A 72,089-nucleotide genomic window follows, 5' to 3' on the forward strand; every position below is an offset into this window, starting at 1 on the left:
CCTACCAGTGCCCATCAGCGCAGCCTACCAGTGCCCATCAGTGCAGCCTTAATGGGAGCCGATTCTTCCCTGAGCAATCAGCCAGGAAACTGTGGGGAAGGCAGAGGAGAGGAAGAGCAGAACTGTCCGGATAACACAGAGAGGGGCACTCCTTTGTCAAACAAAGTCCCGCCTCCGGGACCGGCTCCTATGATAGACATCACACTACTTCAATTTCCCGGCATTGGACCAATGTGCTGTCTATCATAGGAGCCGGTCCAGAAGGCGGGACAAAGGAGTTCCCCTCTCTGTGTGATCCGGCCGGCTCTTCTCTTCCTCTCTTCTCCCTTCCCCACAGTTTCTTGGCTGTTCGCAGAATCGTCTCCCATTCAACCACGCCTGCTAGCAGTACCTGCCCCCCCCCCCCGGATACGGCTCTTCACTCGTCCTCAGCTAATTTCCACTCGCCAAGTGCAAGCAGGTGAGTTGAAATTTGAGGGCTGTTCTATATTATATGCCTCTATTACCAGCCCTCAGATCAGATCAGGGACATGATTTTATTAATTAAAGCAAGATCTCCTGTCTAACCTTTTTCCTGATCTTTCCTTACTTAGGGTGGCTGCTGTCCATTCAGCTTAAATCTAGCGGAGATGTACGAGCTATTTGCTACTAATTTTTCTAACGCTCTTTCCTATTGGTTAACAGTGTGGACCACTGTGCTTCTAATGTTAATTAAACATTTTTTTTAAAAAAGGGGGCTCATAGATACAAACCTGAGTTAGCCTAAAGGTTCCTCTGTACTGTATAGTCCACCCCTCATCTATGAGTATTGACAGCGCAACATAAAGTAAAATAAAGAGTGAATCTTTTATGCAGTATGTTCACAAACATCACTTTAAACGGAGTGGGATCCATTCTCCTTGTCCAACACAGATCCATTCTCTTTGCTGGACTGAAATCAATTCTCTCTGGTGGCTTTGGATCCATTCTGGATGGGTTGCCCATGACCATTCACCGTGACACCTAAAGGTTCATGTTCAGGAATCTTAGGGCTTTGATGATCTTGGTTCTCCTTTTTACGATAGCACTGAAAATATAAAAGCAAATCAGATGTCTTACTCAGGATATCCCTATTCTTCCCATTACAAGGACAATTTATAGGAGCTGTCTTATCTGTCAAAGAATTTTGTTTTTGTTCATCCAGTTCTACGATTTACACAGCTCTGCCCCCAGTGGCGTAACTAGAACCTTCAGGGCCCCGATGCAAGAAACCATTAAGGGCCCCCCTGAACCCCAGCCAGGGACCTTCCCTCCGAGTCCGGCGGTGGAACTCCAGGGCGTGGTCACAGGTATGACCTTTGTGAGCCCTGTAGTTCCACCACTGGTATCAGTAGTTTTTTTTTATTATTTATTTTTTATTTTTAGGTGCCCCATTGGGGGACTGTCCCTAGGCAGGATGGGGTCCCCGTCCCCAGAAGAGATGAGGTCCTTTTCTCCAGGGCAGATGAAGTTACTGCCCCCAGGTGAGAAGGGGGACTCGGGGGGGGCGGGACTCTGGCTGGGGAGAACAGACATTGGACTGAGCGGCAATGCATGGAGCAGGAGAAGGGTACTCTGAGGAGCCGGCCGAGGACACAGGTCATGTGAGGAATGCACAACTAAAGAGCAGCCAGTGCGATAGTCGAGCATGGAGCTCTGCTAGTCACCCTCCACCTCCAGCCACCCGTGTGCATGGTGCACTGGTACCCCTAGCTGCCTATGTTGCTGCCGGCCATATGTAGGGGGGCTGCATGGGCCCCCTGCATCACAGGGCCCGGTTGCGGTCGCAACTGCTGCACCCCCTATAGTTATGCCCCTGTCTGCCCCACAGGGGACAAACCAGATTTTTCTCAGATGTAGAATCGCTTTCACTGACAAGTTTTTTTTCCCATCTCAACCTCGTGGCTGGAGAGTAATGCCGCATACACACAATTCGTGTGTATGCTGCATCAGACTTTTGCTGGACGAATTACAGCCAGAAAATTACAGCCAGCAAAAGATTGAGAGCAGGTTTTCATTTTTTTTGTGGGCACTGATTGGCACAGTTTGGGCATAATTTGCACATGTGGATGGCCATGGGGTACATGCCTGGCCATCCACATGTTGCCCCCTTCCTGGGTGGTCCTGGCGGCTCTCCTGGTGGTCTAGTGTAGGCATCTGAAAGGGGGGCTGCACTGATAAATAATCAGTGCAGACCCCCCTGTCAGGAAAGCCGCCGATCAGCTCTCCTCTACTCGCGTCTGTCAGACGTGAGTGAGGAAAAACCGATCAACGGCTTTTCCTGTTGACATCGTGATCAGCCATGATTGGACGCGGGTGATCACGTGATAAAGAGCCTCCGTCACAGGCTCTTTACCAAGATCGGTGAAGCGGTGTGTCAAACTGACACCGATGCCCGCCCCACGGGTGCATGACAGCTGTTATCCTGAAGGACATCATATGACGCCCAGTCAGGATAACTCAACCACCGCCCGGCTGTCATTTTGCCATAGGCCGGGCAGGAAGTGGTTAATGTAAAATCAAGTCCCATTGACTTCAATGCAAAAACGCCCCCTAGTGTCTTCAATGCAATATTGTGTCCCATTGACTTCAATGCAAAAACACCAGCCTCATTAACTAAATGCATCCTGAATTTTCGGTTTCAGCACAAGAATTTTCATTTCGGTGAGCCACTATCTTCCAATAAATGGGTTTCTTGGTGCCAAAAAGGTTGGGGGATCACTGAATAAGAGGATGCTTTGAACTTATTGATATAATGCCAAGCAGCTGACTTCCTGTGTTCAGAACGCAACAGGCCAGTCCTATAGATCAAACTGAATCTGTCTATAGACCTCACATCCCAATGCCGATCTTCCCATATAATAGCCATTACCATAGGGAAAGCATTTCTCAAACTTTGCTCAGGGGTGTCCCCGCTCCTCCCCCAATCACAGTCTTGGAGTGTCACCTACACAGCTGTATCTGTACCGGTGTCACTGGCCCGACCAGACTTATGTTCCATCCTTGTGGGGTTCTGATATATACATCACATTCACCCCCCCAAAACAGACAACCTTGGTGCTCCAAGGGAACCTCATCTAACACAGCCTTCTGTTTCCAGCAATAGGCCCCATCTATAGGCTGTCACCACAGTAATTGTATAGAAGAGATGGAAAGATTACACACCTGATAGACAAGGTAAGTCATCACCCCAACACAGATCACAGCAGCAAGGATAGATACTCTTGATCTTCTATTTAATGAATCAGTCTCTGTCAAAAAAAAAAGAAATACAATGTATAGAAGACATCTGTATTCAGGATTACACAACAATAAATATACAATGTATCAGTACGTGACCATGCAATATAAAGCATGTCTCTGCATGAATAATATACAGTGCCTTGCGAAAGTATTCGGCCCCCTTGAACTTTTCAACCTTTTGCCACATTTCAGGCTTCAAACATAAAGATATAACATTTAAATTTTTTGTGAAGAATCACCAACAAGTGGGACACAATTGTGAAGTGGAACGAAATCTATTGGATAATTTAAACCTTTTTAGCAAATAAAAAACTGAAAAGTGGTGCGTGCGAAATTATTTGTCCCCTTTACTTTCAGTGCAGCAAACTCACTCCAGAAGTTCAGCGAGGATCTCTGAATGATCCAATGTTGTCCTAAATGACTGATGGTGATAAATAGAATCCACCTGTGTGTAATCGAGTCTCTGTATAAATGCACCTGCTCTGTGATAGTCTCAGGGTTCTGTTGAAAGCGCAGAGAGCATCATGAAGACCAAGGAACACATCAGGCAGGTCCGTAATACTGTTGTGGAGAAGCTTAAAGCCGGATTTGGATACAAAAAGATTTCCCAAGCTTTAAACATCCCAAGGAGCACTGTGCAAGCGATCATTTTGAAATGGAAGGAGTATCAGACCATTGCAAATCTACCAAGACCTGGCCGTCCCTCTAAACTTCCCGCTCAGACAAGGAGAAGACTGATCAGAGATGCAGCCAAGAGGCCCATGATCACTCTGGATGAACTGCAGAGAACTACAGCTGAGGTGGGAGAGTCTGTCCATAGGACAACAATCAGTCGTACACTGCACAAATCTGGCCTTTATGGAAGAGTGGCAAGAAGAAAGCCATTTCTCAAAGATATCCATAAAAAGTCTGGTCTAAAGTTTGCCACAAGCCACCTGGGAGACACACCAAACATGTGGAAGAAGGTGCTCTGGTCAGATGAAACCAAAATCAAACTTTTTGCCCACAATGCAAAACGATATGTTTGGCGTAAAAGCAACACAGCTCATCACCCTCAACACACCATCCCCACTGTCACACATGGTGGTGGCAGCATCATGGTTTGGGCCTGCTTTTCTTCAGCAGGGACAGGGAAGATGGTTAAAATTGAGGGGAAGATAAAAAAAATAAATAAAAAAAAAAAAAAAAAAATAAAAAAAAAATAAATAAAAAAATTGAGGGGAAGATGGATGCAGCCAAATACAGGACCATTCTGGATGAAAACCTGCTGGAGTCTGCAAAAGACCTGAAACTGGGACGGAGATTTATCTTCCAACAAGACAATGATCCCAAACATACAGCAAAATCTACAAAGGAATGGTTCACAAATAAACGTATCCAGGTGTTAGAATGGCCAAGTCAAAGTCCAGACCTGAATCCAATCGAGAATCTGTGGAAAGAGCTGAAAACTGCTGTTCACAAACGCTCTCCATCCAACCTCACTGAGCTCCAGCTGTTTTGCAAGGAAGAATGGGCAAGAATTTCAGTCTCTCGATGTGCAAAACTGATAGAGACATAGCCCAAGCGACTTGCAGCTGTAATCGCAGCAAAAGGTGGCTCCACAAAGTATTATCGCAAGGGGGCCGAATCATTTTGCACGCCCCACTTTTCATTTTTTTATTAGTTAAAAAAGTTTCAAAAATCCAATAGATTTCATTCCACTTCACAATTGTGTCCCACTTGTTGGTGATTCTTCACAAAAAATAAAAATTTTATATCTTTATTTTTGAAGCCTGAAATGTGGCAAAAGGTTGAAAAGTTCAAGGGGGCCGAATACTTTCGCAAGGCACTGTATAAACTCTACACTGACCTGTAATATCCCTGATTGAAGGCAGAATAGAGAAAGAGAGACAACATGACACAAAGTTACCAGTCGGTGTCACAATCACGCTAAAGCATCTATTTAAAATTTGTTGGACAACTGTCACAAGGATTCACCCAAATATTGCAAATTTTGTCTGTATTTTGTTTAATTCCGTGATTTTCCATAATCATCGGTGCCACCTAGTGACTATAATGTTGTATTTTTCCTCAAATAGCTCAAATTTAGGAAAAATACCACATTATGGCCACTAGATGGCTCTGACAAGAATAGGAAATCACTCTATTAACTGCTTGCTGTCCGTCGCACAACAATATACGTCGGCACAATGGCACAGCTGCGCAAATGGGTGTACCTGTACGTCCCCTTTAAATTGCAGGCTAGTGCGCACGCACCGCGTGAGCATGCCCGCGGACTTGATGTCCGCCAGTGGCCCGCGATCGTGACACGGAGAGGCAGAACGGGGAGATGTGATGCCTATGTAAACAAGGCATTTTCCTGTTCTGCCTAGCAATATGACAGGGATCTACTGCTCCCAGTCATGTTCTAGCGAGCCCACCCCCCCTACAGTTAGAACACACTGTGAGGGAACACATTTAACCCCTTGATCGCCCCCTAGTGTTTTACCCCTTGCCTGCTAGTGACATTTACACAGTAATCAGTGCATTTTTATAGCACTGATCGCTGTTTAAATGTCACCGGTCCCAAAATAGTGTGAAAAGTGTCCGATCTGTCCGTCGCAATGTCGCAGTCACGATAAAAATCTCAGATCTCCGCCATTACTAATTTAAAAAATAATAATAATAAAAGTGCCATAAATCTATCCCCTATTTTGTAGGCGCTATAACTTTTGCGCAAAACTTATCAATATACGCTTATTGCGATTTTTTTTTACAAAAAAAAAATGTAGAAGAATACATTTCGGCCTAAACTGAGGAAGAATTTTTTTATATATATATATTTTTGGGGATATTTATTATAGCAAAAAGTAAACAAATATTGCTTTTTTTCAAAATTTTCATTTTTTTTGTTTATAGGGCAAGAACTAAAAACCGCAGAGGCGATCAAATACCACCAAAAGAAATCTCTATTTGTGGGGGAAAAAAAGGACGTGAATTTTGTTTGGGTGCAACGTCACACGACTGAGCAATTGTCAGTTAAAGCGACACAGAAAATGCTCTGGTCAGAAAGGGGGTCAATCCTTCCGGTGCTGAAATGGTTAAGCAGAATACAGTCAGAATTTATGAGGGCTGGGTCAATGCTGATGATGTTGATTCAATTTTTTTTTTTTTCATAAATCGATTCCAAGATGCTTTCTCTATACAGATCAGATTATTGCCCCAGTAATTGCCCCTCTCACCTCCGATCTCCAGCCGGTATTCTCGGATCTCCTCACTGACCGGGTTTGTGATCCTGACCCGGAATCTCCTCTCGGCGTCGTCTCTCTGTACACCGGGGATAATCAGCGTCCTATTGTCATCTATCAGCCGGTATCTTTCAGGGATCGGCTCCCCGTCCACCTCCCAGGTCACAGCGCTCTCTTCTCCAGAGAACTGGACGCTCACAGCGACCTCCTCACCCAACCGGCTGAAGTTACTGGTTATATTGGTGATGAGAACGGGATCTGGAATTATTGCGAGAATTAGAATAGATACACAATTCTGATTATTTTAATAGAATAGAAAATAAAATAAAAGAATAGAAAAAAATAGAATACAATAAAATAGAATAGAATATAACCTTCTTCCAAAATTAAAATTTTAAATAGAATAGAAACAGCTATTCTTCACAATGAATTTGATTTCAATATTTTCGATTTAAGTCCGATTCAATTGGAAAAATTCTAATCCGGTCAAAAACGAACAAACGCAACAAAATTTATTTCATTACGAATGCAATAAAATTAGTAACATAACAAATCAATTTGAAATTAAACTTAACTAAGCTAATTTTTTTTGTTCTGCACATGTCTACTTCTATCCCAAGCCCTGCATTACTCATGCCTGAACAGTGGGGAAAAGTATGATGTAGTAGTAGTCAGTACTACTCCAACTTAGAATAGATATACAGTGTCTTGAATAGTCCTCCTCCTCCCCCTCTTTACACCCAATGGAGATGAACAGATGACATGTTTGTACACCTGATTAGACATGTGCATTCGTTTTCGTCCGAATGCATTTTCGTCCGAATTTCAGCTATTTTCGTTTTCGTTTTGACAAACGATAACGAAAGCACAAAATCCGAAATACGAAAGATCCGACATAAATAAATGCTTTATTTTCATTTTCATTGTTACAACAGTTCGATATAGAATAGGAGATTCGACATGACTCTGACGATAACAATCTGTCTATAGAACCTGTGGTCGAATGTGCCTAACCTTACCTCTATTAGTCCAAGATTATATAGAGAAAATAGTCGACAGAGAAAAAAGATTTGGCAGAGAGAAAAGATTCTGCAAGTTACTGTCCTAAAAAGTGTTTGGGGACCCGGGTCCTGCCCCAGGGGACATGTATCAATGCAAAAAAAAGTTTTAAAAACGGCCATTTTTTCGGGAGCAGTGATTTTAATAATGATTAAAGTGAAACAATAAAAGTGTAATATTCCTTTAAATTTCGTAGGGGGGGGGGGGGTGTCTATAGTATGCCTGTGAAGGGGCTCATGTTTCTGGTGCTTAGAACTGTCCCTGCACAAAGTTCCATTTATTCAGGAAAAAGAGTCCTTTAAAATCACTCGCAGCTATTATGAATTGTCGGCTCCGTAATACAGAGAACACTCATTGAAAGTCATTGATAAAAAAAAAAAAAAAAAAAAAGCGTGGGGGTCCCCTAAATTCAATTACCAGGCCCTTTATCCGAGCACGCAACCTGGCAGGCCGCAGGAAAAGAGGGGGGGACAAGAGAGCGGCCCCCCCTCCCTCCTGAACTGTACCAGGCCACATGCCCTCAACATTGGGAGGATGCTTTGGGGGTCTGTGACCCCTCAAAGCACCTTGTCCCCATGTTGGTGAGGACAAGGGCCTCATCCCCACAACCGTGGCCGGTGGTTGTGGAGGTCTGCGGGCGGGGGGCTTATCAGAATCTGGAAGCCCCCTTTAACAAGGGGACCCCCAGATCCTGGCCCCCCCCTGTTTGAAATAGTAAGGGGATTCAAAAGTACCCCTACCATTTCACAAAGAAAGTGTAAAAAATAGTTAAATAAGACAAACACACTTTTGAAAAATTCCTTTATTAAAAATAAAAAAAAGGGGGGCGTGGTCTCGGCATGGAGGAGTGAGGACGCTCGATCAGGGAGCTCCCGGTCCGTGACCCCTCCGTAGCCTCGTGTGTTAGTCTAGCCGCACATTTCAGCATCCCCGGCACCACAGCACGCCGCTGGCAATCCACCGCACCGGCGGAGATACTCGGAACGGCGATATGGACAGATTTCTGGTGCCGCTCCAGCCTCCGGCCTCCACGCCTGACCCAGCCAAGATGGCGCCCGCGGCCGCCGGCGCGTCCAGCCCGGCGCTACACGGGGAAGGTGAGAAGGGGACGCAGCACTCCCACGACCTACCTCCGTTCTCCCCGCCTAGTGACTTGTCTCCCTGCCTCCCCCGCTCGCTGTCCATGGCCTCCCTGGGCAGCGTGGAGCACAGCGGCCTGCCGCCCTGGCCCCCCCGCGGACTGCAGTATTCCCAGGGTCCTCCCCACAGAGGCTCCCCCATCCTGGAGCCGTGCAATCAGCCAGCATCTACCTCAGTTGCACAGGGGGGAGCGCAGGGCTACTATCCACCCACTTTGCTAGGTGACAGCACAGTGTGGTCCCTGCTGCAGAATCTTCCCACAAAAGAAGATTTTAACTGCATGACTGCCAGGATTGAGATGACACTGAGGACTGAAATTGCTAATGTTAAACGGGAAGTGGCGGCCACGACCACCCGAGTTGCAGCCGTGGAGAATGATGTAAGGTCAGTGACCACAGATTTAACGGGTTTGAAGGGCACGCAAGACACCCTGACCGACAGAGTCGCACAGTTGCATTTGCTGGTGGACGACCTTGAAAATCGCAATCGCAGGCACAATGTTAGGATCAGAGACTTGCCCGAAGCGACTGGTCCCTCTGACCTCAAAGCCACTGTCACAGCCATCTTTAACGCTTGCTTGGACCGCCCTGCCGATACACAGATTACTATTGACAGAGTCCACAGGACCATGGGACCCAGGGGCCTCACGGAGGGCAGGCCGCGTGACGTCCTGTGCTGCCTCCACAGCTATTCTGTGAAAGAAGATATCCTACAAGCGGCGTGGCACAAAGGCAGCGTAGAGTTTGACGGGGCGCAGGTTACTCTACTACCGGACGTCTCCCGGAGGACCCTACAGATGCGACGTTGCCTGCGGCCCCTCCTGGAGAAGTTAAATGAGCAGAGGATACCCTACAAGTGGGGTCACCCATTCCACCTCATAGCACGCAAGAATGGCAGGCCCGTTGCACTACGCCACCCCTCTGAAGTTCCATCTTTCTTGGATACGCTGGGTCTCCCACCGATCACTGTCCCTGATTGGCTGGCGTTTGTTGTCCCACAAAGCACTCCAGCAGGCGAATCCGACCCTCGAGCCAGGCCGCAGAGATCGAGGAGAAACCGCCGTCCTCAACGCCGGAGAGAGCAAGCACCTCAGGACCATGAGCCGTGAGTGAGTAGGGCCTCCCCTCATATTTTGCTATCTGGAGAACATTGGGGGGGTTTTTACATCCTTTTTTTCTTTTTTTTTTTTTTTTTTTTTTTTTCCCTTTAATTTACCTCTTTTTTCTTTTGGTGATTTGTGTCTTTAATGGAGAGCTTCCCGGTCCAGCCCTTACCAGAGTTCCCCACGGATGTGCCCGGGAGGGGAGGGGGGGTGGACCATAGGGATCCCATCCGACCTGGCGCCCCGACACGGACTTGGCCTAGTATCGGCCGCCCGTACCTGTGACCCTGGTACAGCTCACAGTTCTTGGATCCGCTAGGTCACCACCAATGGGTCAGCAATCTTTGCTGGATCATTACTTGTATTGACTGAACATTTTGGGGACAACCCCCCCCCCCTACTTTTTCCCTTGCCGCCTGCTGAACTGGATGCCATGGACTGATCCCCCGCCTAGGAATCCTGGACAGAAGCGGTTTAATACACTGGACAGTTGTGGGGTCGGGGTCACCTGGCTGAGTGGGGGCAAACCCCCCCTCCCCCCCCCTCTTTTTTTTTTTTTTTTTTTTTCCCTTCCCTCCCCCATCTGAGGGAGGGGGGGGATTGGGGGGAGGGGGGGGACCTGAGTACTAAGGGGATCGGTATACACTGTACTGTTTACTGTATTTAAATGCTCTAACCTTTTTTGTTTTCTTTTTTGTTTTCTCCCACTGTTCTCCATGATTTATTGCAGACTGTTTTGATGTTTTGTTTATATCCGTTGTTTTTGTTAAATGCTGTTGCGTTGCCACAGGGTTGCTGACGTTCACACCTGTAGGCCTCTTTGGGGCTGCAGGGACTGGGGGCTACGAGAGGGGCTCTGCGCTGGGGGTTCCTCCCTCCGCTGTGCCCTACCCCTACCCCCGCTAGGCCTTTCTGCCTTAATCGGCAGACTTTCTCCAGTAGGAGCTTTAGAAATTCCTGGTTCCACCCTTACCCCCAACCCTGTCCCTTCCCTTTCTCAAGCAGACCCACTCCCAATCTCCCCCTGATCGTCCTAATTGTCCTACCATCCCCTTAACCTTCGAACCCCCCCCCCTCTTTCGGACCCTGGTGGTGGGCCCAAGACCGGTGCAGCGGCTGACATGGCCTTGAAACTGGTCTCCTGGAACGTTAAGGGGTTAAACATACCAGAGAAAAGGTCCAGCTGCCTTGCGGAGCTGTGGCGGTTGAGGCCTCAAGTGGCTTTTCTACAGGAGACCCACTTCAGGACTGACCAAATACCGCGGCTGTACAGTAAACATTTTCCTATAGCCTATCATAGCACCTCTTCTATATCAAAGTCGAAGGGGGTGTGTATCCTTCTAGCTAAAAACTTGCCGTGGAAGCTGTTGGACGTTCAGACCGATAGTGAAGGGAGATACATCTTCCTCAAGGGTACGTTGTACTCACAAACCTTCACGCTTGCCAATCTATACATGCCGAATGTCGGCCAGCTGCCTGCTCTGGACGCGTGCCTATCTGCCCTGGCTGCGTTCTCGGAGGGTACCTTGATTGTCGGAGGTGACTTTAATCTTACCTTAGACCCCCACAGAGACTCGTCGACGGGCACTTCTGCCTTATCTGTACGCACCCGCTCCCAAATAAAAGAACTCATCCATTCTCACCGGTTGATAGACGTCTGGCGCACTCTCCACCCACAGGACAGGGACTACTCTTTTTTTTCTGCTGTTCATGGCTCTTATTCACGCATAGACCTGTTCTTGGTGGCTCATAGCGCCCTGCCTTTGGTCTCTGATGCCCAGATTGGACACATTGCCTTGTCCGACCATGCTCCGGTTCTCTTAGCGCTGAAGCTTCAGCCAGAATCGCGGGGCCAGTCGTGGTGGCGACTAAACGAGTCGCTCCTGAAGGACGCTGACACTCACTCGGATGTGCTCCGAGAATTACAGAGCTTCTTTGAGAACAATCAAGACTCCGTCCCCAACCCTCTTACGGTCTGGGCAGCCCATAAATGTTACATTAGGGGCATTCTTATTAAGCATGGGCACAGACTTAAGGTTGCTAGAGCTAAAGCTCTCTCTGATCTTATCTCTAGATTGCACGCGTGTGAACAGCAGCACAAGTCTCTGCCGACGTCCGCGCTGGATGCAGAAGTGAAAGACCTCCGGGAACAAATTAGAGAATTCTCTCTCTTTCAAGCGAAAAATAGACTTATGTGGGTACGTAGAACGTATTATGAGTATGGGGACAAATGTAGTAGGTCCTTGGCGAATGCCCTACGTGCTCAACGGAATTCGTCTTTCATCCCGGCTATATCTTCCCCCACGGGCACCAAACTTTATGATTCCAAGGCCATAGCGGAATGCTTCCGGTCTTTCTATGAGGCTCTTTACAACTTACACCCCCAGGCGTCACCGAACGCCACGCAGGCCCGATCTGCAGCTATAGACGCATATCTGACCTCGGCGAACTTACCTACTCTTACATCGGAAGAGATGGAGACACTCTCGCAACCGATATCGCCGGAGGAACTAGCGGCCGCTCTGAGGGACTCTCCCAAGGGGAAGGCGCCTGGCCCGGATGGGTTCACAACCCCTTACTATAAGACATTTCTCCCGTTGTTGACTGCACCCTTTGTATCGGCCTTTAATGCTATATTGGAGGGCCGGTCTATCCCGCCTGAGCTTTTGCAGGCCAGCATTTCAGTCATCCCTAAGCCGGAGAAGGACGCCCTTCTCTGTGCTAGTTACAGGCCTATCTCCCTCTTAAATTGTGACTTGAAGTTGTTCACAAAGATCCTGGCGGAGAGATTGGCGCCTATTCTTCAACGCCTGATACCGCTAGATCAGGTGGGGTTTATCCGCAACAGGGAGGCCAGGGATAACACCACCAGTAGTGATGGACGAACGTTTCGCCCGGCGGTCGTTTCGCGGCGAATTTCCGACATTCGCGGTCCGCACGTTCGAACGCCTTTTTCCGTCGTTCGCCGCGGCGGACTTACGTGTTTAATGTATACAAGAACTTTAACCTTTGGTGACACGTTTATCATGTGATACAGGACAGCCAATTGAGACATGACAGCACATGGACACTTGGACATTCCCCCTAACCTATAAATACACCCGATCCGGTGGCCATTTTACATTCTTTCTTCTGTTACGATAGGGACAGGTTCCTGTGTGGAGTAGGGAGAGATAAACCACTAGCTATTTGGTACACAAAAGTTCTTTTCAGGACTGGTATAGGTGTTAGGTGTTGATAGGTTTGCTGTGCTGCTGATTCTTGCAGCAGCCTGAGTGTCTTTTGTTAGTTTAGAGAAAGGGAAAGGACGGTGTATGCTACAGGGACAGCCAGATTAGTCTTTCATCATCATCATCATCATCATTAGCTGTTACTATCAAGGTCCACAAAAGAGCTGTTCCAGTAACCACTAATCGTTCTCTTTTTTTGCCAATTTGTATAGGGACAGGAAGGAAGCAGTGTTGTCAGGCAGTGAGGGTAATTTTAAAGACTTGCTGTTATTATTAGTTCCACAAAGGTTCTTTTCAGGACTGGTATCAGTGGTACAGTAATAGGCTTGTACATGTATAATATTCTTTCTTCCAAATATAGAAAGGATATTATACTTGACTGCTGCCCTTCTGCTGCAGTCTGCTAAACATTCACAACTCACTTGTTCCACAAAAGTTCTTATAAGGACTGGTAACTTGGTATAGGGTGCTACGGTACATAGGCTTGAGTGCGGTACAGTCTGCTGTTCTGTAAGGACCGCTATCGGTCCACAATAGATAGGGTTGACGTGCACCACTGCTGACCGCTGCCCTATACTGCAGCAGTCCTTCAGCGGTATAGGGACTGACGTACAGTCTGCTAATCACTAACACACAACCTGCTTGTTCCACAAAAGTTCTTATAAGGACTGGTAACTTGGTATAGGGTGCTACGGTACATAGGCTTGAGTGCGGTACAGTCTGCTGTTCTGTAAGGACCGCTATCGGTCCACAATAGATAGGGTTGACGTGCACCACTGCTGACCGCTGCCCTATACTGCAGCAGTCCTTCAGCGGTATAGGGACTGACGTACAGTCTGCTAAACACTAATACACAACCTGCTTGGTCCACAAAAGTTCTTATAAGGACTGGTAACTTGGTATAGGGTGCTACGGTACATAGGCTTGAGTGCGGTACAGTCTGCTGTTCTGTAAGGACCGCTATAGGTCCACAATAGATAGGGTTGACGTGCACCACTGCTGACCGCTCACCTATACTGCAGCAGTCCTTCAGCGGTATAGGGACTGACGTACAGTCTGCTAATCACTAACACACAACCTGCTTGTTCCACAAAAGTTCTTATAAGGACTGGTAACTTGGTATAGGGTGCTACGGTACATAGGCTTGAGTGCGGTACAGTCTGCTGTTCTGTAAGGACCGCTATCGGTCCACAATAGATAGGGTTGACGTGCACCACTGCTGACCGCTGCCCTATACTGCAGCAGTCCTTCAGCGGTATAGGGACTGACGTACAGTCTGCTAAACACTAATACACAACCTGCTTGGTCCACAAAAGTTCTTATAAGGACTGGTAACTTGGTATAGGGTGCTACGGTACATAGGCTTGAGTGCGGTACAGTCTGCTGTTCTGTAAGGACCGCTATCGGTCCACAATAGATAGGGTTGACGTGCACCACTGCTGACTGCTGCCCTATACTGCAGCAGTCCTTCATCGGTATAGGGACTAAGAGTTTTGTCACAGGGTCATTTAAAAAATGACAGGCAGAGGAAGAGGCAGGCCCTTCCGCAGGGGTGGTAGGGGTAGGGCAGGAGCAACAGGCTTGAGCCAAAGTGGGAAGTTGCAGAAGGTGCGTTCAATTACTTTAAAGGATGCACCAGACTTGGTTGAGTGGCTCGCTCAGCCTTACTCTTCTGCACCCTCCTCATCCTCTCGATCTGCACCCTCTTCTTCACTCTCTGCTATGTGCACCCCCAAAGACACTACCACCAACAACACGACCACCACCACCACCACCACATACCTTCCGCTTGAGTCACTGGAATTATTTTCCGATCCATATCAAGAGGACATTTCTGATGCGCAGCCACTCTTGGTATTGGATCAGGAAGAGGAGGTAGCAACAAGCGCTACTCAGCAGTCTGACGACAGTACCCAGATCAGCCCAAGGAGGAGGTTGGTCCCCGGTGTTGCTGCCTACTCCGAGATCTCTACTTATAGCGGTGGGGAAGGTGACGTTGATGATGACGTGTCTAGTGATGTCACGTGGGTGCCCACAAGAGAGGAAGAGGAGGGGAGTTCAGAGGGAGATATGGACCAGCAGATAGGGAGGAGAAGCAGGAATAACTTACATTGCACAGGAGGGACAAAGCAGACTGCAAATGTATCAGGAGCGAGTCATCGACCATGTACGGTCACATCTGGCGCTCCCAGGACACCGGCACATGGCTCCGCAGTGTGGGCTTTTTTTAACGTGTCCGCTGCTGACAATAGCGTTGCCATCTGCAATCTTTGCAGTCAACGCGTTAGTCGCGGTAAGCCCAATACTCACCTAGGGACGACCGCCTTAAGAAGGCACATGAGCAGCCATCACCGAGCCCAGTGGGAGCAACGGAACACACAAAGCCACACTGCAGGCTCTCACCGTCCAGCCTCGTCTTCTACTTCTCCTTCTCCTCTCTCCTCACAATTGTCCTCCACTCCACCTTCCATCACGCCAAGCTCACATTTTTCTGCAAAAAGGCAGGCTTCCGTGGGCCTAATGTTTGAGCGTAAAAAAATGATGACGCCGGATAACCCTCTTGCCCAACGGTTGGCGGCTGGCTTGTCAGAACTCATAGCCCGCCAACTACTGCCATATAAACTGGTGGACTCGGAGGCCTTTCGCAAATTTGTGGCCATTGGAACACCACAATGGAAGGTCCCAGGAAGGAAGTATTTCTCAGAGAAGGGCATCCCAGAGCTATATGGCCATGTTCAGCGGCAAGTGAATGTATCTCTGGCACACAGTGTCGGTGCCAAGATACATCTGACCACAGACACGTGGTCTAGCAAACACGGGCAGGGAAGGTATATCAGTTTTACTGCCCACTGGGTGAACCTTCTGACGGCCGTCAAGCATGTAACCCGTGGCACCCGTGTAGATTTGGTTTTACCGCCACGGATTGCATGCAGGCCTGACTCTTCTTCTCCTCCTCCTACTCCATCCTCCTCCCTCTCCTCCTCAGCTGCCTCCTCCTTTTCCGCTGCTAGCGTCTCTTCCGCTGCACCGCCCAAGCTCCCCAGAACCTATTCCACATGCCAGGTGAGACGTTGCCATGCCGTGCTGCGTCTGTTGTGCCTGGAAGCAAAGAGCCACACTGGCCCGGCACTCCTTTCAGCTTTGCGTTCACAGGCAGATGAGTGGCTAACACCGCTCAATTTGACAGTTGGTAAAGTGGTGTGTGACAACGGTGCCAATCTGCTTAGCGCATTGAAACAGGGCAAAATCACGCACGTGCCGTGCATGGCACACGTCTTAAACTTGGTCGTGCAGCGATTCCTTGTCAAATACCCTGGGGTCCAGGACATCTTGCGGCAGGCAAGGAAAATCTCGGCCCATTTCAGAAGATCTTACACGGCCATGGCTCGCCTTGCTGACATTCAGCGGCGACACCATCTGCCGGTCAGACGTCTTATTTGCGATTGCCCGACGCGATGGAACTCAACCTTCTATATGCTTGATAGGCTGCTCCAGCAGAAACGTGCAGTTAACGTCTACCTGTATGAACTCTGCGAAAGAAACGGTTCTGGGGAGCTGGGTTTTTTTTCACCGCGCCAGTGGCTGCTCATGCGCGACACATGCAGACTTCTGCGGCCATTTGAGGAGATCACCAAACTGGTCAGTCGCAGCCATGGCGCCATCAGTGACATGGTACCTTATGCCTTCTTTCTGGAGCGTGCATTGCGTCGTGTCATTGATCAGGCTGTGGAGGAGCAGGAGCGGGAAGATGAGGAAGTCGCAATGCTGGATGAATTCCCAGGGGGGGCTACTCTATCTGAGACAAGTCAACAACAGGAGTCTGATGAGGAGTCAGAGGAGGATGGTGCCGGGGCGGATGAGCAGGAGCAAGAAGAGCATGCTTTAAACCTTTCTGGGATCCCTGTTGTGCGAGGATGGGGAGAGGAGAATGAAGAGGACGACATTATCCTGGATGATGAGCAGGAGCCAGGCCACCACACCGCTTCCACTTTAGTGCAAATGGGGGCCTTCATGCTCCAGTGTTTTAATAGGGACCCCCGTATAAAAAGCATGAGGGTCAAGGACCAGTACTGGGTGGCAACGTACTTAGACCCCCGGTACAAACACAAAATGGCGGAAATGTTACCGCCGTCGCAGAGGGCTGTCAGAATGCAGCACTTCCAGGCCTTGCTTCGAGAAATGCTGCATTCTGCTTTTGCGTGCGCTGGCAGAGGAGCAATTCCCACTCCCAGAGAAGGATTTGCGGGTACCAATCCAACAGCGCCTGCAAGAAGAGGCCGGTTTGAAGATGTGTTGGTGACTTCGGATATGAGGTCATTCTTTCAGCCGACCCATCGACAGGTGTCATCCGGATCCAGCATCAGGGAACGCCTAGACCGTCAGGTGTCCGACTACATTGGGTTAACGGCCGATGTGGACGCTCTGAGGAGTGATGAACCCCTAGACTACTGGGTGGGCAGGCTTGACCTCTGGCCAGAGCTTGCCCAATTTGCAATCGAACTGTTGGCTTGCCCCTCATCCAGTGTCCTGTCCGAAAGGACGTTCAGCGCAGCAGGGGGGATTGTGACCGATAAGCGTACTCGCCTAGCTCACGACAGTGTTAACTACCTCACATTTCTAAAAATGAATGAGGCATGGATCTCGGAGGAATTCAACACATGTGACCAGTAGACCATGTATATGTCTATAAACTATTTTTTTAATCAAGCACACAGACCTTCTTAATTCATTTGGCTCACTTCCTTGACCCAAAAAAGCACACCGTACTATATGCCCCTACCCTCCTCTTTGAAGAGGTTGAGCGGTGTCATATTTCTACTGGGGCTGCTTATGATATCCCTGTGCTGTGCTGACTTCCTCCTGGGGGTTCTTATTATGAAGGGATCACACTATCCCTGTGCTGTGCTGACTTCCTCCTGGGGGTTCTTATTATGAGGGGATCACACCATCCCTGTGCTGTGCTGACTTCCTCCTGGGGCTGCTTACGGTGCTGCTGTCAGTGCTGTATGTCACGGTGCTGCTGTCAGCGCTGTATGTCACGGTGCTGCTGTCAGCGCTGTATGTCACGGTGCTGCTGTCAGCGCTGTATGTCACGGTGCTGCTGTCAGCGCTGTATGTCACGGTGCTGCTGTCAGCGCTGTATGTCACGGTGCTGCTGTCAGCGCTGTATGTCACGGTGCTGCTGTCAGCGCTGTATGTCACGGTGCTGCTGTCAGCGCTGTATGTCACGGTGCTGCTGTCAGTGCTCTGTATTACGGTGCTGCTGTCAGATGCCTCTATCACGGTGCATGTGTCATTCCGGTATGTCACGCTGCTGGTGATCATCTCCTGCACCCTCTTCTTTGCCTACCCTGGTCCCTGACCTTCCCTCTCCTCCATTGCCTTCATTAGCTCCATAGTCCTGAATTGTTAGAACAATTTCCCAAATAAAATAAAAATGCTTGTAGTTATCGATCCCAAATTCACCTCATACATGTATTATGTCATTGTCCAGATGGTGGGACTACGTTTTACCCCCTAATAATTACCACGTGGCCGCAAATTCGACATGAAGGTTTGCAAAGTTCGCCTCCCATTGAAGTCAATGGGGCCCGCGGCGAACGTTCGGTTTCGCGAACGTTTGGGTCCGTTCGCATTTCGCTTTCGCGAAACGTCCCGTCGGAAGTTCGTCCATCACTAACCACCAGGACCATGAATGTTGTGGATCGGGCCAGGCGTCTTAAAGTTCCGCTTATGCTGCTGTCGGTGGACGCTGAAAAGGCGTTTGATAGGGTGAGCTGGCCTTTTTTACTGGCCACCCTTCAACGTCTGGGGGTTCCTCCTCCTATGATCTCCTGGATAACGGCTCTATATTCCTCTCCAACAGCAGTAGTAAGGGTCAATGGGATTGCTTCGTCTCGCTTTTCTATTGGCAATGGGACGAGACAGGGATGTCCCTTGTCCCCTCTCCTCTTCATACTCTCCCTTGAGCCTCTACTCCAACACGTTAGACTTAACGCTGATATCAAGGGGCTGGACACCCCGACATGTAATCATAAAGTCGCTGCCTTTGCTGATGACCTCCTCTTTTATATCTCAGAGCCACATATCACCTTGCCGAATCTGCTATCGGAGATACGACGGTATGGAACTCTTTCGGATTTTAAAATTAATTTGCAGAAGTCGGAGGCGCTTAACATTTCCATACCCCGCGCCGTACAGACGTCTATGAGCAATAACTTCCCTTTTCGCTGGGCATCTAACGCCATACAATACTTGGGAACTAGGATACCCCCAGACCCACAGCTGGTCTTCCAACTGAACTTCCTGCCCCTTTTGAAAACCATCACCTCGGACCTAGAGAGGTGGTCACATTTGGCGACCTCCTGGTTCGGAAGGTGTAATGTGCTTAAAATGAATATAATGCCACGGATCCTATACCTTATGCAGGCCCTGCCAATACGAATTCCCCAGTCATTCTTCAAGACTCTGCGATCCGTCTTTATTAGATACGTTTGGCAAGGCAAACCCCCGAGGCTCAGTCGAACTTTATTACTTCGACCGAAACACAGGGGAGGGATTGGACTCCCTGACCCAGCTTGGTACTATACTGCAGTCCATATGACCCGGACGATTGACTGGTGTAGACACTTGGAGGACAAGCTGTGGGTGCGTCTTGAACGGGAGTCCATGCCCTGTCCAATTGAAGGGCTGCCCTGGGCTGGACCTATCCCTTCAGGGGTGACGTTGGCGCACCCCCTTGTCGAGACCACGCTACGAGAAGTGGCCAGATACTTTTCACTGGCGGGGGTGCCCAGCTTTCCCTCACCAATGACTCCAATTATTGGACACCCGCAATTTGCCCCGGGCTTGGTAGACCGGTCCTTTCGCCTCATTCCTGACCAGGATCTGATCAGAGCTTCCCACTTCTTGAGCCCGAGGGCTTGGAAGAGTGTCTTGAATATTTATGAGCGGTTAGGGCACTCTGCCATGGGCAGGTGGAAACTGGCTCAGCTCTCTCACTTTTTGAAGTCCTTGCCTAACTGTGAGAGCTTTCACAGACCATTAACCCCGTTCGAAGACTTGTGCTTGGGTGAGGGCCCAATCCATGGGTCTCTCTCCCAATCATATGGGATCTTAATGGATCTTCTGTCTCGGGGAGACCCGACGTTTCTAGGAAAATGGGAGAGGGACCTTGATGTCAGATTCTCGACAGAGCAAAAGGCTCGAGTGCTTCTGTTTGCACACAAGTCATCCCTGTGCAGCAAATACCAGGAAATCACATATAAGATCTTGACCCGCTGGTACAGGACTCCCACGGTCCTGGCAGCCATGTTCCCGGGACATAGCCCTGGGTGTTGGAGATGCGGTGCACATGCTGGCACTCTACTCCATGTATTTTGGGAATGCCCGCAATTGTCCCATTTTTGGGGGCAAGTTCTCAAGATTATACTTGATCTCACAGCTGTCGATCTTAGGAATGATCCAGCGGCAGCCCTTCTTAACCTGACTCCGCTTTCTGGTAAGAGGTTTCGTAAGTCACTTTTAAAACACCTTTTGAGCGCAGCCAGGACATGTATACCAAGTATGTGGAAACAGCAGGCCGCCCCGACAGTGTCTCAATGGTTTGAGAGAGTCTGTGACATCTATCGAATGGAACAGCTTACAGCGTCCCTGCATGACAGGGAGGAGGAACACACCGCCCGATGGATGACTTGGAGCCTGTTTAGGTACTCTGATGCATACAGAACTTACTTGTGATGCTTGGCATGGAAATGGCAGGACGGTTCCGGTATGGGCTCACCACCGGGACAACCACAGTCTGTACCACCATCTGAGGACCGTTAGGGTCCACACCACCCCCCTTATTCCCCTTCTACCTTTCCACCCACGTCACCCCCCCCCTCTTTCCCTCCTGCTCCTTGGCCTCCCCGTCCCCCACCCCCCTTCCATTCCCTCTTCCTCTCCCCACAACCCCGATAAAAAATCTAGTGATTGCAAGGGCCTTGACACGCTATTCACCCAGTTTTCTCTCAAAATGGCGACTGGCTGTGGGAGTAGCCCCGACTGGGCCTCCTACTCTGCGAGTGTCTCCAGCAATTAGCAAGGACCCCTCGGGGTCGGCCCAGAAGAGACTGCCCCACGTACCGCATTACTGTGACAGGAAGTGCCGAGCGGGAGACTCGAAGAACCCAGTAAGGGTTGAGACCTTGGCTACTCTAAATCTGACATGGCTGTGCTGTGATACATTATTGAATGCTCCCCACCATGTACTGACTGTATTGTTTGATGTACTGTGACGACTGGGCGTCTAATGTTTCTTTCACAATTTGTTTTTGTATTTCCTGCAATCCATAAATAAAGAATTTAAAAAAAAAAAAAATAAATAAAAAAAATAAAAAAAAGATTCCAGCGGTGGTAATCCACTCTTGCTATCCAGCGACGGACGGTCATCTCTCCAGCGATGGCTCATCTCATCCAGCGCAGCGAATACATCCTTCTTCTGTCTCCGCGGAGGAGACACTGCAAGGATTCCGGCGGCCTGACGTTTCTTATATACAGAGGGCGGGGCCACCCGTCACCTGACCCCGCCCCCCTCTGACGCAAGGGGAAACCCGGGGTTCCCTGTGACGTATGGGTGACCCCGCACCCCTCTGATGTAACACAGGCAGGTTTCCGTTACATCAGAGGGGGCGGGGTCACCCATACGTCACAGGGAACCCCGGGTTTCCCCTTGCGTCAGAGGGGGGTGGGGTCAGGTGACGGGTGGCCCCGCCCTCCGTATATAAGAAACGTCAGGCTGCCGGAATCCTTGCAGTGTCTCCTCCGCGGAGACAGAAGAAGGATGTATTCGCTGCGCTGGATGAGATGAGCCATCGCTGGAGAGATGGCTGGATGAGATGAGCCATCGCTGGAGAGATGACCGTCCGTCGCTGGATAGCAAGAGTGGATTACCACCGCTGGAATCTTTTTTTTATTTTTTTTATTTTTAATAAAGGAATTTTTCAAAAGTGTGTTTGTCTTATTTAACAATTTTTTACACTTTCTTTGTGAAATGGTAGGGGTACTTTTGAATCCCCTTACCATTTCAAACAGGGGGGGCGGGATCTGGGGGTCCCCTTGTTAAAGGGGGCTTCCAGATTCTGATAAGCCCCCGCCCGCAGACCCTCATAACCACCGGCCAGGGTTGTGAGGATGAGGCCCTTATCCTCATCAACATGGGGAAGAGGTGCTTTGAGGGGTCACAGACCCCCAAAGCATCCTCCCAATGTTGAGGGCATGTGGCCTGGTACGGTTCAGGAGGGAGGGGGGGCCGCTCTCTCGTCCCCCCCTCTTTTCCTGCGGCCTGCCAGGTTGCGTGCTCGGATAAAGGGTCTGGTATGGATTTTTAGGGGGACCCAAAGGTCAATTTTTTTTAATTTGACGCGGGGTTCCCCTTAATATCCATACCAGACCTGAAGGGTCTGGTTATGGATATTTAGGGGGAACCCCCACGTCAATTTTTTTCTTAAATCTGAGGCAGGGTTCCCCTTAATATCCATACCAGACCTGAAGGGCCTGGTAATTGAATTTGGGGGACCCCCACGCTTTTTTTATTTTATTTTTTATCAATGACTTTCAATGAGTGTTCTCTGTATTACGGGGAGCCGACAATTCATAATAGCTGCGAGTGATTTTAAAGGACTTTTTTTCCTGCATAAATGACACTTTGTGCAGGGACAGTTCTAAGCACCAGAAACATGAGCCCCTTCACAGGCATACTATAGACAACCCCCCCCCCCTACGAAATTTAAAGGAATATTACACTTTTATTGTTTCACTTTAATCATTATTAAAATCACTGCTCCCGAAAAAAACGGCCGTTTTTAAAACTTTTTTTGCATTGATACATGTCCCCTGGGGCAGGACCCGGGTCCCCAAACACTTTTTAGGACAGTAACTTGCAAATTAGTCTTTAAAATTAGCACTTTAGATTTTGAATGTTGGAGTCCCATAGACTTTAACAGGGGTTCTAAAGTATGCTATACACTAGCTCCGTCGAATCTTCTTTATACATTCGACAGACACCATAAGCCTTCAAAGACAGATTCGACCGTAATTCATGTGGATTTTCGGACGAATGCAATTTTTGAACAAAAAACAAAACAAATAAAAACGAATTTCGAGAGTAACTAAATAAATTAAGTTTTCGGATGAAAACGAAATTCCGAAATGAAATATTTTACTCTGCACATGTCTACACCTGATGTGATAACCATGGCTTCCTCTATAGATACCACAAAATGGGTCCGGATGTGAAACAGGGAGGACGTGCCGCTGTAGAGCTCCGCTCATCCTCATAGAGAATCCTCTGCCATCCTCCCTGTTCGGCGACCCGAGGAGCCTGGAAAGTTCCCCTGCCTTTCTCAGGGCATCCGTAGTACCGGAGGAGCCGGTTATTGCTGGGCTGAGCGCCTCCGTGCGGAAACTGCAGTCGCGGCCTACTCAGCCTGGTGCGGCCGGCCGCCATCTTGAGGCCTGTGCGGAACGGTGAAGCCTCCGGAAGACCGCTCTAAAGTGCGGCGATCGCGGCGCGGAGGGCCACGGAGTGCGCGCGTGCCCGAGGCAGCCCCTGTGGAGGAGCGGTTGTGAGGAGGGACGGACGATTAGCTGGCTGCCGCCGTCCGCGGCCGGCAGCATACCGCCGCAAATCGGTGCCTTATTGAGGCCTGTGGAGACATCCTACCTTGTCAGGAGGGGAGGTGAGTCCTATCTCTGGGGCCAGGATCCAGCTCTGCCGGGCAGTGTCTTTGCATAGGGGACAAGGTGGCCTGCTGTGAAACAGTCCCTGTTTATCTCCTTATGGGCTGTGTTTCTCTGCTGTGAACTCTTAAAGGGGAACACCCTGTTGTTTTAAACTTCATCCTGCTCATTGTTGGTCTGCTTGCTCATGCCATCGAGAAGTAAATCTGCATCTAAGAAGGCCTCCACTCAGCCTGCACCTTGCCCCAGTGACATTCTGAATCAATTTAAAGCACTGTTAGCGGACATGGAGCAGGCGGCGCCGGCATCGGCCGAGCCTTCAGTGCCGGTGACTCCGCCAGCGAATGATACCACTGTTATTTTGGCGGCAATTGAACAGAGCAGAACCTCATTGTTGGTCCGCATTGATCATCTAGCGGAGGAATGCAATCTCATCAGAGCAGACCTAGACAAATTTAGGGGTAGACTCTCTGAAACTGAGTCGCGAATATCTGCCACGGAGGACATTACTGCCCGCCATGATGACGCCATTCATACCCTGCAGCGCACTGTGCAATCGCTAGTGGCCAAATCCGATGATGCTGAGAATCGCATGCGAAGGAATAATGTCAGGGTCCTGGGTCTCCCGGAGGGGGCGGAAGGGGATCACCCAGCCGAATTCGCGGAGGCCTTCTTTAAGACTCTTCTCAAGTTGACTGAGGTACCTCCTACATACGTGGTGGAAAGGGCACATAGGGTACCAACGGGTCGGGGTACCTCAGGGGCCCCGCCGAGGCCCTTCCTTGTGCGATTCCTCAATTACCGGGACCGGGACCGCATCCTCCGGGAGGCTCGGAAACATCCAACTCTGCCCTTTGAGAATACGGTGGTACATCTTTATCCTGACTTCTCGGCGGATCTCCAGAGACGACGCAAAACCTTTACGGATATCAGGAGACGGCTGAGGGAACGGGATCTGAAATACTCCATGCTTTATCCTAGTCGCCTACGGGTCCAGCATGAAGGCTCAGTGAAGTTTTTTGATTCTCCTGCGGAGGCAGATTCCTGGTTGCTGTCCCTGAGATAATTGTTTGGGCCCACCTGTCCAGTTGCAGCCTCGGCGGCTGCTGGGGTTTTTTTCTGGTTTCCCTTCATCAGGTTTGTTACTCATGTTCCAGTTTGAGTACCCCCGAGACCTCCCCTAGGTATTTGAAGTTGAGAATATTTTGACTTATCCTGTCCAGGGTGGGGGGGGGGGGAAGAAGTGGGATATGGTTATACTTCTCCTTCATACTCAAGTTTAGGGGTGCCTTCTGTCCGCACCTCCGGGGGACTCCTGTTGTGTCATATGCTTCTCCATCACACTGGGACACCTACAAAGCCCGGGACTGAGGAGGGACGCACCTTGTGCTGCCCATTTGGGTAAGTTACGGGTCGCCGACAGGCATTGGGGAGCTCTATGGACGCGGACACTGTGTTTATGCAAGTTAAAAAATTTTGCACTCTTTGTTTCTGTGTTTTTTCTTTTTTGGGAACGCTGGTTCGTTTGACCTGTAGTATGGTCATGCCCTTCAGGAATTTTTTTGGACAAGGTTTGGGAAAAAGCTGCGTGTACCTGTTGTTTTGGTTTGCTACACAGCGGCAGGGAGTTTACGGGAATGAGGGGTTAGGTTACTTAGTAGGTGCAGCCTTCCATGTCAATTTTTTTGTTATTTCGCAGATCTATTGTATGTCTGAAAATCATAACCAACTGTATTTCCTCCTATCCCTACAAGGGTACCGTTTAATGTTTATTAAGTTGATGAGTAACAATGGCAGGGTCTATGGTTAATGTGGTATCTTGGAATATCCGAGGCCTGAACGACAAGTTTCGTAGAGCCTTAATGTTCCAATATTTGAAAACGATCACTCCGCATGTGGTGTTTCTGCAGGAGACACATCTGGATGGGAGCAGAGTGCTGGCTTTACGCAGAGCTTGGATACAGAGGGCGCTGCATGCGACATACTCCACTTATTCTAGGGGTGTGTCTATTCTTATTAGTAAAGCGGTACCCTGCACCATTCATCATGTCATCTCAGACCCGGGTGGCAGGTTTTTGATTGTTGTTGCTGATCTCAGTAATTGCAAGATGGTTTTGGTTAACGTTTACATACCTCCCCCTTTTCAAGTACAGATATTGTATGATCTATTAGGCAAATTGGCACCATACATACATCTTCCACTTCTTATAGCAGGGGATTTTAATGCCATACTCTCTGCAACGTTGGATTCCTCTAATACGTCTAGGGTGGCATCGGTTGACCTTTCTGCGTGGGCGGCTACGGCCTCCCTCACAGAATTATGGCGGTGGAAGAACCCCTCCACTAGATGCTATTCTCATTTGTCCAAAACGCATAGATCCTCCTCCAGAATCGATTTGGCTTTTGCTAATGCATCCATGTTGCAGTTGGTGGGTGGAGCCAAATATTTGGCAGGGGGCATCTCTGATCACACGCCGCTTTCGGTACACATTCTTCCTCCTTCGGTTTTTAGAGGAGGGGCATGGAGATTGAATCCGGGCTGGTTAGAGGTGGAGGAGGTATCATCTCAGGTGGCCCCACATTATGCTAACTATTGGAATGATAATGCAGGGTCTGCTGCTCCCACAGTGGTGTGGGATGCTTTTAAGGCATGTATGCGAGGCCATTATATTTCAGCCATTAAGCAGGCACGTAGGTCCCATAATAAAAAAGAGCAGGAGCTGCAGGATAGGGAAAGGGTTTGTGCACGGGCTCACGCCAACGACCAGTCTGATGTCACGTATGAGGCCTTGTTGGAGGCCAGGCGCACACTCGCACTCCATTTCACTGACTTGACACATACCTCTAGAACAAAATCTGCAGAATCCCTTTTTGAGCAAGGGGATAAAAATGGTAAACTACTGGCAATGTTGGTGGCAGAACAGAGAATACAAACCAATATACCCTGTATTGGGAATGCTAGGGGGGATGTACTCACTAACCCTACTGATATTATGGACACGTTTGTGGAATATTACAAGACACTGTATGCTCCTATTCCGGTCTATGATTCCCAAGAATTGGATGCACTATTGACATCCCTTGAAATCCCTGTGCTGTCGGTGGGGGATAGGGAGGCGTTGGAGGCTGACATAAACGAAAAAGAAATTGAGGCAGCTATAAGGGCTTTCCCCCCTCACAAATCTCCTGGGCCTGATGGTTTCAGTATTGAATGGTATAGGCTGCATATGGAGGACTTAGTTCCTAGGCTTAGAACCCTGTTCTCTTACTGTCTCAAGCACCGATGCCTCCCTGATTCCTTAGCTGAAGCGCAGGTGATTCTTCTTCCGAAGCCGGGCAAGGATGTTTTGTCCTGTTCATCCTATAGACCCATAGCGCTGTTGAACCAGGACTTAAAAATCTTGACAAAGGTTTTGGCTACCAGACTCTCCCAGGTCATTACCACCTTGGTTGACATAGATCAGACGGGTTTCATACCGCAAAAATCTACTGACACAAATCTTCGCAGACTGTTTGCTCATTTGCAGATGGAACACGATAGGATGGGTACTAGGGTGGTGGTGTCTCTGGACATGGCCAAGGCCTTTGATTCTGTGGACTGGCAGTATATGTTGGCAGTTCTACGACACATGGGCTTTGGGGACATCTTCATGACTTGGATCTCCTTACTATACAGTAACCCTCAAGCGGCCATAAAGATAGGCACCTCAGTTTCCTCTCAGTTTCCTGTGGGTAGGGGCACGCGCCAAGGGTGCCCGCTGTCCCCATTTTTATTTGCACTCGCGATAGAGCCCTTGGCCATAGCATTGAGGAGGTCATCTGAAGTAGGGGCGTTGGAGGTAGGGGGCATCCGGGAATGCATTGCGCTTTACGCGGACAACATTCTTCTTTTTTTGCGTGATGCAGGGCCGTCATTGGAAGCGGTGTTCGGGGTGCTTGACAAATTTGCCACGTTCTCCGGACTCCGAGTTAATTGGGAGAAGTCCACGGTGATGGCTATTGACTCGGGTGCCAGGGCTCTTGCATCCAGCAGGGTCCCCATTGCTTGGGTGGAGGAGTTTAAGTATTTGGGGATACATATATCACCCCGAGTGGGGGACTTTATGTCTCTCAATCTTCTACCATTATTGACCAGGGTCAAAGTACAACTGGAGGCATGGAAACATCTGCCGCTGTCTCTGATTGGTAGGGTTAACCTACTTAAAATGAAAATCCTGCCGGTTTTTCTCTACCTTTTGCGGAACACTCCGATTTGGATTCCCTGTTCTTTTTTTCGACGGGTTAATAGTCTTTTTAACTCCTTTTTATGGGCCGCTGGACATCCCAGGATAAGTTTGCGTACTTTACAGGAACCCTGGGGTCAGGGCGGATTGGCGCTACCTGATCTTTTCAAATATTTTATAGCGGGACAGATGGTGATTGTTAGGCGCTGGTTGATGAAGGACGCTGGGGATTCAGCGACAGTATTGGAGGCAGCCCGTCTAGGTTCTTATGAGAGTTTGTCCTATCTAGTCTATAGGGGCCCACAGACTGTCTCACCCTTGACCGCCTCCATGCGAATGACAGTACGCGCGTGGGATAAGGCACAGGCTTTGATGAAAACAGAGGCAGGGAGCTGGTCACAGGACACCCCTCTCTGGTTTAATCCCAGACTGTCTCATTTTGGTGCGATTCCGGATCCAGTAATTTGGGCCAGAGTTGGCATCAAACAATTGAAACATATAGTGGGGGGGACAAGACTGTACACATTTGATCAACTGAGAGAAAAATATACCCTTCCTAATTGGTATTTCTTTCGCTACCTCCAGTTGAGGCACGCCTTCCTTACTCAGTTTGGTTCTGATGCTGTGGAACTGGGTGTGTCTCCCCTGGAGAGCATGCTGCGAGGGGAGGACCTGATAAAACCCCTCTCTGCAGTTTATAAAGAACTATTTGTGGAAAGGCCAAAAATGCTTACAAAGTGTAGAGACACATGGAGTGCATTGGTTACGGATTTCGGGGGGGAGGATTGGGATGATATGTGGGATTACCCATTTAAGACGCTAGTATCAGCCAGAGATAGGCTTATTCAATTTAAGTTTTTACACAGGGTGTACTATACCCCGGCAAGGATAGCTGGGATATATGGCACGGATACGGCAGTGTGCTGGCGCTGCCCGGACAATAATGCTGACTTCGACCATGTGTTCTGGCGGTGCCAGCAGATACAGGTATTCTGGAAGGGGGTGACACACACTATACAGACGGTGCTTTCAGTGCCGATTCCTGTTACGGTAGCGATCTGTTTACTCGGGCTGGTGGAGGAGTTGGCGCCCAGAAGGGCACAAAGAATTATGATTTCTCTTTCTTTGTTCTATGCCCGTAAGGCTATTCTGTTGTGTTGGAAGAGTCCAGAGCCACCCACGGTGTCATTCTGGAAAAGTATAATTAACAAATCGCTACCAATGTATAAAGCTACTTACTTGAGCAGGGGATGCCCTAAAAAATTTGAGAAAGTGTGGCAATGTTGGCTAGATGCTAATGGTACTGTGAATTAATCCATTGTGTTGGGGCTGGGTTTTTGATTTCAGGCTTGCTATGCTGGGCGGGGGAGTGATATGAGTATGATATTTTTCTGTATGCGGGTTGGACGGTACTGTTATGGATGTCTTAGACATGTAATATTTGTTATAGTTGGAAATATGGAATGTGATTTAGTATTGGTCGGAAGGCTGCACAGGGGATTGGGGGGGGGGGGGGGTGGTATATGTGTGTTGTACTGTGTGTGTTGATAAAAAACTGTTAATAAATAAAAATTAAAAAAAAAAAAAAATAGATACCACAAAATGAGTAACTATGGCTAACCTATGATAGGAAATTTGTAATTTGCAGGATTACCAGTTGAAAACACAGGAGAAAAAAAAAGGAAAACAGATTTATCTACTTATCAGGCTGAATGTTCAGCAGTCTATTTGGACACTTCCATGATTAGGGCAGGTGTGTACTATGTAGACCTGAGCTGCAGTGCTGAGTAGCAATGGTCAGATGATGAACGTTCAAGGGTGATCATTACAATTTGCCTGGAGATACTCAGTGTGACGGAACTGATCCCACACTCCGATTGAGTGTTTCCGTCTATATACCGCTTCCTAAGTCCTGGAACACAAGTCCAATGGATCTGGCTATAGGAACCCCCAAGAACTAGACGACACCAGTCTTAGAGGACATCAGGAATGACCTTTATTTGAGATCTTACACAAAATATATACAGCGGGGTGACTAAAACCTAACCTAATTAGCATGAGCTAATTATCTAAATCAACACTCAGGCTAGTTGACTGAGGGATAAGACTTTTCGGCTCCTAGCTAATTCAATTGCAGGTTAATTAGCACAAACAACAAAACAACAATAGGTGAAATACTCTTTAGAATCTGTGTCAAGCCAGACTAGACTCATTTACATTATACAAGACACAGTCAGGATGGCTGGAGGTGATGATATTAGCATCTAAGAGTTTGTGTCCCAATAGTGTGATTTAGTCTATTGCTAACATGGCATTTACATATCCAGAGTCTGTGTGTCTTGGGGGGGGCACGGACCTGAATCCAAGTAACACCACCTCAGGGGTCCCCAGTCATGCAGCTCACAAAGAGCACCGTTCCCCCAAATGCGAGGGCCCATAATCACAATGCAAGAGGCTGGCATTCAGTCCCCTCCAAGAGCCTCCCGGCTAGGTCTGTCACACTCAGCTACAGTAGATAAACTATAGAGGTTACTACCAAATTCCCCCTGAGGAAAGTAGATTACCTAGTACAGAGATGTGTGTGGAGCTCAGATGGCGCACTTGATTCCAGCCATTGTGTGGGTTATACCAGACAATGTATTCACAGGAATCTTCCTTCCTGAGGTCTCTCATCTTCCAGCACCCGCTGCTCGTGTTCAGCTGGAATCGGGGCTCCGGGTGACCTCCGACCTTCAGGCTGTCACAGTGGACCTCGGCGAGGTTCATTTGACAAGGTGGGAAGAGCTGAAGAACACCGGACCTCTGAGGACACTTCATGTCACAAAGACCAAATTCTGACCCTGTCTTCACATACACTGTATTTGGAAAGGCAGACCGGACCCCGACCATCCATAGGAGACCTGGGGGAGAAGAAAAACAATATTCTTATACTTCAGTGTGTCGGAGATCCCTTTCAGTGGTAACTATATCACTAGAAGACAGCAGTCTCTGGGAGGTACCACAGCACCTGGGAGGGCTAAGGGGGGGGGATCTTCAGGGATCAGAGAGCAGCAGTTCCCCAGATGTTCAAGACAGCTGACATTTCACCTACCAAATATTTAGAAGGGTAAGTATTCCACATGTTTCTTTACAGGGTGGTGTTGGTTGCCCCATAAACATGTATATACACACCCCAATATCCAATGTACCCCCAAAACCATCACTACAGAGCAGAGGAGATTATATATATATATATATATATATACCTAGGTATCCAGTGTAACACAAAACAGGGCCGTCTGTAGCACAGGGCAAACGGGGCACCTGCCCTGGGCCCAATGTTTGTAGGGGGGCTCGCACTGCTACCCGCGAATTGGGGCCCCAATGAAGGTTTTGCAGAGTGCGCAGAGGACACGGGATGGGAGGCTGTATTCCCGCGCTAGCCAGCTGAGAGGGGGCGGGGCCGGGAGCTCCACTGACGCTCTGACCCCGCCCCCGTACAGCCTGTATGCTCAGAACAGAGCAGCTGTAGTGAGAGCCAGTGATCGGAGTGGGACGCTCCCACTCCGATCACTGGTTCTCACTACAGCCTCTCTGTTCCGAGCATAGAGGCTGAACGGGGCGGGGTCAGAGCGTCAGTGGAGCTCCCGGCCCCGCCCCCTCTCAGCTGGCTCGCGCAGGAATACAGCCTCCCGTGTCCTCTGTGCACTCTGCAAAACGTTCATTGGGGCCCCAATTCGCGGGTAACGGGGCCCCCCTACAAAGCATCAGTGGAGCTCCCGGCTGTTGTAATGAGATCAGAGAATGGAAGCCCCGCCCACATACCTCTAAATGTATGTAGTGTGTTTGGCTGCTCAGGTATGTCCTTGCACCCATAAAATGCCTGACTGCTTAAACCCTAAGCTGTGTTATTCAACTGTCAAGCTGTGCGTTGCTAAAAGTTCTCTGACCATCACCTGTAGCATGTCCGCAATCTCTGATTGTCTCCTGCAGTATGTCTGCAGTCTTTTATTGTCTCCTGCAGTATGTCCGCAGTCTCTGATTGTCTCCTGCAGTATGCCGCAGTCTCTGATTGTCTCCTGCAGTATGTCCACAGTCTCTGATTTACTCCTGCAGTATGTCCGCAGTCTGTGATTGTCTCCTGCAGTATGTCTGCAGTCTCTGATTGTCTCCTGCAGTATGTCCGCAGTCTTTTATTGTCTCCTGCAGTATGTCCGCAGTCTTTGATTGTCTCCTGCAGTATGTCCGCAGTCTCTGATTGTCTCCTGCAGTATGCCGCAGTCTCTGATTGTCTCCTGCAGTATGTCCACAGTCTCTGATTTTCTCCTGCAGTATGTCCGCAGTCTGTGATTGTCTCCTGCAGTATGTCTGCAGTCTCTGATTGTCTCCTGCAGTATGTCCGCAGTCTCTGATTGTCTCCTGCAGTATGTTCACAGTCTCTGATTGTCTCCTGCAGTATGTTCGCAGTCTCTGATTGTCTCCTGTAATATGTCCCCAGTCTCTGTCTCCTGCAATATGTCGCCAGTCTCTGATTGTCACCTGCAGTATGTCGCCAGTCTCTGATTGTCTCCTGCAGTATGTTGCCAGTCTCTGATTGTCTCCTGCAGTATGTCCGCAGTCTCTGATTGTCTACTGCCGTATGTGCGCAGTCTCTGATTGTCTCCTGTAGTATGTCCGCAGTCTCCAATTGTCTCCTGCAGTATGACCGCAGTCTCTGATTGTCTCCTGCAGTATGTCGCCAGTCTCTGATTGTCTCCTGCAGTATGTCGCCAGTCTCTGATTGTCTCCTGCCGTATGTCCGCAGTCTCTGATTGTCTCCTGTAGTATGTCCGCAGTCTCCGATTGTCTCCTGCAGTATGTCCGCAGTCTCTGATTGTCTCCTGCAGTATGTCCGCAGTCTCTGATTGTCTCCTGTAGTATGTCTGCAATCTCTGAACCTCTCCTGTAGTATGTCTGTACTCTCTGATACTCTCCTGTAGTATGTGTATTAATGTGCCCCTTTACTTGCTAAATTATTTAGGATTGCTCCACTGCTCAGTGAGAGGTAATGATGTGTATTAGCCTGTAGCAACCAATCAGCGAACAGTAGTGATCTGCTTTAATCTCTAGCCTGGCCTTGAACCTAACTAACTCTATAACTGCACCGTGCAGCTGAGGCTGCAGAGAAAAGCATGTGTGTGGGAGCTTTGGGGTGCACACCCTAATGCAATAGGCTTGGCATACATATGGCAGGGGTTTGCACAGGCTGGGATTGCATTGGCAACTATCAGCTTGGATAAAGTATTCATATTGGATTAAGCATAAGGCTACTTTCACACTGAGGCGCTTTGCAGGCGCTAAAGTGCTAACAATAGCGCCTGCAGAGCTCCCTGAAAGAGCCGGTCAATTCACTCCAATGTGAAAGCCCCGAGGGCTTTCACACTGGAGCGGTGCACTGGCTGCATCTTTGGAGCGCTGTAGGAGCGGTGTATTCACCGCTCCTAAAGCGCCCCCTCCCATTGAAAACAGTGGGGCAGCGCTGCAAACTCGCCAGCAAAGCGGCGCCTTGCGGGCAGTTTTAACCCTTTTTAAAACCGCCCCGCTAGCGGCCAAATAGTGCCGCTAAAACTACGGTAAATCAGCGCTAGATATAGCGCCGATTTACCGCCAGCGCCCACCCGCCTGAAAGTAGCCTTAAGGCCCATACACACGATCAGACTTTTTGACAACAAACATGCAAATTAGCTGTTTTAAGGCAACATCCGATCGTGTGTACGCTCCATCGGACAAACTTTTTCGGTTTTCATCTGACTTTTGTTGGCTGTGCGCAGAGGCGGCTCTAGGCTTTGTGAGGCCTTAGGCATAACTTAGACATGAGGCCCCACTCACATCTATAATGGGATGAAAAAAATAATTCAAGCAAAAAAAAAGAGCACACTGACACCAGCGCTGAGAGCACGCTGAGACAGAGCACACCGACACCAGCGCTGAGATAGAGCACACCGACACCAGCGCTGAGACAGAGCACACAGACACCAGAGATGAGAGCACACCGACACCAGAGCTGAGACAGAGCACACCAACACCAGCGCTGAGACAGAGCACACCGACACCAGCGCTGAGACAGAGCACACCGACACCAGCTCTGACACAGAGCACACCGACACCAGCTCTGACACAGAGCATACCGACACCAGCTCTGACACAGAGCACACTGACACCACACCACTGTACCACCCCCCTCCCCAGTCACATGCACCCCCTAGTCACATTTACCTCACATATAGCAAGGCTCTGCTCCCTCATAGTTCAGTCCGTCGGCTGCACAGTGCACACAGATAGGCTGAATTAGCTCCACCTCCGTCACGGAAGCCCCGCCCTGGAAGGAGGGTACACTCAGCGATCCTGTGCTGAGATGCTAGCTGTGCCCTGCCCTTGTACAAGAAAGGATGGACAGGATTTAATGGCGGGGCAGGCGGGGCGGGGCAGGCCAGTTGATGGTCTCTGTGTCTGCTGGTGTTCTGACTGGAAGGACACCTGCACTGCAGTTCCACTTCCAGTGAAGTTTTCTTGGCAGGAGTGGGGCGGGGTGTTACAGAGAAGAGAGGAGGCGGGCTGACTGTACTCTGAACGAGGAGGCACCTGGGACTGATGTATGAGGATAGCCAGAGGTGGCTCTTTAGGCAAAGTAGGCGGGAGCGAGGCCCCTAGGAGGGTGAGGCCTTAGGCCACCTCCTACTTTGCCTAATTAGAGAGCCGCCTCTGGCTGTGCGAATGGACAAACTTTCCGGCAACAAAAGTCCAATGGAGCAAAGTCTGATCGTGTGTGTACAGAAAACCATAGGACATTTTTACAAAGTACAAACACCCATGCTCAGAGCCAATGCAAAAGATCAGACAACAATACAGAAGTTGAACAAAGGTGGCGGTAAAGAGCAGAAAACCCACATGATTTGGGGAAAGTTGCCTGAAAAAGTCCTGCTGTGTGTATGCAATACAAGTTCACGGCCGACGCCCTTTGTACAAAAATCCACAGGAAAGTTTGTACAAAGTCCGATCGTGTGTATGAGGCTTTACAAACCCTGTGTTGAAACAAGAGACTGGAACAATGGCAGCTTTTGTCACCAAACAAAAAGATGTGTACTTATTTTGTTGGTTAGATTGAGAAGACCAAACTTGCATAGGGAATGATCACATGGAAATAACCCTTAACTAGAAAACCCCATTGTGCTCAAGTGAAGACTGTTTGGACAAATATACAACCATGAAGACAAAATTCAATAGCTGACACCTTGTCCAACAAAACCTATTGTGTGAATTTTTAGGGACTTGATGGACACGGCTCAGCCATCTAAACATTTATTGGACTGCTCAAAGTCCATCTCAAAACATGGTGTTAGACTCAGGGATATGCAAGTCAGTAATATTTTAAAAGTAATTAAATGATCTTTTATAAGTCATTCAAATTATATGTGATATTTGTAGGTCATAAAAGAGATAATATAATTTTAGTATCTAATGATCTAATGAACTTTGTCATAAATAAATTATATATGAAAGTGTGATTATAAGTAGAAGTGTTTTAGCAACGAATTAGTATTATGAAAAACATATAATCGTGATTATAATGGTATAAGTATTTATCCTATGTTTAGATAAACAAATATTGATTGGATACCCGAATTATACATGTATCCATATAGATAATAATTTTATGTGACTTTGATATATATATATATATATATATATATATATATATATATATATATACCTGTGTCCTTTCTAATCAGACTAGATTTAATAAATATACATTGATATACAGTGCCTTGCGAAAGTATTCGGCCCCCTTGAACTTTTCAACCTTTTGCCACATTTTAGGCTTCAAACATAAAGATATAAAATTTAATTTTTTGTGAAGAATCACCAACAAGTGGGACACAATTGTGATGTGGAACGAAATCTATTGGATTTTTGAAACTTTTTTAACTAATAAAAAAATGAAAAGTGGGGCGTGCAAAATGATTCGGCCCCCTTGCGTTAATACTTTGTAGAGCCACCTTTTGCTGCAATTATAGCTGCAAGTCGCTTGGGGTGTCTCTATCAGTTTTGCACATCGAGAGACTGAAATTCTTGCCCATTCTTCCTTGCAAAACAGCTGGAGCTCAGTGAGGTTGGATGGAGAGCGTTTGTGAACAGCAGTTTTCAGCTCTTTCCACAGATTCTCGATTGGATTCAGGTCTGGACTTTGACTTGGCCATTCTAACACCTGGATACGTTTATTTGTGAACCATTCCTTTGTAGATTTTGCTGTATGTTTGGGATCATTGTCTTGTTGGAAGATAAATCTCCGTCCCAGTTTCAGGTCTTTTGCAGACTCCAACAGGTTTTCATCCAGAATGGTCCTGTATTTGGCTGCATCCATCTTCCCCTCAATTTTAACCACCTTCCCTGTCCCTGCTGAAGAAAAGCAGGCCCAAACCATGATGCTGCCACCACCATGTGTGACAGTGGGGATGGTGTGTTGAGGGTGATGAGCTGTGTTGCTTTTACGCCAAACATATCGTTTTGCATTGTGGGCAAAAAGTTGGATTTTGGTTTCATCTGACCAGAGCACCTTCTTCCACATGTTTGGTGTGTCTCCCAGGTGACTTGTGGCAAACTTTAGACGAGACTTTTTATGGATATCTTTGAGAAATGGCTTTCTTCTTGCCACTCTTCCATAAAGGGCAGATTTGTGCAGTGTACGACTGATTGTTGTCCTATGGACAGACTCTCCCACCTCAGCTGTAGTTCTCTGCAGTTCACCCAGAGTGATCATGGGCCTCTTGGCTGCATCTCTGATCAGTCTTCTCCTTGTCTGAGCTGAAAGTTTAGAGGGACGGCCAGGTCTTGGTAGATTTGCAGTGGTCTGATACTCCTTCCATTTCAAAATGATCGCTTGCACAGTGCTCCTTGGGATGTTTAAAGCTTGGAAAATCTTTTTGTATCCAAATCCGGCTTTAAACTTCTCCACAACAGTATTACGGACCTGCCTGGTGTGTTCCTTGGTCTTCATGATGCTCTCTGCGCTTTCAACAGAACCCTGAGACTATCACAGAGCAGGTGCATTTATACAGAGACTTGATTACACACAGGTGGATTCTATTTATCACCATCAGTCATTTAGGACAACATTGGATCATTCAGAGATCCTCGCTGAACTTCTGGAGTGAGTTTTCTGCACTGAAAGTAAAGGGTCCGAATAATTTTGCACGCACCACTTTTCAGTTTTTTAGTTGCTAAAAAAGTTTAAAAAATCCAATAGATTTCGTTCCACTTCACAATTGTGTCCCACTTGTTGTTGATTCTTCACAAAAAATTTAAATTTTATATCTTTATGTTTGAAGCCTGAAATGTGGCAAAAGGTTGAAAAGTTCAAGGGGGCCGAATACTTTCGCAAGGCACTGTAGATATATATAACCATTTTATACAATGGGGATTATTCAAAATTATGTTAAGCGTATTTTCTATTATATCGGTTACTATAATTCCTGAACACTAGAGAAATATCCGTTAGAACATATATAAAAAACAAATACATATTATAAAAATAAAAATATTAACTTAAAGAGATAAACACCAAACACATGTGAGACACCTGGTGGTTGAAGGTGCTATTACCTTAAAATCATTAGACTCCTGGGAAAGCTAACCATTACATGTCGCCTGCCAATGAGAAGGGAACACATACCTTTTGGGCAGAACTTAGTATAATTTTATGATCTTATTGTTTAAGAGGATATTTAAGAAGCAAGAAAGATGACAAGAGGAAAGAGCTCAGGGACACACCCTGGGGGGGGGGGGGGGGGACACTGGGAGACCCCCAGACAGACTGACCCTCATGCACCATGCATGAATACATATTTTTCTGTTCACGAAGATCCCTGCTCCTTGGTACTCGGAGGTCATACAAAGTAATTGCTCTGTAAGAAAATCCATGTTGAAAGCCACGGCAGCCATCTTAAAAATCCTGGTAACCAACAATCCAGACTAGTAGCCATTTGGAATGGGTAAATATGCCATGTTGATTATATCTTCTATGTTCTCTTAAATATTGATGTTTTGAATATTCTACTATTGAAAATCGCTCTCCCGAATCAATAACCACCTTTTAGATTTTTCTCTAAATTAAATTTTTCATTATAAATTTCTTTTCGCATAGCTGCCAATTTTATTGACAAACAAATGTCTAATTTATTTCACATTATTAACCACTTACTTTTACCTGCAGTATAGTAATGGTTGGACGTGTGAAATACAGACGTTCTGTTTAATTGTCAATTATCAAAAGGTTATTTATTCGGACTTTGCTCCATCGAACTTTTGTTGCCGGAAAGTTTGTCCGTTCGCACAGCCAACAAAAGTCCGATGAAAACTGTAAACGTTTTTTGGATGGAGCGTACACACGGTCAAATGTTGCCTTAAAACAGCTAATTTGCATGTTTTTGTCAAAAAGTCCGATCGTGTGTATGGGCCTTAACACAACTCTTCTCTACCCCTTCTACAGGTATGTGTCAGCTCAACCACATCTTCCACCTTTAATTTGAAACTGGGATCTGCTTGCTAAATTCTGTCTATGTGCTTTTGGTGATCTATGCTGCCTTCAAATTCTTTACCTCTGTCCATATCACTGTGATGTTTATTTTACTTTCTTATGGTCTATACCTAAATTATTAGCTGTTCCTATCTTTACAGCTGTGACCTTTCTGCTCTCTTGCTGTGTCTTCTAGCAGGCATGTACTGGCCATAGGGACTATAGGGAGTTTCCCGGTGGGCCGATGGCTCTGTGGGCTGGTTTTAGTGACAGCCAGTGGCATCGCTGGGGGGGGACTTTTGGGGCTATAGCCCCGAATCTGGGGCCCATAGCCCCAAGTCAGTCCAGGAGTCCCCAACCACAGGGTCCCGGCCCTCTACCTGCCCTCTTTCTGGTGACCCTGATGTAAGGAGGGGCTCTCTGTGTACCCGGATGTAAGGAGGGGCTCTGTGGGGACCCGGATGTAAGGAGGGGCTCTGTGGGGACCCGGATGTAAGGGGTAGGCTCTCTGGGGACTCTGATGTAAGAGGGGCTCTCTGGGACCCTGATGTAAGGGGGGCTCTCTGGGGACCCTGATGTAAGGGGGGCTCTCTGGGGACCCTGATGTAAGGGGAAGGCTATATGGGGACCCTGATGTAAGGGGAAGGCTATATGGGGACCCTGATGTAAGGGGGGGCTCTCTGGGGACCCTGATGTAAGGGGGGCTCTCTAGGGGCTTTTTGCACAATTGCGTACAGTTTATATACTGTTTTTTGCGTGTTTGCAAAATTAAAGTGGGCCGGTCTGGATGAAGTCCAGGGCCAAATTTTTGTCCCAGTCCAGCCCTGTCTTCTAATGAGCCTTGGTGTGAGAAGTTCATTCTGTTAGCCATGTGTTCCTCCTATGCAATCCTGACTAATTCATTGGCAATACCACCACCCAAACTCAGTATAAATTCAGGCCTTATCTAGGGGATGCACAGGCAGGGTTTGCATTGGCAACGATCATCTTGGATAAAGAGTTCATATTGGATTAAGTATTGCACTTCCGCTCAGCACTTCAGCAAATGCACAAAGCGAAAATCCACAATAGACTTCTGCAGAACACTAAACAGACTACAGGTGACCTGATTCTCCATCAAACTTTCATCTCTCATACAGGCTTCCTCTCAATCTCACCGCTCTGTATCATGCACTCCCTACTTTTCCTTCTCACAGTTGCATCCTCTCTGCTTAAATTCTCACTCCTTCACCCACCTTCTCCACCCCACTGCTTATATATATCACCCTCCCTCCTGTCTTCACCTTGTTACTGCACTCATCAGCTCCTGCTAATTCTGAACCCATATACCACTAAAACCTGCAGGCCACTGGGACTTGTCCCCCCACATAAGTCACACTCCCATATCATCTCTCTCACCCTTCTGCTTCTCCTAACTTCTGGAGATATTTCCCCAAATCCTGGACCGCAATCATTTACCTTCGGACAATATGCCCAGCACAACCCATCCTCTGCTAGCAGCCGCAATCCACACAATCTAATTTCTATTCCTCTTCAGCCTAGAGCCAGCCTCCCCTTCTCCTGTGCCCTTTGGAATGCCCGCTCTGTTTGTAACAAACTCACCACCGTCCATGACCTATTTATCACTAACTCCCTGAACCTACTTGCAATTACTGAGACCTGGATTCAAGAATCTGACCTTGTTTCTCCTCTCTCCTATGGTGGCATCCTGTGGACTCGCTCTCCCAGGCCTAGTGGACGGAAAGGAGGTGGTGTTGGAATCCTCCTATACCCTCAAAGCTCTTTTCAGGTTCTTTATCCACCCCCCTCTCTGTCCCTCTCCTCATTTGAAACTCACTGTATTCACTTATTTTCTCCAGTTTCATTGAGAATTGCTGTGATCTATCAGCCTCCTGGACCGGTATCAAACTTCCTTGATGACTTCTCCGCCTGGCTAACCTACTTTCTCTCCTCTGAAATTCCAACACTCATTCTTGGTGACTTCAACATCCCTGTTAATCGTAACACTCCTGCTACTTCTAAGCTGCTGAGCCTAACCTCCTCTCTTGACCTAAAACAATGGACAAGTGCTTCCACTCACTCTGATGGCAACTGCCTTGACCTCATCTTCTCCTACCTATGCACTCCGCACACCCTTTCCAATATTCCTTTTCCTCTCTCTGATCACCACCTTATTAGTTTCACCCTCTCCATGTCTGCCTCCTCCTTGCCTTACAACTACCAAACAATTACCCGTAGAAACCTTCGTCATCTTAACCCTTATCTTCTTTTTTCTGCTACAGATTGTCTCTACGACAAAATCTCATCCTTGTCCTGCCCCAACTTGGCTACTTCTGTCTACAACAGTTCGCTGTCATCCACCCTGGATACCTTCGCCCCCCTCACTATGCACAGAATCAGACCCCCCGACCGCTACAACCCTGACGGACATTACCAGAAGCATCAAAAAACGTAGCCGGGCTCTTGAGCATCTGTGGCGTAAAACTAAGTCATAGCAAGACTTCAGCCAATATAAATCTGCCCTCCAAAAATACCATTCCTGCCTCCACGCTGCCAAACAGACCTACTTTATCACTCTCATTAACACCCTCTCACGCAGTCCCCGTCAACTCTTTTCTACCTTTACCACTCTACTTCATCCTCCATTACCTCCCCCCACTAACTTACTCACTGCCCAGGAGATTGCTTATCACTTCAAAAATAAGATTGAGACAATTTGTCTCGAGAGCTCCGCTCTACAGACATCTCCCTCACTTTACACTCCTTGTCCTCTTTTAACCCAGCTACTATAGAGGAAGTCACTAAACTTTTTTTTATAATGCCCACCTAACCTCCTGCCCCCTGGACCCTGTTCCTTCTCAAATACTACGGTCACCATCTGACTCTATCCTACACTCCTTAACCAATATCTTCAACCTCTCACTCTCTACTGGCATCTTCCCCAACCCTCTAAAACATGCACTAGTCACTCCCATACCAAAAAAGCCTCAGACCCCACCAATCTTAACAACCTAAGACCCATCTCTTTACTCCCATTTGGCCTCCAAACTCCTTGAACGTTTAGTCTACAACAGACTGAGCGACCACCTCATTAAGAATACCTTCTTGATCCACTTGAGTCTGGATTTCGCCCACAGCACTCCACAGAAACTGCCCTCCTAAAACTCACAAACGACTTACTAACAGCCAAAACCAATGGTCATTATTCTGTACTCTTACTCTTGGACCTTTCCGCTGCCTTTGACACAGTTGACCACCTCCTCCTCCTCATAAAACAAAATTTGCTTGGTCTCCATGGCTGCACTCTCCATTGGTTCAAATCTTGCCTATCTCATCGCACCTTCAGTGTCACGTACAACTCCACTTCCGCTTACCGTTGGGGTCCCCCAAGGTTCTGTCCTTGGACCTCTACTATTCTCGATCTACATGTCCTCCCTGGGTCAGCTGATAGCCTCCCATTGGCTTTCACTACCATTTATATGCTGATGACACCCAAATCTATCTCTCTGCCCCTCAGCTCACCCCTTCAATCTCCTCACGCATCACTGGTTTACTAATATCAGCCTGGATGTCAAACCACTTCCTTAAACTGAATCTATCTAAAACTAAACTCTTAATATTTCCTCCCCCACATGCCCATCCCATGACTTCTCTGTCAAGATCAATGGCACATCTATCAGTCTGTCCCCACATGTCAGAGTGCTAGGGGTAACCTTAGACTCCGAACTGTCCTTTCAGGCCCACATATAATCCCTGTCCAAACCATGCTGCCTTAGCCTCCATTTCTAATTCACTCCCTGGTCATCTCTCGCCTCGACTACTGCAACTCCCTCCTCATTGGATTACCTTTACATAGACTATCCCCATCCATCCATAATGAATGTCGCTGCAAGACTCATCCACTTTACCAACCATTCAGTGTCCTCCCACCCCTCTCTGCCAATCCCTCCACTGGCTTCCATTCAGTTAACAAATAAAATTCAAAGTACTAACAATAATTTACAAAGGCATCCATAACTCTGCCCCCAGCAACATCACTAACCTAGTACCAAAATACCAACCAAGCCGCTCTCTTAAATCATCCCAAGACCTCCTGCTCTCTAGCTCCCTTGTATCCTCCTCCCATGCTCGCCTCCAGGATTTCTCCAGAGCTAATCCCATCCTTTGGAACTCCCTACCCCAATCTGTCCGACTGTCCCCTAATCTATCCATCTTTAGACTATCCCTGAAAACCCTTCTCTTCAAAGAAGCTTATCCTGCTTCTAAATAACACTGTTTTACTTCCTCCATCAGCTCACCCCCCCACAGCTTTTACCTTTTGTATCAATTTTAGATTTTAGATTGTAAGCTCTAACGAGCATTGCCCTCTGATTCCTCTTGTACCAAATTGTAATGGAACTGTAATGTCTGCCCTCATGTTGTAAAGCGCTGCACAAACAAACCCCCCCCCCCCATATTATCAGTGTATGGAGAGCCCCCCACTTTATCAGTGCTGTACTATCAGTGTATGGAGATCCCCCACATAGTACAGTACTGATTATGTGGGGGGCTCTCCATACACTGATAGTACAGCACTAATTATCAGTGTATGGAGAGCCCCCCACATGATCACTGGTATCCCTGTAGAAGGTCTCTGTAGTACATACCAATCACAGCTCCCAGTAGCATCTTTTCCTTCTGTCTGTATCCTGCTCACTGAGCCCAACATTTCCCAACCGTGCTTTATACAGCTGCCAACTTCTAAGACCGTTACGACTCTGCACACTTCACTTCCACTTTGACTTCAATACACTCACTCTTACACCATGCAGATTTAAAATGAGTTAACCTCACTTGTGGTTTGTGGCTTCCTATATAGCAGATTATGTGTTTTTTCTGTTCGTAATCTTGTTATTGAAGATGAATTCAGATAGGGTTTTTTCAAGGGTTTCTAAACGCTCGTCGTTTTTAATTTATTTATAACAAACATGTCACATACCTCCACTGTACAGTTCGTTTTGCACAGAGTGGCCCCGATCCTCATGTTCTGGGGTCCCCCAGCAGTGCTATCAGCTCCTCCCCGCATTGGGAAACCACCTAGGAGAAGTGCTCACCTTGGGGAGGGGGTCCCCATGCGGGCGTGCTCCCGAGTCCAGCTTTTGCGTCCATAGACACAGAATGCCAGACTCGGCCCCCGACACCCGCGTCATTGGATTTAATTGACAACAGCGGGAGCCAATGTCCGTGCTGCTATCAATCTATCCCATCAGGACCCGAGACACTGAGCGCATCTCCGGCGGTGGAACGAACGGGCTCAGGTGAGTAAAACGGGGTGGGGGAGCTGGTCAGTGATAGAAGTTTTTCTCACCTTAATGCATAGGATGCATTAAGGTGAGAAAACGCGCGAGTGTACAACCCCTTTATATTGAAATTGTTTGTAAGTCGGAACAGGTAAAGCAGGTAAAAAAAAAAAAAGATTTTTAGGCTTTTTGGATAGCATAGGGAAAGGTTAACACCCCTGTAATGTTTGTTTTGCTGTCTCTGCCCCGTTCAGAAGATTTCACCTCTTTCTGTCCCAATGACAATTGGATTTTGAAAAATATGGGGTTGTTGTAGTGCTGCACGATTCTGGGAAAAATGAGAATCACGATTCTTTTGCTTAGAATGAAGATCACGATTCTCAAAAAACTGTTTTATTTGAAAAATTTACAATCTCTGAGAACATTAGGTTATCAAACCAAATGGCTATAAAATAAGCCATACAGAAAAGGGAGATCATCACTATAACACCGGATAACACAAGAATGTGATTTTGCATGTAGTGGCCACTGGCCACATCCCTGGATTGTATAGAACAAAGGACTGTTCCTTTCCCCTTGGTCTTTGGATGGGACTTTTAAGGCCACACTGAAGTGCGTTAGAAATTGATTTATTTTTAAATAAAGATAAATCATCACATACAATGATCAATGGTTAAAAAGATAATTTGTTTTGCTTTGTTTGTCACATGTATTATTATACCACATCTAGTCATAGTAGTACTCTGGCTTCAATCAAACACATTTTAAAGAAATGACAATGAATGTAATGAAAAAACAATGTGAAAGAAAGAAATTACAATTACATTCAAAAAACATTCAGGTATGTAGTATCATTATGATACTACCTGAATGTTTTTGAATGTAATTGTAATGTCAGATAAAGATAACAGATTTAAAGATTTTTAGCTAGAAACATGAGCCTATCCACATTTAGTGGCTTCAGTGCAGAACGGCGACAAGTGACAATGTTGCCCCCTGTGCTAAAAACCCTTTCAGAAGGGGAACTGGTTGCAGGAATGCAAAGGTATTTTCTGGCCAGTGCAGACAATCTCGGATACTGCTCCTTGTGAGGCCGCGTACACACGCGCGGACTGTTCGCCCAACTTTGTCCGTCCAACAGTTTCGGCAAACAGTCCGCTCAAACTTAGCATGGACGGACATGGCCACACACGACGGACGAACAGTTTGCTGAAACCGTGCGCGATGACGTTTCGGCACGCACGACGGATCGAAAATTTCGACGTCCAATACACTGCAATGCAACCTTCCGACGTGGAAATCCTTTCTGAGCATGCGCGAGACTTAGTTGGCCGAACAAGCCTACACACGAGCGAACAGTCCGCTGAAACCTTGTTTCAGCGGACAGTTTTTCGGAATTTCCGTAAGACCTTGTTCGTCCAACTGTCCGCTGAAACTGTCCGCTGAAGCCCCACACACGAGCGGACTGTCCGCCCAAACACTGTTCAGCGGACAAGGTTGGGCGAACAGTCCGCCCGTGTGTACGCGGCCTCAGTCTTCCACCAGACTAACGGATCATCTTCACTGTCAGTGTTGACTAAGAACAGATAAGAGTGTAGCTCCAAGAATAAGGACAAGCTTTCGGATTGTTGATGGTGTGAGCCTGAGGCTGGATCTGGTGCCCCTTCACTTGCCGATTTGAAAGAGCTACCCAAGCTCTTTCGAGCCTTCTTTGGATGACATTGTCCACTAGGCGTTGTAGGGGGGCTTTCCTTAACTGTTGTTAGTTTTGACATCTCCTCTTTTAGTCTGTTCTGGACAGCAGTTTTGTTATCTTCATTAACGTAAGTCATCTTAAACCTGGGATCAAGGGTTGTGGCTATGTCGAGAAGGTTTTGTGTTTTTTGGTCCTGATATTTTTCCTCCAGATACCCCATTATCTTTGATTTCATTGTGCAAATAAGATCAGAGTCATCTTCCTTAACAGCCAAAACAGAAGACTGAAATAGGTGTAGAGCAGGTTTCACAGAAGAGACACTGACATATTGCTCTCCTGAAAGAGCATCCGTGAAGTCTGCCAGTGGGGTGAGAGTCTTGTCCACAGCCTCCAGGATCTCTAGGTCTTGCCATGTTGGCAAGAGGTGCCTAGCCTTGCGGTCAGAAGAGAGGACATGGGTGATGGCAGCTTGCTGCTCAAGTATCCTCCTCACCATAGCCTGCCTTGATCCCCACCTTGTTGGGCACTCTGTCTTGAGCTTGTGGTCTGGTAAACAGAGTTGTGTTTGTGCCTCAGAAAGCTCCCTCTTCCTCCACCAACTATAGCTAAAACACTGACAAGATTTTTGCACAAACCCATAGCACGCTCAATTCGTGGGTCCTTCATTGCATTCTCTATTGCGAGATGAAGCCTATGGCCAAAACACTGCAATCGTGTCCAGTGATTTATGGATATGGCCTTTACAATGTTGCTTCCGTTGTCTGTAGTGATGCACACAAGATTCTTCTCCTCCAATTTCCAGTTGATGAGAGCATCCTTTAATCCCTGTGCCAAAGCTTCGCCAGTGTGGTCCTCAGGGAAAAACCCAATTTGTAGGCACCGACTTGTCATCTCAAAATCATCATTAATGAAATGGATTGTTAAACTTATGTATGGTTCCATTGCTCTGCTGGACCATAAATCTGAAGTTGCTGCAAAATTAAGCAAATCTCGCAATTCCGTTGCAACTCTTTCACGACATTTGATGTACAGACCAGGGATTGCAACACGTGAAAAATAAGTACGAGAGGGCAATTGAAAGCGCTTATCAAGGGTTTGAATTCGTTTTTTAAACCCCTCTTTTTCAACAGTGGTCATGGGAGCCATGTCTTTAGCCAGATGAAATGTGATTGCTTCTGTTATTTCTTTGCATCTAAGAGAGTTTGTCGAGTACGGTGTTGTATTAAATAATGTTCCTTTAATTGACGTTTGTTTTGTATGCTTGCATTCCTTGCAGGCACTTTGTGATTGAGCACTGGCAGTATTCTTTTTCCCTACTGTCTCATATTCTTGTATGTGATTACGTTTCAGGTGATTGAACAGATTGGTGGTGTTACCCTTTGGTGCACAAACAACGGCTAAACCTTGCTTGCAGTAGATGGTTTGCTGAGGGTCATCATCTGGTTTGAATCCGAAATAAGCCCACACTTGGGAATAAGCTCCTCTTTTTGGAACAAAAACATCTGGGTTTTTAATTTTATCAGACTCACTTGCGCATTGCTCTACCTCTGAGTCTGTGCCTGCGGCAGCCTCTGCACTATCTGCATTGTCTGCACCGGCCTCTGCTGCCTCACTCATCTTTCTACGGCCAGGCACTGCAGGCGCCAGGCAGGCACCCCCAGTGATTGTGCTGATACAGAAGAGTCCTGTGTATATTCTCCAAATTGCTAAGGTGCTGTTGCAGCTCTCTCTCTTTGCCCTTGTACACACGATCTGAGATTCCTACGACCAAATCCGTCAGAGTTATTCCGACGGATTCATTCCGGACCAGGTCCGGAAGTGATGTTGCATACACACGGTCGGAGCAAGTTGTCGGAATTTGCGGTTGCCACAAACGCGGTGAGGTAAGCCGTGAATGGCGGGCCTACAAAAGGGAAGTTCAGCACCACGTCCGGCACCCTTTGGGCTCCTTCTGCTGATCTCGTGTCTATCGCGTGTTAGTAGAAGTTTGGTGAGAGACGATTCGTGCTTTTCAGATTTGTGATTCAGATCGCTACTGCTCTAAGGTTTGTGCTTGTGTTTGCGTATCTGATAATCAGTGCGTGCAGTCAGTAAGTATTTGTTTCTCATTGTGGACTATATCTTGGTATAGTATACTTTGAAAGACATTTCTTATTGTCTGCTTGCTTCTGCTATTCAGGTCATTCTTTCAGGCCTTGCTGTTTATCAGTGCTTTCTGTTGTCCATTCTGACGAGCCGACCGTTTTGAAACCATGTTTCGTCTACGTACTCGTCGTAGAGTTTGCGCTGTGCAGGGGCTTCGTGTTGGGGTACTGGTCCATGAACAGGGAAGGGAGGCGTTTGTGGACCAAGAATTGGTTGTGCAAGCGTGACCAGTTCTCGCACATGCCTTTGTTCCGTGAGATCCGCAAGAATAATCCTGATGATTTCAGGAATTCTCTCCGGATGACGGACCCCGTTTTTCACCGTCTGCTGACTTTGCTGACCCCTTATATCACCAGGCAGGATACCTGCATGCGGCAAGCCATCACTCCGGAGCAGAGGCTCATCACCACGTTGCGCTACTTGGCGACAGGGAGAAGCCTTCAGGAACTCAAGTTCTCTACAGGCATCTCCCCCCAGGCTCTGGGGATCATTATTCCAGAGACCTGTTCTGCCATCATTCAGGTCCTGCAGAAGGACTATATGAAGCTAAGTTTTCTCCTTAAACATCACATTCTATGTATTTCATGATTGCTAATGTCTTGCATTTCTTTCCTCATTCCCTAATTACCATCATTGCAATATGCTCTAATTCATATGCTCTGCCCCTTTGTTCTCAGGCATATTTGCCTCACTAACTTCCCCACCATGCTCTTCTTGGCCCATAAAACTATAGTCTAGTCACTTACCAATGTCTTTTGTCAGCTCCATAGTATTGTTTTCCCCTAAACACCCCCTAAAATGTCTACAAATGTGATGTGTGTGCTTCAATTCATGCAGAGTGACTTTTTTATTTTTTTGGGTTGTGCCAAACTCATTAGGAACCCCCTCCCCCCAACTGCTAGCTCAGCTGATAGCAATCCTCTATCTGATGACTTTACCAAACCCAATACACACTATATCTACCTTTTTGATGATCACATTTATGGACGAATTCACCAAAGCATGTAGTGTAAGGGCCTGCCTCAATACTTTCAAATGCTTTTTATTTTTTTGTTTTTTTCCCCTATTAATTATCTTGATATGTAATAGCAGAATGTCAAAATGAACTTCCATTTTTTTTATATTTTTGGTATTATGACACTTCTTACCTGTCCGGTGGGCTGCCAATAGTGTAAGTAAGGAGGGGCTTCCCAAAGTATCACACATTATTTCGGCATTCAGTTCTCAATCAAGTGGAGAGTTTTACCTGTCCAAAACACCCCCCCCTCATTTTTTAGCAAGGGCCCATCAGATGGGGGGGGGGGGGTGGGGGGGTGATGACTCTCATAAGGGGACCTTATACTTTAGGCTTTAAATACTCATTTCCCAAAATGTTATACTAATTTAGACCAAAACTGTTTGTGTCTAATCTGCTTGCAATGTTGATTTGTCAAATTACTAATTTTGGTTCTTGTTTCACTCCACAGTGTCCTTCAACGCCACAGGAATGGCAGACTGTGGCCTCCCACTTTGCCATTCGTTGGGACTTTCCCAATTGTGGAGGAGCAATAGATGGGAAGCACGTCCGCATTGTCCCACCACCCAACTCGGGTCGTACTATTATAATTATAAGGGGTTTCATAGTATCGTGATGTTGGCGGTGGTGTCTGCGACATATGACTTTTTGTATGTGGACGTGGGGCAAAATGGACGGATGTCGGATGGTGGAGCGTTCGCACGGACGGAGTTCTACTGGCGTCTCCAGAGTGGCAGTCTGGGCTTGCCACCCCCAGAGGAGAATCAGGAAGGACTCCCATTTGTCTTCGTCGCGGATGAGGCGTTTGCCCTGGCGAACCATCTGATGCGGCCTTTCCCGATGAGGACCCTCACCCTAGACCAGAGGATTTTTCATTTCCGCCTGTCCAGAGCCCGAGTGGTGGAGAACACTTTTGGTATACTGGCCAGCCGGTTCCACCTTTTTCTAACGCCTATTCACATGGCGGAATACAAACTCAATCATATAATGCTGGCGTGCTGTGTTCTGCACAATTTTCTAAAAAAAAGTTTCTGTGAACTATGCGGTTTCAGTTGGCCAACAAGAAGCAGACTTGCTGGAAAATGATGCTAACCTCACGGGCCTTGAACCTGCTCATCCTGGCTTGCCCCCCCAAACCACCCATGAGGTTAGAACCCAATACATGGACTACTTTGTGGGTAGGGGGGCCATTGATATGCCAGACAATGTCTGAGAGGCATTTTCAAAATAAATTTTTCTTTGGAACTCCTTCATTTACTGCTTGGCTTGGTTTTAGGTGTCTCCTAGGTAAATTTAGTTTTTTTCTTGTTGTGCCTTTTTCACCAACAGTGCAAACCCAAGTTCTGAGCGAGATGAGGGGACAGTCTCTTCTTCAGATAATCTTATTATGTTGTGGGTCTGCTACACACACACCTTGTTTTGGGCAACTAATGTATGTAGTGCATTACTGACCAAAATCGTGCTTATTTTCAGCACCATGGCAGGAAAATGGCATGATTGTCCAAATTAACACATCACTGTGGGTGTTTTTTACTAAAGGCACATCCACTATTCACTACAAGTGCACTGCAAAAGTACACCTGAAACTGCTTTTGGAGTGCAAAGTGGAGTTTCCTTTAGTAAATAACACGCATTCTCACAGCAAACTTACATTTTAATATAAATACATTTTAGGCGCAATGAAAAAGGAAGCCACACATTGTTGATAATTTAACTTTTTAATCCAAGCACATTCACATGTGCGTTTTGAACTTGTTTTTACAACAAACCAATAAATTGTGAATATCAAAAACAGACTTTCAGCTAATTTTTGTTTACTTGTTGTTATGGTGTAAACAGGCATGTATCAAAGCGAAAAATACTGAACACAGGAACTTACAAAGTTCAACTTTGAAAAGTGAAAACAATATCAGACATGAGTATGTACAAACTGGGCTGATATTGCCTTCATCACATGGGGTGTCACCCCTGGAAAATCAAAATTTGGAAGATGCACACAGTGTGTCAACATGTGCTATCTCCCATCATGGGGGATCAATGTACATGCTTTAGGGCTGCAACCCCTTCATCTCAGCCACTTTACACAAAACGCGTACATTGATCCCCCATGATGGGAGCTAGCACATGTTTACACACTCTGTGCATCTTCCAAATTTGGATTTAATAAAAATACAAAAGTTGTGTTTTAAAATATCAAAACTAAAACCCTAGCTAGTTTTTGGTGTTTCACACTCTCCCCAAAACATCAATGATGTTCTTCATTTTATTTTTAACATCAGTTAATGTTTTGCTGTATATTTTCCAAATCGCGATTGCACCCCATTATCTCCCCAATCAAGATCTGGGCACTTTTACTGGTAAAACTGGAATCTTCTTCCACATCACCTACAAAACAAAGCAAAAAAACACACCATGTAATCAAAATATGGTGAGATACATTGATGAGCTTACCGGAAGCTGTGTTCTCCGACACTCACCTGTTGTGGTGACAATTTGTCCAACCTCCACGATCTCTCCTTCCTCCTCCTCCTGCTCCTCTGCTTCTGGTTTTGTAATTTGGCCTTCTTTGGGAGGGGTGTGGTCCCTGGTGTCCTCATACTTGCCGAGTCTTCTCTCCCCTATGAGAATGAAAAAAAAGAATAATTAGCACACAGAGGGCAGAATTAGGAATATGAAACATTGTTTGGAAGTGTTATACAATTGTTTCTTTAGGCCGAGCTTCAAGGTCAGAACATTATTGGGGACACTGTGTTCAGCTGGAATACTTACCTGCAGAACGATGTTTCCTACGAACGAATGAAACCATGAACTTGAAAGTGCCCATTTTAAACTGCACAACATGAAATCAAAGCACATGGAGCAGTATGCAAGCAAGAATAATCATATGAACACACGGCAACTACTTACTTTTTTCAAGAACACGCTTGATCCTTATGTACTGCTCGTGCTCCCTCAGTTTCAGGTCTGACCAGCGTTTTCTCAGTTGATCCTTGGATCGGCGTACCCCAAAATTCTTATGAAGACTCTTCACAACTTTATTCATGATCTTGGCCTTTCTGATATTTGAGTTTGGGTAAGGTCCATACTTCCCATCATAGTCGGTCCTGTTCAATATGTCCACCATCTCCAACATCTCTCCAAAAGACATATTTGAGGCCTTAAATCTTCTCTTCCTGTATTGGGATGTTTCAGGCTCCGGGTTTTCCTCACCCTCCTCCTCGTTAGTGGAACTATTATTAGTGCGCACCTGTGTTCTCTCCACCATGTGCTCTCCCCACTGCGCCAAAAGCGAAGGAGCGGGGAATAGTCTAGAAAGAACGTCAGGGGTGGGCGGAGTTTCACGCATGCGCACTGTATATAAAACGCAACACGCGTGTGTCGTCCGTGCAATCGGTGAACAGAGGGAGAAGCTGACGCGACGAACGTGCAAACGAAGGTAAAATTTTGAACTTGGTACATCACTAGGCTATATTGCTTCTAGATTGAGGCCTGCATTAGTGGAGTTTAGCCTGACATTAGGGTTTGTCTTGTGTCTTGCAGACATTATGGATGAGTTCAACGATCATAGCTTCCTCCCTCTGTTCATCGATAAATACAGAGACACGCCCTGCCTGTGGCAACCAACACACCTACAATATAGTAACAGACATAAGAGGCAGGCAGCAATGTTGAAACTGGTTGAGTTTGTGAAGCCGGTGGTCTCCAGGGCAGACGTCACCTATTTAAAAAAGAAAATCGGTGGCCTGAGGAGTACATATCTGAAGGAGAGGAAGAAGGTGCTGAAGTCCATGCAATCTGGAGCTTCAGCAGATGACGTTTATGTCCCCACCCTGTGGTATTATGACAGGATGCATTTTCTGTCAGACCAGGCTGAGGTCAGAGAATCCCTCTCTACTCTTCCTTCCACGCGTCCTATGCTACATTCCACACCTGATGAGTCTTCCGACGCCCAACCTGGGCCTTCCACTCAGGAAGAACTGGGGGAGCCCAGCTTGAGCCAGGTATAGTATTGTTGTACATATTTTGGGAGTATAAATTAATGATGTTAACTTGATTTTTGCTCACTAATTGCTGAGTTTAGAAAGTGTTTCACATATCAATAGACAGTAGTGGCCAAAACCTTTGGGACAAGAAAGAAAAATGCTGGGCACAGAATGATAGTCTTTTCTATTGGTTAACAATTTGCAACAGTGTTGATGTGAAAATTGCGTGTGTTTGATGAACCAAAAACTAAAACGATGTCCCTTTTTCATACACAGGAAGACATCAGCCAGGAGGAGGGTGTGGAATGCAGCAGCCAGGAGGTGGCTGTGGAAAGTGGCAGCCAGGAGGAGGCGGGGGTAAGCGGCAGCCAGGCGGTGGGTGGGCAAAGGAGCCTCACTGAATGCCAGGTCCCTCCCCTCAGCCTTCCACGCAAAAGGGCGAGAAAGGGGGGGAATGTGGAGGAGTCGGCCCTGAGGCTGATTGGTGAGGCTTCTGCGGCCCTACAAGCAAAACCCACCTACCAAGAGGCCTTTGCCGTCTTGGTTGCGTGCAAGCTTGAGAAAATGGAGCAGGGGCAACAGATCTTGTGTGAGCAGGTTATTCTCCACACCTTCAACACGGGTCTGTTGGGCCAAATGACACAAGAAACACACTTGTGTGGTTTGGCCCATGCTCCTCTTCCTCCTCCTCCTTCTGCCACACCTCCAGCACCACAGCCACAGCCTGGAAGGAAGCGTGGAAGGAAGACTAGAGAGTGATGACCTGGGTTCAGTCTGGTCTGACAGAAGATGCAGCCTGTTGTAGTACCACAGCCTGGGAACATAGATGTCATCTGCTGCTGTTCCGGGTTTCATGGACTTCAGGACCAGACTTCTCTCCCTCAGATATGTACTCCTCAGGCCACCAATTTTTGTGTTTAAATAGTTGATGTGTGCCCTGGGGGCCCAAGGCTTCATGAATCTCCCCAGTTTCAACATTGCTGCCTCCCTCTTTATCTGTTACTGACACCGAAATAAAGGTTTTTTTTGTTTGAAGAAATACTTGCGTATGTGTTTTACTTCCAAAAGGACAGTTTATTTGTGAGTAGGCAGGTACATTTAAAAAAAAAAAGGTGACATGAATAACAAGGGGTACCAACAATAAACAACCTCCTGTAGATTAAAAAAGAAAAACAAAATATAAAAAATACAATGTTGTTGTGGTAAGTTAACACACAAAAAAAACACAAAAAAATTGAGAAATTAGCAAACTGTCAAAAAAGGAGATGTTTAGGAAAAAAAAAAAAATGCATCCAAAAAAGAATAAACAAAATCTAAAATTGTGTAGATGTGACGAAATCAAAAATTGTATTGCCGAAATGGTTAAAAAAGAGTCATGAAATCCGTTCGGGAGAAGTGTGTGTGACTATGAGCATCAAAAGAAGTTCCTTCTTGCAGCATTGTAAAGAACAAGAGAATGCGCTTCATGAAATCATTTTTAACATTGCAGCGTGACGAATGTGCTATATCGCTTATGAGCGGTAGTTTTACCTGAACGAGCGCTTCCGTGTCCGAATTTGAATGTGAGCATGCGTGGCACCTTGTCCGTCGGAGTAGGCTACATATGATCGGAGTATGTCTGATCGGAGCAGTTTGTCACAAAATATTTCCAGCAAGTTGGAAAATTTGGTCCGACGGATATTCCGACAGAATCAGTCCGATGCATACCACACACAGTCGGAATATCCGACAAAACGATCCGATCGGACACATTCCGACGGAATCTCCGACCGTGTGTACAAGGGCTTTCCGTTATATTCAACTGGGTGTGATGTGGTGGACGGAAGCAGACAGATCTGTTGACAATGTTGTTGTTGTATGTACCTAGAGAAAACTAATTGAGAGCGCACACTGTCATTTGCCTTAGTTTGAAAACACTGTCTTAAGTTGCAGCTAGCTATATGCACATTGCACATGCATGCACTATTGCACTCAGCACTGACATTTAAAAGGCAACAAACAGTGTTTTTTTTTTGTTTTTTTTTGAGGCTGGGTTCACACTGTAGCGATGCGGGAACGCCGCAAATCCGCGGCGGGTTCCCGCATCGCATGCCTCCCGGCGGCAGTTCACACTGCCCTATGCGAACTGCTGGGAGTGTCAGTGAAATGTTAATGACACCCCCAGATCAGTCCACATATCGCAGTGCGATCTGCAAACTCGGACAGGAATCGGATCGCATGGTGTGAACACCCATGCGATCCGATTCTGCTACGGACCAAAAAAAGGGTCCTGTGCGAGTTTGGGGCGGGTGCGATGCGAATTCAGCCATACTATCTGTATGGCTGAACTCGCATCGCACAGAGATCGGATGTGATTTGCACTGCAGTGCGGTGCGAATCACATCCGGTTCTCGTAGCCGCAGCAGTGTGAACCCGGCCTAAGTCACACAACCTGGTGCTGTCATGGCTGGGCCCCAAACCGCTTGCAGATGACAGTCGGACAGGCTAGGCTATTAAAGAGGGGCATGTGAGGAGTGGACTTAAAATACTGGCAGCAACCACTGTCCCTTAAAGCGGTTGTATACTCATTTTTTTTACTTTTACCTACAGGAAAGCCTATAGTAAGACTTACCTGTAGGTATAAAAAATATCTCCTAAACCTGTACGGTTTAGGAGATATTCCCCTTGGTATGCATGCGCACAAGGGGATTCTCGGCTGAAAGTCCGGCAGTAGCCGGACCCGGCCGGGATGAAATCTCCCGCGCGCATTTGTGCGGGAGTGACGATATCGCGGCTCCGGCCACTCACAGCGCCGGAGCTGCGATACCTGGAAGAAGCGCCGAGGGAGCATGTCAGCTCCCTCAGCGTGGATCGGGCCAGATGTTGGGGCCTCGTTCTAAGGTAAGTATTTCGTAATAAGCTAGTATGCGGTGCATACTAGCTCATTATGCCTTTTGCTTTTCAGGTGGTAAAAAAAAAAAAAAATTAGCGGGTTTACTACCGCTTTAATATATTATGAATATTACCACAGTCTGAGTCAGCTAGCCTAGTACTAGTAGTACTCACTCATATTATGAATATTACCACAGTCAGTCATCTACCCCCCCAGAGACCCAGACTGAGACTCTCTGGGTCGCACTAGCTGACTACTGTGGTAATATTCATAAATAGGGGGATATCTGGGGGTACCTAAGGGGCTAATATGGGGGTAGCTAAGCTGACTCAGTCACTGTGGTAATATTAACCACTTGCCGCCCGCCCTATTACAAAATGACGGCGGCAAAGTGGTTTCATAATCCTGACCGGACGTCATATGACGTCCTCAGGATTATGAGCCGCTGCGCACCCCCGGGGGCGCGCATTGCGGCGATCGTTGTTGCGGGGTGTCAGTCTGACACCCGGCAACTACGATCTCGGTAAAGAGTCTCTGACAGAGACTCTTTACCATGTGATCATCCGTGTCCAATCACGGCTGATCACAGTGTAAATAGGAAGAGCCGGTGATCGGCTTTCCCTCACTCGCGTCTGTCAGACGCGAGTAGAGGAGAGCCGATCGGCTGCTCCTCTGACAGGGGGGGTCTGTGCTGATCTATGATCAGCACAGCCCCCCCGAGGAGGCCCACACTGGACCACCAGGGACCCACCAGACCACCAGGGATGCCCAGGATAAGGTATGCCACCCTAGACCACCAGGGATTCCAGTCAGTGCCACAATGGATGCCAATCAGTGCCCATAATGGATGCCAATCAGTGCCCACAATGGGCATCACTGATTGGCATGCATTATTGCTTGGCACTGATTGGCATCCATTAGTACAGTATAATAATACAATGCCGCCTATCAGTTCCCATCCGTGCCGCCTATCAGTGCCCATCCATGCCACCTATCAATGCCCATCCATGCCCACCTGTGCTGCCTACCCATGCCCACCTGTGCCGCCTACCCATGCCCACCTGTGCCGCCTATACATGCCCATCCATGCTGCCCATCCATGCCCATCCATGCCAGCTATCAGTGCCAATTTGTGCCACCTATCAGTGCCACTCCGTGTCGCCCATAAGTGCCGCCTATCAGTGCCCATCAGTGCTGCCTATCAGTGCCACATATCAGTGTCCATCAATGCCACCTCATCAGTGCCACTTCATTGGTGCCACCTCATCGGTGCCCATCAGTGCCGCCTTATCATTGCCCATCAGTGTATCCCCATCAGTGCCCATCAGTGAAGGAGAAAATTTACTTATTTACAAAGTTTTGAAACTGAAACAAAAAAAAAAACTTTTTTTTTTTCAAAATTTTCGTTATTTTTTTATTTGTTTAGCAAAAAATAAAAACCGCAGAGGTGATCAAATACCACCAAAAGAAAGCTCAATTCATTTGGGTACAGTGTAGTATGACCGTGCAATTGTCATTCAAAGTGTGACAGCGCTGAAAGCTCAAAATTGGTCTGGGCAGGAAGGTGTTTAAGTGCCCCCCGGTATTGAAGTGGTTAATAATATAGGGTAGCCTACTCAGATTGTCACTGTTACTGTGTGTGTGCTGCGGTAATATTTATAATATGGGGGTAGGCGACTCAGTCAGACTGTCACTGTGGTAATATTCATAATATGGGTAGCATACCTGACTCAGAATGTCACTGTAACAGTTACTGTAACTGTGGTAATAATAAGGAGGAAAAAGAAGAAAAGTCTGCGCTACAGAATAAACAAAAACACAAAAATTTGTATGATGCTGCAGTTCAAATATATACCAAAAAGTTATATATGTGTGTAAATAAGAAAAAAGAAAAAACTGCGCAATCCCTAATGTCCCATATTAGGATATAAACATCTCACCCAAATTAAAATGAAAACTTGAAAGTGCACAATATTATATAAAAATATTATAAAAACCAAACTTAATGCATAACATATGCTTAACCACATTTGATAATAAATGTATAACAGTTTTACTAGTTTACATGACCATGTCACTAAAACAGTGACTCTCAGTGATATTTGTGCCCAAAATTGACACGAAAGAAATGTGCAAACATATAAATCACATAAATGATTGATGTGTCCTCCTTGAGATAGTTCTTTGTGAAGATGCAAAATTTGAGTGCAAATGCACTATAAACAGAAAACACCACGTGTCCCAAATAGCTGCCAAGTCTCTGGATCATATATCAACGTGGAACAAATTAAAGTGCACCACCACCAAACTAATAAAAATGGCTCCTTACCAGATGCCCCAGTAAGGTGCGCTTTTTAAAGATCAGGTCAGAATATGCATCAAACTTAAATCGTCCAAACCCGGGATCCACTTTAGAACAAGACTCGGGTGTATTCCAACCGGAAGGCAAATGGTCCACCATAAGAAGGAAAAAGCACTCCAGATAGTGTAAAACCAATTATTAAAATAAAAGTAAATGGGAAAAATGCACTTACAGAATTGTTGTGAAAAAAGGCATATCATCAATGGAAAGCGTCGGCCGATCGCAACTCCAAAATCATGACATTTGTATTGTCTGACACTTCCACCCCCCCCTTTCCTCCAAACCCCCTCCCCCATTAAACCAGACCAGACTGCGTTTGGAGTAAAGGGCCAAAGGCCTTGATTTATTAACCAAAATATATAAATATAAAATATAAACTTTTATAAATAACTTTTAATAATAATAACTTTTCCTTTAACACTGGAACATGGGTCATTAGCATATCCAAGACCCTACTGGTCACTGCACCATCTATTTGACCTCTTGACCTCCAGACGGACTCCCCTGTCTCGGAGGCTAAACCCAAACCAATGCAGTGACCTACCCCTTTTCTCCTCCGGTTACCCCCTTGTAACCAGGAAGTACATCAACAACCATCCCCATCCCCATGGATGGGTACAACCTAATTACCACCTGCACCACTTACCCTTCTAAACTGACCCCCCAAACAACCAGCCACAGCTCGAAAGGTGGTAAAGCCTTACCCTTTCGAGCACCGCCACACGCACAGTCCCCTCTGGATCCCCTCCTGCAGGCCTAACGCCCACAAGTCCGTCCCCACCTCATTTAAATGAACCCCGTCACTTCTCAAGTATCGCCAGGTCTCAAACTCCAATTCCCGATGCCTAATTGCCAATCCCCCATTCCTACCAAAAAACCTGCTCACCTCCTTGTTGACCTTAACCCGGGCCCTGTCCACCTTCTTGTCAGACTGCGCCCACCTCCACGACATCCTGCCGACCATATCCGACCATATCAAGACCATGCCCGGGTAGGCAGCCTTCAACCGAAGGCTGTCGCACTTAATGTCACGTATGAGGTCCCTCATGGACCTGACCCCCATGTCATTGCCCCCCACATGTAGGATCAACACATCAGGCGGCCGGTCCAGGCGAGCAAACCTATGGACCTCACCCAGCACCCTGTTCCACCGCATGCCAGGGACCCCTATCCATCGAACCTGGGCTTCATGTCTGGGAATCCCAAGCTGTCTCCCGTTTGGACGAACATCAGCTCTCTTCGAACCCCAGAACACATACGAATGGCCCAGAATCCAGACCAAAGCCACTTCCGAACCTGTAAACAAAAACCAGTAAATACACAAAACCCAACAACAGATGTCCCATACCAATGCATGTCCCCCCCCCCCCCCCCCCCCGCTCAGGCCTAACCCAACAAATGAGGCCGAACGTACAGTTTAAACCTCCCCGATTCCCACCGTCCGATTCTCTTCACCGCCTCCGCACTTAGCCCGGCCCTGGACGCTTCAGTAGCCGCCCCTATACGGAAAGAGTGCGACGAAAAACTGCCCGGGTCAAACCCTGCTGCCGCCACGCACTTCTGAAAAATGGCATTGAACTGAAACTTAGACAAAAAGGAACCATCCCCATGCATAAAAAAGGGGCCCGCCACCCGTGGCCGTACGCCCAGGAAAGCCGCCACCGCCCACACCGGGCATATGTCCCTCTCCGCAATGGGGGCCACTTCCACCAATACCCCTCTCCCCCCCTGATCCGTCTTAGACCTGCGCAACCAAATTCTAACCCCATCCTGACCCCATTCCACATCGCCCGCATCCAACCCCCCGACCCGATACCTGGCCGGGCAGAACAGCTCCCCAATCCGGAAAGCCCCAAAAAACGTCAAAGAAAAAGCCACCCTAAAGAGGCACCGTTCGTAAGAGGACCCGCACACCGCCTCCACCGCCGTGCACAGGCCCCGGAGCATCTGAAAGGAAACCGGACGCCGCCCATCCCTCTGTCTATGCGCCTTCCGGTACCCTTTCACCGCTTGTCGCAGCCAAAACTCCTTGGTAAAATCCCGACTCCCTTCCCATTTAAACAAGAAGGCCAACCCAGCCAGCTTCCTGTCTATGGAGGCCGCCGAAACCCCCCTGTCCATATCCCTGCAAAGAAAGTAAAATACAGCCTGAGCCATGCCCGCCTCACCCGGGGCCATGCCGATCGCCGCAAGGCATTCCGACCACTCCTGCCAAACCTTTGAATATGCCCGCCATGTCGCCTTACACACAGACATCTCAATCAACCGCGCTGCAACTCCACCGCTATGTTCCACATCCAAGCCGGACATGCGACCCCGTGACGCTCTGCCTCCGGTGCCAGCCCACGAAACCTGTCCCACTGAAAACGAGACAGAGCGTCAGCCAAATTGTTCTCCACCCCCGGCAGATGCACAGCATAGACGAACGCATTAACCTGCAAACAACGCAACACCAGGTGGCGTACAAGCCTGACCACCGGCCCAGAGGCCGCCGTCAGCCGATTAACCACGTGCACCACCCCCAAGTTGTCGCAATTAAAGCGTACCTTCAAATTCCTAAAAGACTTCCCCCAAATCTCCAAGGCCACCACAATGGGAAACAGTTCCAGCAACACCAGGTTCTTCAGGAGCCCGGCATCGGCCCACTCCACAGGCCACGGTGCTGCGCACCACTGACCCTTGAAGTAAGCGCCGAAACCCGACGACCCAACCGCTTCAGTGAACAACTCCAGATCCCAATTGCTAATGGGACCCGACATCCATAGGGCGCGCCCGTTGAAGGAGGCCAAAAAGGCCTGCCACACCCCAAGATCGTCCTTGTGCTCCTGTTTCAGAGTCACGAAATGAGTAGGTGACCGGACCCCCGCCGTGGCCGAGGCCAACCGGCGGCTGAAAACACGCCCCATCGGAATAATCCGAAACGCGAAATTGAGCATGCCCAATAAAGATTGCAACTGCCGCAATTGCAGCTTGCGAACCCCAATTGTCGCCCGCACTTCCTCCTGCAAAGACTCCAATTTGTCCTGGGGCAACCTGCATTCCATCCTTTCGGAGTCGATCACGATCCCCAAAAACGTAATGCAGACTGTGGGCCCTTCCGTCTTCCCCGGCGCTAACGGGACCCCAAAGCGGCCCGCCAAGTGCTGCAACGTCCCCAAGAGGACCGCGCAAACATTCGAGCCGGCCGGGCCTACACACAAGAAATCATCCAAATAGTGAATGACCGAGTTGATGCCCGACACGTCCCACACGGCCCATTCCAAGAAAGAACTGAACTGTTCGAACAAAGCGCATGAAATGGAGCAACCCATGGGCAGGCAACGGTCGACGTAGAACCCCCCCTTCCAACAGCACCCGAGAAGCCAAAAGCTATCAGGATGCACTGGCAAGAGCCGGAAAGCCGATTCGACAGCCCACTTCGCCATTAAGGATGTGTACGTCACCGCACAATCCTCCGGCGAGATGGCGTCGGTAACCGAGCCCCCTTTCGGAAAGGACAGGTGATGAATCAAACGGAACTTGTTGGGCTCCTTCTTGGGGACTACCCCCAGCGGCGAAACCACTAAATGGGGGAGGGGTGAGTCCAGAAATGGGCCGGCCATGCGGCCCAACGCCACTTCTTTGCTCAACTTGTCCGTCACCACCTCCGGGTGTTGCATCGCGGACTTCAAATTGTTGGCCACGGGAGGAGGGGCAGCCAACGAACAGGGGATCCGAAAACCCACCGTAAAACCCTCCTCCAGCACCCGCGCCCCCTCCCGGTCCGGATTTCTATTGAGGAAAGGCCGCATCCTTTCCACCCGCACCGGGGTCGTCCCTCTTTGGGACAGCATCTCCCGCGCGCCCCTTTCCTTTTTTAAAACATCTGGTGAGGGGGGTGGGACCCGCCGCAACCCGAGCACAAATGCTTGAAGTGGCAGGTGGATCCGAATTTACAGGTGCCCTCGTTGAACTGCCAGCAATAACCCCAGCGCTTCTCGGTCGGCTGTCCGGGGGTAGCTGAACCTCCGACCCCGTGCTGAAAAAACGGGTTGGGAGCCCTCGCAGCCGTCATCAACTTCATCCACAGGCTGATGTCCTTATGGTCCCAGTGAAGCGAGGGTCGAACCGCCATCCGTTGTCGAAACTGTTCGTCATACCTGAGCCACGCTACCCCGCCGTACGTCTTATGCGCCTCACTGATGGCCTCCAGATACACGAACAACGCGGAGCAATGTTCCGGCGCCTTCTCCCCCACAACGCTCGCCAGAAGGGCAAACGCCTGGAGCCCATTCGAAAAAGTACGCGGAATCAACCTATACCTCCGCTTCTCCTCGTCCTCCTTCTTCCGTTCCTCAGGCTTCAACCGGTCCAGGTTGAACTTTTCCAGCGGAAGCAGGGTAAAGATCTCGATGTACTCACCCTTCCAAATCTTCTCCTTCACCTCCTGCTTCAAGTGCGCCCCCAAGGGTCCCTCGAAGCAAACGTACACCTCGCTCTTAGCCGCGTCCGCCAGCCTGACCAGGTCGGCGCTCTGTTCCCCCGACTTCGCCGAAACCCCGTCAGCTGCGGGGGCCGCCAAGCCCGCCGGCGCTGCCCCCCCAGCCGCTGGGACCCCCAGGGCCACCGCCAGAGCGGACTCCACGCCAGACGGGACCGTTCCGGCGGGACCCATCGCCGACTCACCAGCTCACCCTCCGATCGGTCGCTGGCCACGGCCGACACCGGTCCGGAAGAAGGACGCCCAGACGGGCCCGCTCCGCCATCCGGGGTTCTGCGATGAACATCTCTGGGGGCCCGGCCCACCCGACCGCCCGCTCCTCCCACATTGCTAGGTGAAGGGCTCCTGCACCTCACAGCTCGCCGGCTCCTCGTCCCCCGCCCCACGGCCAGGCTGCGTCCATTGTCCAGGCTGCCCCCGGAAACCCCGTCATCTCCCCTGGGACTGGGGGCCGCCACGCCGGACCGTGCCCCCACCCGCTGGTCAGCTGACCGCTGCGGACCGACCTCTCCATCCCCCCCGGCCTGGCCCATGCATCTGCGCCGAGCAGGGGGCGCTGAATCCAGGGGCGATCCCCCCTGCCTCCCAGCCACGCTCCCCAGTCCCCTCCTCCTGGCCCCACTCCTGGCCGAGTACCTGCTACTCCCTTCCCCCGATGGGGTGGAGGTCGGTGGCTCTGTCCTCCGCTGTGGATGCCGTTCGATGTCGCCCTCGCTCGCTGCAGACGTGAGCCCCCCCCCGCGGGGGCCCCACGCGGCCCGCTCCAGGACTGTACCGCTCGGGCGGCCTGGAACGCCGCGCCCGAGGTGTCACCGGCGTCCCCCCGTCCGTCGCCGCCTCCCGTTCTGCCGCCAAGGCCGCCACTTGCCCCTGTAGCCATGCGGCGCCCTCCTGTGCGATAACGGCCCTGAGCTGGGCCAGCAAGTCCGCGGACGCCATCTTGGAAAGGTGGAGGAGCGGCGAGGGTCCGTCCAATCTCTTCCTCCTCCGCTCTCCAAGTGGCCTGGCTTCCGCTCGGCTTCCCGGCCGAACGTGTTAGCTCCGCCCCCCTGGCCCCGCCTCCCGGCTTCTTAAAGCGGCCCATGTAATGTTAACTAAAGCGGCGACAGTGCATGCAAACAATTGTCATGCTGTCCCTCCGCTTAGCAGCCTTTGGCTGCTGCTCCGTGGCCTCTCTTTTTAATAATTGGTTTTACACTATCTGGAGTGCTTTTTCCTTCTTATGGTGGACCATTTGCCTTCCGGTTGGAATACACCCGAGTCTTGTTCTAAAGTGGATCCCGGTTTGGACGATTCAAGTTTGATGCATATTCTGACCTGATCTTTAAAAAGCGCACCTTACTAGGGCATCTGGTAAGGAGCCATTTTTATTCGTTTGGTGGTGGTGCACTTTAATTTGTTCCACGTTGATATATGATCCAGAGACTTGGCAGCTATTTGGGACACGTGGTGTTTTCTGTTTATAGTGCATTTGCACTCAAATTTTGCATCTTCACAAAGAACTATCTCAAGGAGGACACATCAATCATTTATGTGATTTATATGTTTGCACATTTCTTTCGTGTCAATTTTGGGCACAAATATCACTGAGATTCACTGTTTTAGTGACATGGTCATGTAAACTGGTAATAATAATCCTAATAAGGGGAAGTGGTCCACTCCTCGCTCGGCTCAATCACTCACACACAGGCTCACACAATTATACATGAATATACAATATACATGTGGTGGAAGGAGGAATCGACACTCACGTGTTGGAATTGGAAATCAGATCTGCGGCGTGCACACACTGCTGTGCTGTGTTCATTTCCCGGCCACAGTAAGGGTACCGCCCACGCCAAGGCATCACGACTTCCAGTTCCACTCCAGCGGTGTGTGTGTGTGTGTGTGTGAACTGCTCCGCATCTCGCTCTCCAATGACTGACATCAGTTCTGGTTGCTGGCGTCAGCGTTACACGGCGCCGCTTACGTAGAACTGATGGGAATATCAAAATGGCGGAAATATCGTAATCGCGGGTCATCCAGCCTTGGAGATCGCGAGGGGAGAGAATCGAGATTGCGATCTTATTACGATTAATCGCGCAGCTCTAGGTTGTTGTGGAAACAAGGATTGGTGATAAAGCATCAGTGGAGACACCTTTTGCCATATTAACTCTTATGCCGCGTACACACGACCAGACTTTTTCGAGGGAGTAGGTCCGACAGACTTTCGACGGAGTTCTGACAGAGTTCTGACAGACTTTCCGAATGAACGGACTTGGCCACACACAATCACACCAAAGTCCGACGGATTCGAACGTGATGACTTATGACCCGACTAGAATAAGGAAGTTCACAGCCAGTAGCTGCCCTCGCGTCGGTTTTTGTCCATCGGACTAGCATACATACGAGCGGATTTCTCGATAGGAACTGGGTCCGGCGGAGTTCCGGCGGAAAAATTTTAAACATGTTCCACTTCTAAAGTCTGTCGGATTTTTGCAAATCAAAAGTCCGCTGCAGCCCACACACGATCGAATGGTCTTCCGGAATTGTTCCGTCGGATCTTTGATGTTGAAAAGTCCGGCCGTGTGTACCTGGCATTGGAGGAGAGAATTTCCCTTCCTAGGGGGAGATTTCCTCTGACTTCCTGTTGTCTCCCTCCATTTGTAAGTTGGATGTTTGTAACTCGTGGATCACCTGTATTAGCTTTAGTAACTTTGTAGAAATCTTGCACATAACAGTATATCTGAGTGAATTATACCTTGTTTTTTTTTTTGCAGGACCAAATTAGCTTTTATTCTGTGGTAAATAAAAATGGTTATCCCCTGATTTTGATTCATTATCATATGTGTAGCAAGGTCTCCGGCCTCCTTCAGTCTAATGAGAACTATCTCATCACACCTTCAGTGTCACTTACAACTCCACTTCCTCTTCTCCAACTCCTCTTACCGTTGGGGTCCCCCAAGGTTCTGTTCTTGGACCTCTACTATTCTCGATCTACATGTCCTCCCTGGGTCAGCTGATAGCTTCCCATTGGCTTTCACTACCATTTATATGCTGATGACACCCAACTCTATCTCTCTACCCCTCAGCTCACCCCATCAATCTCCTCACGCTTTACTGATCTACTAACAGACATATCAGCCTGGATGTCAAACCACTTCCTCAAACTGAATCTATCTAAAACTAAACTCTTAATATTTCCTCCCCCACATGCCCATCCCATGACTTCTCTGTCAAGATCAATGGCACATCTATCAGTCTGTCCCCACATGCCAGAGTGCTAGGGGTAACCTTAGACTCCGAACTGTCCTTTCAGGCCCACATACAATCCCTGTCCAAACCATGCCGCCTTAGCCTCCGTTTCTAATTCACTCCCTGGTCATCTCTCACCTCGACTACTGCAACTCCCTCCTCATTGGATTACCTTTACATAGACTATCCCCATCCATCCATAATGAATGTCGCTGCCAGACTCATCCACTTTACCAACCATTCAGTGTCCCCCACCCCTCTCTGCCAATCCCTCCACTGGCTTCCATTCAGCCAACAAATAAAATTCAAAGTACTAACAATAATTTACAAAGCCATCCATAACTCTGCCCCCAGCAACATCACTAACCTAGTCCCAAAATACCAACCAAGCCGCTCTCTTAAATCATCCCAAGACCTCCTGCTCTCTAGCTCCCTTGTATCCTCCTCCCATGCTCGCCTCCAGGATTTCTCCAGAGCTAATCCCATCCTTTGGAACTCCCTACCCCAATCTGTCCGACTGTCCCCTAATCTATCCATCTTTAGACGATCCCTGAAAACCCTTCTCTTCAAAGAAGCCTATCCTGCTTCTAAATAACACTGTTTTACTTCCTCCATCAGCTCACCCCCCACAACTATTACCCTTTGTATCAACTGACCCTTCCTTTTTAGATTGTAAGCTCTAACGAGCAGGGCCCTCTGATTCCTCTTGTACCAAATTGTAATGTAACTGTAATGTCTGCCCTTATGTTGTAAAGCGCTGAGCAAACAAACCCCCCCCCCATATTATCAGTGTATGGAGAGCCCCCCACATTATCAGTGTATGGAGATTCCCCCACATAGTACAGTACTGATTATGTGGGGGGCATGGGCGTCCGCAGGTAGGGGCAAGGGGGGTCAAGTGCCCCCCCCTGGAATCAGGTATGAGATCTTAAATTCAACACAGTTCCATCGCTATCGGAGTGCAGGCAGCCCACATCCGTGTGCAATCCGCCAGTGGGGTGACACCATCAAGGTTCTGCCAAGCCCCCCTATCAGTGTAATGTGACTGAGGGCTCTTTTCCGTGCTCAGTCCAGCAGAGAACTTGCGGCGGTGCTATTAGGTTTCCCTCGGTCACCCCCCCCCTTTCTCCTGTCAGGGAGAAGAGACGACGGCTCTCACCAGGTTCCTTGCCCAGCTTCCTGCCCGCTCCGTTCCTTCCCTATTTGCCATAACTGAGGGCCAATCAAAGAAAACTAGGAGAGGAGAGAATCATGGGACATGTAGTCCCAAAGATTGGCGGCCCCATTTTCCACAGGGAGGAGGATACAGCTCGATCAAGAGAGAGATTGAGAGACTGTAGCCTGGGAAAAAAACTGAGGGAGAGGGTGCTACAGGAAAAAGAACAAGGGGTGTGCTGGGCAGAAGCCAGAGAGAGAGAGCCACGCTGCCCAGCGCCACCAGAGAGAGAACTACACTGCCCCATGCCACCAGAGAGAGCCACGCTGCCCAGCGCCACCAGAGAGAGAACTACACTGCCCCATGCCACCAGAGAGAGCCATGCTGTTCAGCACCACCAGAGAGAGCCATGCTGCCCAACACCACCAGAGAGAGAAAGACTGAGTCACTGCCAGGGTACAGACATGCTACACTACTGACCAGAGTCGCCCCCGGGGTGAGTGATCGATCGTCCAGCCCTAGGGATCACTGGTGTTGTTTCGCTGGATCTGGTAAGAGGGCCTGTTGGCCATTATCCATTACTTATCCTAGGGATTGCACTAAGTCCGCAGTCTCTGACCATAATAATGTGATAATGACATTGTCGAAAAAGGGGCGGCGCATGGGTGACCCTAAAATTATGCCCCCCCTTGAAAAAAGTTCTGCGGATGCCCATGGTGGGGGGCTCTACATACACTGATAGTACAGGTACTGATTATGTGGGGGGCTCTCCATACACTGATAGTACGGGTACTGATTATGTGGGGGGCTCTCCATACACGGATAGTACAGGTACTGATTATGTGGGGGGCTCTCCATACACTGATAGTACGGGTACTGATTATGTGGGGGGCTCTCCATACACTGATAGTACAGGTACTGATCAGTGGCGGCTGGTGAAGTTTTAGGATGGGGGGGCGCAAGACCCCGCCCCTCCACCGCTGGCCCCTCCCACTTCTCATAAGCCACACCCCTTATAGAATCCACATCATATACCAGGCTGCACATTATACACCGGGCTCTGCACTTCATATACCAGGCTGCACATTATACACAGAGCTCTGCACATCATATACCAGGCTGCACATTATACACAGAGCTCTGCACATCATATACCAGGCTGCACTTTATACACAGGGCTCTGGACATCATATACCAGGCTGCACATTATACACAGAGCTCTGCACATCATATACACCGGGCTCTGCACATCATATACCAGGCTGCACATTATACACAGAGCTTTGCACATCATATACCAGACTGCACATTATACACAGAGCTCTGCACATCATATACCAGGTTGCACATTATATACCGGGCTCTGCACATCATATACTAGGCTGCACATTATATACCGGGCTCTGCACATCATATACTAGGCTGCACATTATACACAGAGCTCTGCACATCATATACCAGGCTGCACATTATACACAGAGCTCTGCACATCATATACCAGGCTGCACTTTATACACAGGGCTCTGGACATCATATACCAGGCTGCACATTATACACAGAGCTCTGCACATCATATACCAGGCTGCACTTTATACACAGGGCTCTGGACATCATATACCAGGCTGCACATTATACACAGAGCTCTGCACATCATATACACCGGGCTCTGCACATCATATACCAGGCTGCACATTATACACAGAGCTCTGCACATCATATACCAGGCTGCACATTATACATTGTGCTGCGCGATTCGCGCATGCGCAGTAGGGAACCGGGAAGTGAAGCCGCAACGCTTCAATTCCTGATTCACTCACAGAGAATGGCGGAAGCACCCGAGAGCCGAGCGATCGATCGGCCTCGGCTGCCGTCATCGCTGGATCCTGGGACAGGTGAGTGTCCATTTATTAAAAGTCAGCAGCTGCAGTATTTATAGCTGCTGGCTTTTAATATTTTTTTTCCAGTGGAATCCCTCTTTAAAAGGCTTGCATGTCCTGGAAAATTGTTAATTACGGTAACAGAAAGAAAAAAAAACATGTGGTTGAGAAGCAGGGGGTGGGGGGCTGCCGTCCAAACTCAGAACAAAAAACATGTAGCTGACAAGGGGTGGGGGGATTGGTGGGATGCTGCCGTCTCAGAAAAAACAAACAAGTCCAAGCAGTGCAAGCCAACATAAAGAACTGCTGGAATTTTAGGGACTGAGAAACTACAAGTCCAAGCATTGGGAAAAAAACATGGATCATCACTGGATTTTTAGGGACCAAGGAACTACACGTCCCAAAACAGCCTTTAAAGAGGAAGTAAACCCTGATGGGTTTACTTCCCCTTTTTTTCCCTGCAAAGGTAAAGCATAATGGACTACTATGCATCGCATAGTAGCTCATTATGTGTCACTTACCTGACACAGGAGCCAGCGAAGTCGCCACTGTCCCCTGTAGTCCGCCGCATCCATGTTGCTTGTGGCGTCTCGCAGCTCCGACGAATCACAGCGGCGCAACCGCGATGACGTCACTCCCGCGCATGCGCACGGGAGTCGCGTCTCGCAGCTCCGCCGCTGCCATACGGCGAAGCCTCGATGACGTCACTCCCGCGCATGCGCACGGGAGTCGACAAATTTGGCAAATCCATTCTTGGATTTGCCGCATTTAGTGCGCCTGCGCGCCGCTGTCTACGGCGCATGCGCCGTAGACAGCGGTGCCCATTTTCGGGCAAATATCTCCTAAACCATATAGGTTTAGGAGATATTGCTTGGACCTACAGGTAAGCCTTAATCTAGGCTTACCTGTTAGGTGTGACCTCAACAAGTCACCTATTTGTCAGGTTATGTTACCGTTTCCCAATTGTTAGTTAGAGTTCTTATCTAAGCAAAGAGACACGGAGGTACTCAGTATTTCTGCTCAGAAGTCCGTACTTAACTCTGACTCTGAGGCTCTTTATTACATCTCTTTTATAGACAGAAAAAGGCAAGCATCAGCAATGTAAAAAAACAACAATTTGCAAAGAAAAGGCAATTCTCCGGGTGTTATCAGCTGATAAGACAATCTTCTGGGCGTAGACTGCTTTTTAGGGCTGATGTGGCCTCTTCTTATGCTTACGTGACTAAAGATGATGAGTCCTTATTTTACTGAGAAGGATAAAGACAGACAAGTATTTAGTAAAACATACTGTCAACCATTTTGTTTCCACATACTTTGATCCTTACATTTCCCCCTTTGACATCACCCCTCCCTCTTGCCCTGGGTCCACCTGAACAAGTTCTAGTCGGCCTATATCCAGAGTACTCTCCCTGACCGCGAGTTGTCAGAGGGGTATACACCCATCCCCCTGGACAGTACCAACATCTAAAATTCAGGAAGAGTGGCTTTTCTGCAAGATGGGTGATGTCAAGGATCCAAATCCACCTATCTTCACAAAAGTTCCATCTTTTCCGCAGCATTTACCTTGGCTTTCTTGCAAAAGCACATGAGCAGTTTAAAGCATGCATAAAAGAAAAATACGAATAAGAGCACCACTATAATCGTCATTGCTGCCTTCTTAACCCAAGAGAATAACCCTGAGAAACTAAAAGTTCCACCAAACGGATCCCAGTCGCGACCAATATTTCGGGCCTTCTCTTGTAAATTCTTTACTTCCGTACGGTGTTGTGCAATGATGTCATAATAGTCAGGTACCTCAATGCTGGTGTTATGTATCCAAGTACAGCACTCATAGTCCTCAGTAGTTTCACAGAGTCCTGTCAGTGCTGCACTCATACTTTCAATTGCTAATTCATGTAATTCTAATTGTTGTCTGATGGCTCTGGTCTCCAGATTTAACTTAGTAATGTCATCAGAGTTTTTCTCCAAAACATCATTAATAATTCCTGTATAGTTATTTAGTCGTTTCATTAAGTCTATACCCCATCCTGTCCAGGACGGGAACCAAGCCCATGCCATGTCCTTCTTCAGGAATATTTCTCTTTTACTACGATACCTGAGGGGATACCTAGGGTGCATGCTAGCTTCTAATAGGTGATCACCTCGTTCATCACCTACTACTCCCATTACTGGTACTAAACTTGCGAGGTAGCACCATCCCTGAGCTCTTCTAGGTATCCAAGTATAACATTTATCCTCACAACAGATATATATATTATTTCCCAGTGCTACTGATCTACTACCGATATTATTTCTATAAAGGGAGGTGTATCCATAAAGAGATAGGTTACTCACTAACCACCTGGTGTTGTTGTCTGAAATATTACCGAGGAACTCAGCTAACGATTGGTGTGTGTGGGTTATACTAGGGTAGAAGACCGTGTTTTTCCCAGGAGTAGCTTCTGGTATGAAAATGGACAAGTTAAATTTGCTGTCTTGGCATTCTCCATTTCCTCCCGTTGTGTTCCCTAGGTTGAAACACCAATCAGGGGAAAAGGCGAGGCCATTTGACTTAAACATTACTGTCTCGCTGGTATTTGTTCTAATTATGTTAATGCTACTGTTAGCAAGATCAGTATAGTTTATAGGAACTGCCATCAGTGGTATACTTGCTGTGCTGGGGTGTAATTTGCTACAAATCCAACATTTCTCATATCCTGACTTCTGGGCATAAGCATATTTAAACTTCAGTAATAAATTTTTTTTAGAAAATCCTTCATCCTTGTGTATTTTATTCTGTGAGGTAACCAAACTATTAGCCAGGATTACTGAAACAAAAAGAATAAAAAGATACATGTTGTCATTTGCCAACTGGCTCCTTTTTACAGTGAGAAGCGTGGATCCAGGTAGGTTTCCCTTCCAATTTCACTGAGGTTGCTGTAATCAATAGCACCTGGAAAGGACCTTCAAACCTTGGTTCCAGTGTCTTCCTGGTATGTTTCTTTACATACACATAGTCTCCCGGTTGTAAGTCGTGAGTACCTGTGACAGAATTAGGGTCTGGAAGAGAAGAATACACACTCTTGTGGATTTTAGTCAGACGCTGTTGCAACTGTATTACATACGTAGTTAAACTATCACATTGCAATTGCATACTTTGAGGAAAATATAAACCTAATCTAGGTGCACTTCCAAACAGTATTTCATATGGGGATAACCCGGTTTTTCCTGTTGGGGTGTACCTAATAGAGAACAAAGCTAAGGGTAGGCACTCAGGCCATGGTTTGTTCAACTCCTGCATGGCTTTTTGTATTTTCAGCTTGATTGTACCATTTACTCTTTCTACTGATCCTGAACTCTGTGGGTGGTAAGGAGTATGAAAACTTTGTTGAACCCCTAACATTGCCATCACATTTTGCATTATTTCTCCCGTGAAATGTGTCCCCCTATCTGATTCTATTGTTTCTGGGAGACCAAACCTAGGTATCAGCTCAGTAATCAGTTTCTTGGCGGTGG

The 72,089-nt window shown here is 48.0% G+C and overlaps 1 protein-coding gene across 1 annotated transcript; it reads right to left on the reverse strand.

Moving 5' to 3' along the window:
* Positions 1–822: 822 nt before the first annotated feature.
* On the reverse strand, positions 823–30,891 carry LOC143984209 (uncharacterized). The gene is made up of 4 exons (XM_077484499.1): positions 30,529–30,891; positions 6,483–6,746; positions 3,184–3,269; positions 823–1,066 (listed from the first exon to the last, which is right to left on the reverse strand). Exons 1-4 carry the CDS (start codon positions 30,851–30,853, stop codon positions 938–940), a joined length of 804 nt encoding a protein of 267 aa, XP_077340625.1. The 5' UTR covers positions 30,854–30,891; the 3' UTR covers positions 823–937.
* Positions 30,892–72,089: the final 41,198 nt, after the last annotated feature.

The sequence above is a fragment of the Lithobates pipiens genome, unplaced genomic scaffold (assembly GCF_037356315.1).
Source record: "Lithobates pipiens isolate NorthernLeopardFrog02 unplaced genomic scaffold, aLitPip1_a1.2 Scaffold_16, whole genome shotgun sequence".
NCBI classification, from domain to species: domain Eukaryota; kingdom Metazoa; phylum Chordata; class Amphibia; order Anura; family Ranidae; genus Lithobates; species Lithobates pipiens.

What these genes read in the sequence shown, in the direction of transcription:
- LOC143984209 (XM_077484499.1), bottom strand. Translation starts at nt 30,853, where the DNA reads ATGGTCGGGGTCCGGTCTGCCTTTCCAAATACAGTGTATGTGAAGACA. An exon ending in ATACCGGCTGGAGATCGGAG is followed by an intron (nt 3,270 to 6,482) that starts GTGAGAGGGGCA and finishes TTTTTTTGACAG; the next exon opens with AGACTGATTCATTAAATAGA. An exon ending in TGACTTACCTTGTCTATCAG is followed by an intron (nt 1,067 to 3,183) that starts GTGTGTAATCTT and finishes TTATATTTTCAG; the next exon opens with TGCTATCGTAAAAAGGAGAA.